Below are 53,366 nucleotides of genomic sequence, written 5' to 3'. Positions count from 1 at the left end.
CTATACACGGTATTCATGTACACAATACCGAAACATCGTTAGATAACTCTTGTCCAAAAGATATAGAGTATCGTTTATTTTCTTGTCCTCTATGGAGACTTTAAATGAGTAATTAAAAATTAAACGTTTACTTCCATGCATGCACCTGAGATTTGACAAATATTTCGTTTCAACAAAATCAAAAAATAATTCTTACCTGTTCATTACTCATTTTTCAAAAGATTAATTTACCTCACAAGATAATGGGCACATGACTATTCTCATTTACACATTAGAGTACAGGTGTACTAACAAATGTAACAAAATGCATTTCAGAAACCTTCGACTTTGGACAATGTTGAATTTATATTTTCCTTATTCAATTGTACAACAATATTAAAAATGTATCTATTATGATAATTTAGGAGGACGGAAAACGTAAATCATTGTTTGAATCAGGGATCAACTACTATAATTTTGCATTTATCGTAAAATGGTAAATTCGGCAACACCCCCCCCCCCCCCAAAAAAAAAAAGAAAAGAAAAAGGATTTGATATAATTGAATATACATTGTAAAATCAAAACAATATACATGCATCAGTTTGCCTTCTAACTGGTATGATATAGGTGCAAACAAATATTAGTTATAGATGAGATTTATCTATCAGCAAGTATATATATTTAAATATATTAAACTAATCTATAATTATATAATGAGATATAAATTGAGTAAAACCGCTAATCACGATGACATTTATAAATCTATATATATTTGATAGATCAAGATATAGTACATGTTATCATTTTTCCCCATCTTTTTCGTAGTACACGTGTTGGCCACGATATTTCATAGAAGTTAGGTTCAAATATTCAAATCCCGATAGAAAGAAGTCTAGACGCTGATTTTGGGGCTATATTTCGGACACTATGTATATACTATACATAGTTTGTGATAGTAGCACTCGAAACAAATTTAAAGGGAAACACAAAGACGTCACAAAAATTGATGCGGGTGTGTGTTTGCAGTCGAAAAAATGTGAAACATTTCAAAGAGAACTATATGGTTCAATTTTATGTGACTTTGCATAAATCTTCAGATAAAGGGGTTTCCATCAACCACAATCCCTCTAGTTTGGCAAATGTTTAAGTTGTTACAGTTGCATCCCCTGAATGCTTTTTCAATTCTTCGCCACCAGACAGACGCATTGATTTCCTATATTTGATAACTATATTATTGCTTGTATAAAGCACATGTGTAGCAGGACCTGGTGTTACCTTTCCATAAGTTCAACCTTGGTGTGTTGGTGGTGTTCAAGTTGCGCAGTCTTTCGTTTTCTATGTTGCGTTCGTATACCTTTGTTTTTTTTAATGTTATACAAGTGTTAAAACTTTAACAACATATTTAATGCTAAATTATTGCATTATCGAAAAATTTGTAACAGGTAAAAATAATCTCGTTTCGGGCTGAAACAGCGTGGATATCTCTCCCTGAAAGCTACGGGATTTCGTTGAGAGGGTTATTAACAAAGCTGTCAAGAATACTCAAAAAGTTTCTAGCGATGGCTCATAATACATGTATTGGGATACTAAACAATGGAGCTCTGCTTGCTTGGGCGACTCCGAGTTAGCAGACTACGCGAAAACGGCGACGTCACAGCATTTCATTGTCATAACGTCAAAAACAACAAAGCCGAAAGTGTTCCCCTTGTGTTTTATAGAGGAATCAACATGCGTTTCTAGGAGAGTATTCAAAGGATGGAGAGTGTCGTCTTCTGTTTTTAAGTTATTTCAGGAGTACACGGTTAGTAGTAAAATGGTAAGTTAGATTTGCTTTCTTTTGAAATGGCTACTCAGCGCGGGAAATAAAACAAATGATGACAAACAGGATCCATGGATATATTTAATATCTTTCATCATAATTCTTGGAATTAAAAGAATTAAGGGTTAAAAAAAATCTATAATTAGATTTTCTTTACTTTATGAGACCGTAATCATAATAAGCTGTTCTGTAACTATCTGCAGACTTTTGAACAAAATCAAAAGAAGCAACAAATTATCTGACACCTTCTGACGAGTAATTTTTCAAATGGGATTTTAAATTTTCACAGGAATGATTATACAATGTACGACCATGCATAAAATAGCCATGTTTCTCCTCAAATTTATAAAAAAATATTTAAGAGATGTGGTATGATTGGAAATGAGACAACTATCCACCAAAGTTCAAATGAAGTGGATGAAAGGAATTATAAGCACCAGAAAGGCCTTCAACATTGAGAGAAAAAAAAACAATATATGTATCACATGGTCGACTACAAAGGGGACCCGACAATGGAAAAGTAATCTAATGTTGCTATACAAATCACAAACACAAATAAACAAGTAAATGTTTAATATAATTCTCTTGATGTTCTAAAGACTGGTCCAAAAGGGTTGACAGTATGGACATCTTCCATGTTTATCATTGGAGCAATAGCCGGTATTGGAGTACTTTCCCTACCTAAAGCTGTAGAAGATACGGGTATGTACTAAATGTTTCCTCCCGGATAGGCCTTCATATTTGAATTCTAAAGTTACTTTTCTTCTAAGTCTATAAAGTAAATACAGTATTTAAGAAAATACAATGTTTGATTACCTTATAATGACTTGTTTTTCACTCTTGCTCATGATCAAATCGTAGACAACCGGCTCGGTCTTCTCGTAATAATATGCTCGCCCTAAATGTGGGTTGTCGTAGATTCAAATCCCGACTGGATCAATTCATTAACTTGTAAATTGGTATTTGCTGCTTCTCCGTCCAGTACTCAGCATATAGAAATAATGGCAAAGCATGGCCGATTCGATTTCAAAATAATTTGTGTATGTAGGGTGACAGGTCTTTCTGCGGACTAATTTGTAGTGAACTATCACGTCAAAAATAAGACTCATAGTGTAATCACAGTTTATCCTGATATGCATGAGATATTTGCCACTTGGCGTTGAATGTATCTCCATCCCCATGGATGGATTCGAAAATGAATTTCTCTACTGTAGGTTTCTTAAAAGAATATATCTTAACTAAGCATATACATTTACAAATTTATTACTCTGAGTTTGAATTACCCAACTAAAGTAATACATTTTCTACAATATATGAGAATAAATCTTTCTAATGTATATTTTTTTTTCATTTTAAACTCTTGTGTTTTTAGGATGGATTGGCCTCTTTTTCATTTTTGTATTCATAGTGAAGTCGGCATACACAGCTACACTGATAGGGAAATGTTGGGTGATGATCGAGGACAGATACCCCGAATATAGATCACACGTGCCTGACCCCTACCCAATTATTGGAGAGAAAGCCTTTGGCACTTTCGGCAGGTATGCAAGGACATTATATATATATAGAGAGAGAATGATTTTATATACATTGTCTTAAAAGATAAAATTTATTTGTGCAAGGCTTAAAAACAGTTTCATGTAGAATGCGAGGCTTTGTCGAGTATTTCTATCCTGTTTCGATCGAGCCGAGTACAGATACAAATTATTTGTAATATTTCGATACAATGTATAGTTAATATACTCTTTTTACTGCAACTCCTATTACGATTCCTTCATTTTTTATTGGTATAACAAATTTATTCTTTCTTTCCAGGAACTTAGTTACAGTTACTAACAATATTTTCAATTTTGGAACGGCTGTTGTGTTTATGGTACTTGCTGCAAATAACGTGGTAACATTACTAGCGAACTACACAGACGTTTCTTTCTGTTACTGGTTACTGGTTCTGAGCGTTATTTTGGCGCCAATGACATGTCTTGGAACGCCTAAAAACTTTTGGTAAGATTCGTTAACTAAACATTTCTATGACAGGGTTAGAAAATGAATTTTAGATGGCTTAATTAAAGTCAACTGAAATTACAGTTAATAGAAGACGTCACATTCTTAAAAGATTTGTAAAACAGATAGTTAACTTTGTATACATTGTGGCTTGGATGAGAGAGTTTTCTCATTGGCACTCATACCACATCTTCTTATTCATATTGATAAGTTTGAATTAAAACTCGAGGAAATAATAGATCTGTCTTTTTCCGTCTCTGAAAGTTAAATGAATTATAAAATTGAGAATGGAAATGGGGAATGTGTCAAAGAGACAACAACCCGACCATAGAAAAGACAACAGCAGAAGGTCACCAACAGGTCTTCAATGTAGCGAGAAATTCCCGAACCCGGAGGCGTCCTTCAGCTGGCCCCTAAACAAATATATATACTAGTTCAGTGATAATGAACGCCATACTAAACTCCAAATTGTACACAAGAAACTAAAATTAAAAATCATACAAGACTAACAAAGGCCAGAGGCTCCTGACTTGGGACAGGCGCAAAAATGCGGCGGGGTTAAACATGTTTATGAGATCTCAACCCTCCCCCTATACCTCTAGCCAATGTAGAAAAGTAAACGCATAACAATACGCACATTAAAATTTAGTCCAAGAGAAGTCCGAGACTGATGTCAGAAGATGTAACCAAAGAAAATAAACAAAATGACAATAATACATAAATAACAACAGACTACTAGCAGTTAACTGACATGCCAGCTCCAGACTTCAATTAAACTGATTGAAAGATTATGATTTCATCATATGAATATCAGGCACAATCCTTCCCGTTAGGGGTTTAGTATCATACCATCATAACATATATGAGAAGAATATAACCCGTGTCATGCCATCAACTGGTTTTTGAATAAATGTGTTTAGTTCCGATGCAAAGACCCTATAAGTGAATCAACATTAACGCCAAAATATGCAATCTTTAATGACCTGAATGAATTAGTATTCTTAAAAAGACCTTTGCATTTAAATATAGAATGCACAAAAATTCTGCGAAAAGCATTATTGAAAATCAGCAAATTATCATACATCTAAAACCAATACATAATAGATCTATCTTAAAAATTGATTTAATCACAGTCAAAATCTTCGACTTCGTTTTTGATAGTATTGTGTTGGTAGTTTTGCTACTAATTTGTATCCTATTTATAGGTATATCGGTATAGGTGCAACTATATCTACAGGAATAGCGTGTGTGCTGATAGTTATCCAAACAGTCATGGACAAACACAAACAACCAATCGTACATCATTCCGAAACAAGTACATTGAAGATATTTACAGCCTGCGGAAAAATGGTATTTGCTGTAGCAGGTCACTCAATTTTTCCTACAATTATTACTGATATGAAGAAGAAAAATGATTTTTATAAAAGTGCTCTCTTAGGATATGGAAGTAGGTTAACTATTATTACATAGCATTGTTCATATCAGATGTATTATCAGCCCACGGTTAAATGTCAGCCCATGAGCCGATTTTTTTTTATCATATGCTTCAACAATGGCGAAAAATAACAGTTTACTATATTGACCCTTTTAAGTGGTTCTCACGTAGAAGTTCAAAGAGACGTTACGTACGTTATTGAGTCAATACCGTGTAATCAACCAGTCCACACTAATAAACAGCTTTTCTATAAAATCATAACAGTTAAGTTATATGAAATTTATATCCATAGACTAAACAGGTAAATACTATTTCGAAAAGACTACAAATTGTTTTATTATATTTAACAAAAGTCTAAATAAGGACAACATATTGACAAAACGCCAAAAATATGCGTGTCAGACGTAACAGACTATACGCATAATAATTTTAGCAGGGGTGTTTGTGTTCTTCAAAACAGTGTTATATCCGCGGAAATTCGAATGAATGATAATATGTTTATATATAAAGTATTACAATATTACTAAAAATGCGTTCCTGTAACGACCAACGCTATTTTTTGGCAAAAACAAAAAGTGTTCATTATGGTTAGATTTAGGAAAATGTTAAGTTATCAAAATTCAAAGGTTTTAAAATATAAGATAATATGAAATTTCGTTTCTGTAAATTATGTTCACAAAAGTACATAGATAGACCATATCAAAATCGAATTTTTGCAGCACTCACACCATATATAAAAATGCAACGGCTTCCGGAAAATGTCTTGCAAGATGTCCAATGTCGGATTTCGCCGCTTTTTACAAATAAACTGTCATTTGCGACGTTATTTATTGAAAATTTAGATTTGTTGCAAACTAAATAATGCTTTTCCGTAATTGTACTTTAACTCTGCAAAACAGCTACATACTTTTTGATAATTTGCGTAGTCAAAACGACTTCGTTTTCAAAGAAATGAAATGTCTTGCAAGTTTGTCCACTGGGCGATTTTCATACGTTTTCAACGTTGTCGATTCGGGACGCTGCTTATGGTGGATCATCTATATATATTTCCTAATGTAGAATTTTCTTGATTGTCAGATACTATCAACAAGACCACAAAGCATAAAAATAATCCGATGAATGGGTTTGTTCGTTTAGATGAGGTTCTTAAGTTGTGAAAAAGTTGTGTATTACGAGAGGATAAAAAATCGTCTTTTTCAAATTTTCAAATTTTGGAAGCGTAAAACTGAGATTTTTTTTTATTTCTCTGCAATATGATTCATAGGTATAGAACATGAAAGTGCAAATAAAATTGGACCTAAAGCTTGGCTTTATACTTCACCATATCATACAAAGCTTGTAAACATATGAGATGATATATGCATTTTAATTATCTTTTTTTTTCTGACAATCGTTTCATTTCTTAATCTAATTGTTCCGTTATTAAAGAAAGTAAGGTGAATTTTATAAGCAAGACCCGTTTAACTTGTAATTCCCGACGAACTTTTTTAATTAAAGCAAAATATATGTCTACTTCTTTTTCAGATCTACATGGAGAAACATTGCATTTTTTTACGTTTTATGTCAATTGGTCTCTGGTAGAGGGTTGTATCATTGGCACCCACCATGCCGTATATATCTTATTTCATATAGACTTATACATTACCCAAATAATTAATACGATATATTTTGTTGTTTGTTGCTTACGTTACTTTCAGTGGGAAATATTTCATGCATACTTAGTACAACCAAACATTAAGAAGTATCCATATTGATGTTCAAAACAAAAATTGCGAGCGAAATAAAAAAATATCTCCAATAATCATTAATCGCCGTAAAACGTAAAAATTTGACGTTACCATTTGAGACGCAATATCGTGCGTAACGTCAGAGTGAAAAGTTTACGGACGTCAGACGACAAAATGTAATACATCTGATATGAAATCTTTCTATCACATGCATTTTTATTATTTTTGGGGGGAGGACCATTTAAATTTACCTAATGTATTTTATAAATGTTTGAATTAAAACATGGCTTTGTTTCCCAAGCGAAAGATGGACGTAATAATAGAATATAACATAACAAATAGTTAATATCTATAAAAACAAGGGTACTACTTTATATCGGATTCAGTAAAAAAAAATGGCAATTTATATACAAAAACAAGGGATACCTTATATGATCTATAAAAACAAGGGGGTTGTACTTTATATTATCAAAAACAAGGGTAGTACTTTATATCAGTAAAACAAAGGGATTACTAATGCAGCTATCTTTTTGGATCGTTCAATCCCTTTCTTCATTTATCTTTTACAGTAGTATTGTTGATGTACCTGCCCACGGCACTCTCTGGCTACCTGGCGTATGGTAGAGATGTAAATGTTAACGTACTAAAAAGCCTGTCTGTTGGTAATTTAGCTCACATTACAGAAATTTTGATAACAGTCCACCTTCTATTCGGATTTGTCATTTTTATGAATCCTATTTGTCAACAATTTGAAGCTATTGTTGGTGTCCCGGAAGGTAAGGAGTTTTATAACTTTGTACTTGTTTGGCTTTATAACTATTTTGATATGAGCGTCACTGTTGAGTCTTATGTAGACGAAACGCTCGTCTGGCGTACTAAATTATAATCCTGGTACCTGATAACTGTAAAAGTGACGAAAATTTAAAAAAAAAGATATCTTCGAAGCAAAAAGTGTTACTATCATTTTCTTGATTCGATAACAATGTGTTTATTCATATTTATAGAGCAAAGAGAGTACATGAATTTCTTTAAACTTCTTGACGCGTTTTGTTAAGTTTGCAGTATTTCTTATCGTTAATTTCTAAATCAATTAGATGCCTTTCAATTTGCATTCTGTTTGAATGGGTTTTTTCTTTCTTTATCTTTTTGAGTAACCGGAAAGTAAATATTGATAGTAAATCAGTGGCGGATCCATAACTTTTCCTAAGGGGGGCCCTCTCCAGTCATGCTTCAGTGATTCCCTATATAATCAACCAAATTTTTCCCACGAAAGGGGGGGGGGCCGGGCCCCCCAGGGCCCCCTGGATCCGCCTATGTAAATTTCAAATATAAAAGGTAATGTTAAGGTTAAGGGAATTTTAAATGTGGAAAATTCTGCCTTTAAAAAAATCCGAAACTAACTACACCTCCGAGCATAATAGGAGTTACATTCTTTCCTTTATTCATTTCCAGAGTTCACGTGGAAAAGATGTGTGGTTCGTCCTATAATTGTATTAGCAGTCCTCTTCGTTTCTGAAAGTGTACCTCATTTTGGAACGGTCCTGTCGTTAGTTGGAGGTTCTGCCACAACGTTATTAGCCTACGTTTTCCCTTGTGTTTTCTATATGAAACTCTGTAGAGATGTAAATGAGGAGCTAAAACTTGGCCCACATCACGTGATTAACAAAGAAGGTACGTTGACTCAGAAATCAATCGAGTATTCTCCGTTATTAGACCATTTGACTGGAGAGGAAGAAAGTGAGGGTGCATTTGAATGTGAAGCGTCGGAAGCCAGTTCACCGGCATCTTCAAGGACAAGAATCAGCGAGCCAATGTGAGTATTTTGTACATGTAATGTTTCATCGGATGTGACTGAATGTTGATACAAGTACCTGTTAAAGAATATTGATAACAACAGTGATTTAATTTGTCTCGTATTATTTCCCATAACATTGTAATCGACATCAAGAGAAATATAGTCTACCTTTTTACACCGTGGTTGTTGTTTTCCGATAACATCAATAAAAGCAGGTTAATTTCTACTGAATCTTATTTAGAATGGGAACATAAGCGTCTGCGTCTACAAAGAAAAATATAATAAATGTCATGCGTCCGAAACGCTTTTCTAGTGGAATAATTTTAGCATCATGTGTGATAACACTTTACACACTTTACATACTAGAAAGACGAAAAAACAGCACACGCGCGGCTTGAAGACAACTTAAGGGCATACGATACAGTTACAGGGGAGGTAATGACGTTGCTAACGTAAATTGTTATTTTCGCGACGTCAAACTATGACTTATCGGGAAAAGATTCAGTTTTCGACTGATTTTTATCATTCATACTTATTTAACTTGAAAACGAGTTCATGGACCCCTCTTTTTTAAAATGCCACTTGGTTTGATTACGCGAGAGGATTATGTGTGCCAATTTTCGAGTTATTTCTGAATAAAAAATGTATAAATTCTTAGGATACTTATAAAATACAGAAATTACAAATTATTTAACAAAAAACAATTTGTGTTTATCTTTTGTGTAGTGTTTTTTTTCCAGTGGTGCGAGTTCTGTCTCTGTGAGAAACGAATTTTTTAAGAGAAGAAGAAAACAATATAAATGATTATCCGCATTTCTTCGAGTTTGTTATATCAAGTTCTTTTGTTTGAGTGTCGTGAGTTTGTAAAAGTGATGAAAGTTGTAATAACTAGTGAGATCGGTCGTGTTCTGAGTTGTCGGGCAGTACGTCGACTGAGGATGCGCGAAAGGGTAAAAGAAACGGATCGATAACACATTCATATTATTTACATGATGTCTTGTTTTGCAAATTTTAAAAAAAGGTTTATTCCGGAATTTCATTTTGTCTTTATTGTTAAACCTTACACAGCTAACTTTGATATTTTCTTTTCGCTTGAAAAAAGTTTCAATTCTGTTTTTGAATACCTTCCTTCTTACGAACAAACGGTGATGTTTGAAAAACGTCTATGCGACAGCAGCAAATGACAAAAATAATTAAAAGAAATCTGAAGACGGTTAAATGGCTGTTTTAAAATCGCATATTCGGAGTTTGAATAGAGCATTTGTACTTAGTAGTTGAATTTATTATGTACTTTAATGTTTGAAGAGTAACAGAAAACTACCATAATCAGCAAATCATTAAAAATTAAATTTAATCCACCAAGGGAACTAACTCCATGAACAATAAACAAATGCAAGGAATTGTGGCGGGTTATTTTAAAGTGTGCACCACATTTTTGAGGTTATTTCGAATAGTCAGAAAAAAATTACAATCATTCTTTATAATTTCATTCTAAATTTTATTTTTAAGGAGTAAACCATGAAAAAAACGTTGATGACAAACATTATGTTGCGCTGAACAACGAAAAACATTCAGCCAACCAGAAGACGTGTAACATCCAAGATTAAATTATAAAGTGACCAATATGCCCCACAAGTCCAATATGATCCAATAAGTTTTGCCAATGTTTTATTTTCACAAATTATGTTTCTCCATAAAGTGCTGGAATTTCATGATTTTAAACTTTATTTGTACCTACTTTCAGCGTCATTCCAATGTGGCAAAAGATTTTAAACACCAAGATAGTTATAATTGGCATATTAGGGGGCACGGCAGCAACAGTGTCCGCCATTATTGATATAACCAATCCAGAGAGTTTGTCCGTTCCGTGTTACGTCAGTTTACAAGGAGCAGGAACATGAATTATGTTTACCTCCATTGGTTTTCATTGCCGAGTCTAGTTCTAACGAACACAAAGAAAGGAGAGGTACATGCAGGTTTATGTAAACACCGGAAGAAGATAGGCGTTAAATTTCAATTGGAAAACAAAAGATTAACAACGAATATTCTTTTGAACGGAATAAGGGTTATACATGATTCTAATTGATAGTTGAAAAACTGTACAAAACTGTGACGAATCCAATTAATTATGGTTGTTCGCTGATAATTTTTATGATTTTAGTTAGATATTTGAAAGCTTCTGGTTTTATCAATTTTGTGTCTTTAGAAAAACGCCTACTAACTCCTTATTTTTCTGTTTGTTATACCATTACACGTAATTTAAACTTTAAAGCGATTTTTTAAATTCCTGTTATTTTTTCATAGTTCTTGAAAGATAAAGAAAAGTGCCAATGTTAAATGTAAAAGAAAACCATTTCCTTCCAAATTTCTTATGGCGCTTAACTAAAAAACAAGGGCACAACCTTTTTTTCTGATTTTTTAATTTCCGTTATTTCCCAACTTTGAAATTCCCTTTTATTCGGAACAGCCTTTTAAAATGCCTCTTTTCAACAGTAGCGTACATCCTCAAGTGTAAATAGATTGTAATGGTTTGTATGAGGGAAATGATGGACTTAATTTGATTCCTTTTGTAGGAGTTTCTGTAACAAGTTGTACGTTTTATCTCGTACATTGTACATTGAAAAATTATATTTAGTTTATTATGTTTACAATACATGAACCGTAATTTGTGTTAGCTGACATTGTACAGATTGTATTTATCTAATTTATTAGAGATCTTTATGTTTTCCATTTTCTTAAAAGTATACATTATTACTCTGTGTTAAAATTTGTAATAACATTTTTGATTGATGCATTTAGAACTCGTTTCAATGTATTTAAATAAAAAATATATATGTATGTAGCATTTATTTTTCCAGATATACAGTTAATTATACCATAAAAAAATTATGAAATAAATTTCTAAATGTGTAGCATGCACGTCAAAAGGGTCATAATAATATTTTTGGTTTACTAAAAATGCTAAAGAAATATATATTTTCAAACTTTTGTGCTATTTTTACATTTCTTGATCGGTGTGAAAAAAAATGGTTCTCCTCACTAGTGAAAAATCTGTTCTCGGCAAATGATTGGTTGAAATTTATTTGTGAAGTTAAATTTTCTCGTTTTCTTCTGAATATTCTTATTGTGACAAATTATCATGAAAAAAGGAGATTCCACAACTGCAACAAAAGAGGAACGAAAAATTCCAGAGGGACGGTCAAATTCATAAATCGAAAATAAACTGACAACGCCATGGCTAAAAATGAAAAAAACAGACAAACAATAGTACACATGACACAACATAGAAAACTAAAGAATAATCAACACGAACCCAACCAAAAACTGGGGGTGATCTCATGTGCTCCGGAAGGGAAAGCAGATCCTGATCCACATGTGGCACCCGTCGTGTTGCTCATGTTATAACAAATCCGGTAAATAGTCTAATTTGGTAGGTCGCATTCATAAAAGGGAAGGGGATTGTAGTTACGACATAAGGAACATATCCGATATCATCTGTGAAACGGTTATTCCATAACGGTCAACCAACTCGTAATGGCGTCCGTAAAATTTACGAAGGGATGATTTTAACTTCACCATTTGGAACTCTTGATTTAATAGCTTCCTTGTGAGCAGCAAACCCTCTATCAAGAAAATCATGATATGAAATACACACGGGAATATCATATCAATTAAGAGGTATATACCCCGTATGCAAGTGCTGATGGAAAGTTCATAATTGGAAAGTTGAAATCATCTCTTTTGTCGTAAAGTTTTGTTTTCAACTGACCCTCATTGTCAATTTCTAGATGTAAGTCAAGATATGAGGCCGACTTAACTGTATCTGTTGTATCCTTTATCTCTAGTTCGATGGGATAGATGCGTTCAATATAATCACCAAATTTTGAATTATTTAGTGAGAGAACATCGATATTGCTAACTTCTTATCTTTCTTCCTAAGAATTTCCTGTATGAAGTCAGCCTCATATTAATAAAGAAACAAGTCGGCAGAAGAGGGGCACAATAGGTTCCCATTGGAATGCCGACAGTCTATTGAACACAACAAGTGTGTTATATGATTTCTCAAACTTCTATCAAAACCTGTAGCTTGAAAACAATATCCGTGACTTACATCTTTCAAAATGGTACAATAAACACCACCAACCGGTTAAGAATGGTAATTGTCTGTGATTTTTGTTTATATTTCTGCCTTTTTTGCATTCCTCCGTTCACCATTAATATCTGTAGCACTTACAGTCAAACTTATTTTCATATTGGTATTTGGTTTTCTTTATATGTATATATATTGTTAAGGGACCAGCTGAAGGACGCCTCCGGGTGCGGGATTTTTTTTTGCTGCATTGAAATGTTGGTGACCTTCTGCTGTTGTCTGTTCTAGGGTCGGGTTGTTGTCTCTTTGACACATTCCTCATTTCCATTCTCAATTTTATGGACTGTTTCTCACATCTTTGAAAAAAAACTCAGAAATTTGAGACCATGTCGGAAGTTTGCGTTGCCTCATTAAATATATTCGTATATTATTAAACAATTAATGATATAATAGAGAATTATATTGAAAAAGGTTGTCTTCGCTATACATAACGTCACAAATCATAGATCAAAATTACAATTCTAAGCTGTTTCCGAAGAATGCCGAGTGAATCCGTAGTTGTGTCGTTATTTGTACTACATAATTGTCTCTGTAGATAAAAAAAGATTTGTTAATCATGGATCGCATTCTTTTAGTTGTCCTTAGTTTCTTTATTGTCTGGTCTTTGAAAATGTTGAATATGACTTTGTAATTTAGAAATTTGCATGTTATATATTAGTCTTCCTGAATCGATTTAAGATTACATGATATCAATGACGTTACGCCACGAGTTATCGTTCCTGCTGTTTATTATTTCGTGAATAAAGGAAGGAAGAAACATATAATTCGTATAGCTCTGTAAGCTTTATTAATTATGATACTTCATATTATAAAAGCAGGTACATAAAAATCGTTTTACATTTTTAAAAGCACATTTATAACAATGAACAATATAATAAAATGAGGTATAAAAAAATAAAATATGTTGATAAAACGACAAACAGTAATAGGTATTTAAAATATTGGTATGAAAATGTTGATAGATGGGTCTCAACAAGGACATCGTCCTTCACATGCAACGGTCACATCACTGAAATAAAAAAAGAAACATTTGAAGAGATGACATTACATGCATAGTTTGATCTACATTAAAAATAATACGAAGCATTATGATAAATTTAACTACTCTTTAAGTAAGTCTCCTTATTACATTGGTTTCAATGAATTACATTGATTTCCCAGTGAAATAAAACCCGATAATTTCACACGTGAAATAAACGAGGTTATTTCACTCCTTTGACGTCATACAACAATAGACGTTGTCAAGACGTCGATAACGTCGGATCAAAACAAATTGTGAATGCGTAGAAGATATAGTTCCTTACTTTTTCTACACTGATAATTAACTCATGTGTGAATTAATGTGTTGTTCGGTCACTCGTTGAATATTTTTTTCTATTTGAATTCTTCGATTAGTTATTCTATTTATATTCAACTTGTGACCGAACAGTACTGTTAATTAACTCATGCGCTACGCGCATTCGTGAATTAATGTGTTGTTCGGTCACTCGTTGAATATTTTTCTCTATTTGAATTCTTCGATTAGTTATTCTACAAATATTATACCTGTGGTTTTTCGTAAGTTTCATAGAACAGGCTATATGTTGGATTGCATAATTCAAATGATGTATTTGTTTTGTAAATTTCAGTTCATATAACAGTGTTCTAAATCTAAACATAATATTCAATTTCCGTAAGCAAATGCAAAAGTGGATAGTTTTGGTTGTTATGTTAGGGTCTCTTTTCAATTTTCATGGCAATTTCATTTTAAATTTCATAGTGTCGGCTTTCAAAGTTTTGCTGCAACGAATGTACTGATGTTACAAAATAAAAAAAATCTTTTTTTTGTGAGCGATATTCGTTTTCATAGCGTGTCGAATCAGTATCAAGAAAAATCCAATTGTGTAATAAGCTAAGATATTTTTAAGTCAGAAATATGACAGTTGTTATCAATCCGTTTGATGTGTTTGAGCTTTTGATTTTGCCATTTGATTAAGGATTCCGTTTAGAATTTTCCTCGGAGTTCAGTATTTTTGTGATTTTACTTTTTGTTGCTCTGATGTATTCAAGAATGAATTTGTGCAGTTGAAAGCATGTTTTTGTTAGGCGAAATAAATCAAAAGTGTTGAATTGAAAGATATTATTCCAGTGTTTCGTGAACTCACCGACACTCAGCCAAACATCTATTACTATATGTCTTGTCATCTATTCCACAAACAAGTTTCCTTTCCCTAGTACATTTACATGCCCTTGACGCTTTACAAGGACACCGACCTTCACAATCGACTCCATTAGCCCTTAAAAAAATATCAATACCTTACACATGTCTTTAATCTTCTGAACGCATATATGATCGTCGACAAAGACATCTACGTTTTTTATGTTCACTTTTTTGTTTGTTTGTTTTACTATTTGTTGTTAGGTTAGGTGGAGTAGGTTTTATGAAGTAAATATCTTATACTCACTTGCAATCTGCCATGCATCTGTTTGCGTACGTCTTTCCATTTTTTCCACAGACAAGTTTCCGTTCTCTGGTACACCTACACAGTTTTTGTTTCCTGCATGGGCATTCTTTTTCGCATTTGATATCTACATTCCTTAAAATATAATAGAATGAAACTTATCCCATGCTCTAGAATGTGATTAAATTGACCCCTTTCACTAAGATTGATATTTTCATAATTCTGCAGTTAGAATAACATTCACTGGTTTAATTATTTTTCATATTCTGTAAGGAATTCAAGGTAAGATAAAAATTGTAATTGGTTTACTATTCTTTTAACCTATTTTGCATATTTCATTCAGGGAATTCACATAATTTTAACAACTTAAAAACTAACTTACTGACATTCCGCCATACACTTGTTGCTATATGTTTTACCATCACGCCCGCAGACTGGTTTCCGTTCTCTGGTACACCTACATAACTTTTCTTTTCTACATGGACATTCACCTTCACATTCAATCTCAACATTTCTACAGGAAGGAAAAGTTAAGATTTTGTCCGATTTTGTAAAACTTATGTGTTAGTACTGTATGTCTTAAATGACCAAAAAGTGTTTTAGCTACACTGTAACACACAATAATGACTTTTTATCCCCAAATATCTTTTTCTTTAGAAAAATCCAAAATGTCGGAGATTAAATAGTTTAGCCGTTTTGAAGATTGAAAGAAAGAAGTGCACTATCATACTTACATATCATTACATACAGCTTATCATTATTATAGCACATTAATCAATCAATTACTGCACGTCTTATACTACTTATTGTGACATTTTAGTGATTAAAGTACGAAGTGAACGAATAGTTATTATGCAATTGTGAAACATAATTTTGAGGGGACAAATAATATACACGATCACCGATGATGAAATCACTCCAAGAAACAAACAAAAACATGTGCAATCACGACTTTATTTGAAAAATAATATCTTATTTCACTATAGGAATTCATGTAACTATGAAATCAACTTACTGACACTCTGCCATACAAGTGTTGCTGTAGCTTTTCCCATCACGTCCGCAGACTGGTTTACGTTCCCTAGTACACCTACATAACTTTTCTTTTCTGCATGGACATTCTTCGTTACAAGCTATAGGTGTACTGGCACAATCCGCTCCACACTTGTTCCCGTATGTTTGGTTGTTGGTTCCACACACCGGTGAATAGTCCAATGTACAAGGACACAAACCTTCCAAGGCTCTCGTACAAGGACATTCTCCTTTACAATGAATCTGTGCACCTCTGTAAACAAAAGTACATCACTTATCTTTTACATTTTGTCATATTAACCCACCATTTTTTCCATTAAAAATGTCCTGTACCAAGTCAGCAAAATGGCCATTGTTATATCATAGTTCGTTTCTGTGTGTGTGACAGTTTTACTTAGTGTTTCCGTTGTGTCGTTTGTTTTCTCCTGTGTTTGGGTGTGGGTTCGCATTACTGTGAGACGTGTCACGGTACTTTTCTGTCCCAGGTTCGTGTGTTTGGTTTTGGTGTTGTGTTAGTGGTTCTCGTCGGATTTTGTCTTATGCTTGTCTGTTGCTGTGTGTGTTGCATTTTGGTATTGTGTCGTTGTTCTCCTCTTGTGTTTGATGCGTTTCCCTCGGTTTTGGTTTGTTGCCCCGATTTTGTTTTTTGTCCATGGATTTACGAGTTTTGAACAGCGGTATACTACTGTTGCCTTTATTAATAAATGGGAAAATTATACCTTTATTAAAACGTATGCATTATATGAGTCCACATATTACCGTATAAGGACTTGACCAGTTCTAAGTTGGTATGAGGCTGGTCTAATCGGTATTCACCTGCGAAAATTACCAGTCATGTGATACAAAAGTTATTATCACGTGTCCTTATTTATAAATAAACATGTATATTATATCTAGATATCAAAACCGTTAATACAACACTTTTGTAATTTTGATAACAGTGAAATTAACTTACTGACACTCCGCCATGCAAGCGTTGCTGTATGTTTTTCCGTCACGTCCGCAGACTGGTTTCCGTTCTCTGGTACACCTACATAATTTTTCTTTTCTACATGGACATTCACCTTGACATTCAATCTCAGCATTTCTGCAAAAAAAAAAAAAATAACTTACATAAAACAAACTAAATTGATTTCATTAAAGAATTTTTAAGGTTGTGTGGAATCAACTCTATGAAAACTAAACACAAACGCAGGCGATGTAATCAGATAAATATACAATATTTATTTTACCTTCAGAATATCTTTTGAAATATCCTGATTCACGATGGTTTTTATATTCCACTTCATGAAAACAAATGACACATAGTTTAAGTGTCTTTAAAAACTACATAGTGAGCATTGGTCGTTACATACAAACGTTCACCTAAATTGTCCCAGTCAATGGATGATTTTAATGTGTCAATCAATGGCCACAGCTACACTGTTTTGAATTTCATTCTATAAAGTGTCTTTTTATGTTTGTTAATTCTCAACAGTTACTTATTTTAAATTCCAAACATACGCGATTTTTAGATTTGAAAAAAGTTTTACAAGATAGGTTCTGATTGATGATCAAGAATTTAGAAATACAAGAACACTGCCAGTCCTTTCTTGGCTTATATAGATATTCTTATGAATTCAGTTTTGAATAAACTACTTCGCCGAGCACAGCTGAAAACGACCGCAGAGGTTCAACCCTGAACAGTTGGGACAAAAATGGTGCCAATATTCCCGCTTGTTACAGGTCTGAATTTGGATTGTAATCAAATATTTGACACATAATAGGTTTCTGACATAAAATTAACGTAGTCAAATAACTTAGTATTGATTATATGATTCGAATTTATATTCAATTTTCCGCTTTTTTGCAATACACCATGCTGTTGCGAATCTCCCTTTTTTGGCAAAAAAAAAATGATATTTGAAAATTTTTCTTTAAATTTCTGAAACCTGTAATAAAAATTAAAAAAGTCCCTCCCACCATGGAGGTACTTACTGACAATCGGCACCACATTTGTTCCCATAAGTTGTCCCATCAACTCCACATACAGGTCTGTAATCCATTGTACAAAGACATTCCTTCCTACATGGACATTCACCGTTACAAGCTATAGGTGTACTGGCACAATCTGCTCCACACTTATTCCCGTACGTTTGGTTGTTGATCCCACATACTGGGGTATAGTCCCTTGTACAAACACATAAATTGACCACAGAACTTTCACAAGGACATTCTCCTTCACATTGAATATGTGCGTCTCTATAAAAAGGAAGTACAGTCACATGTTGTAAATATTTTATCCTAGCATTAAACAAAACTCAGTATTGAAAAGGGAAACAAGGGAACCACGAGGAAAAAAAACATTTTGTTGACTAATTAGGCCTACTAAAAATCACTCTTTCACAGGTAAAACGATGACATACATATATTATTAATTCAAAATATGAAATCAAACAAATCTTAACAAATTTGTCAATATACGTTTGCAACTGCTTGATTTTTGTTTTATACATGTATATATATATATGTGTGACCAAGTTGAAATGAAGTGGATGTAAGCAATAATAAGCAAATGATAAGCCCTAAACAATTAAAAAAATCACCTACTGTTTTGTCAGCTATTAAACGCCCACACAATTCATTTGAAACTAACGACCTAATTTATAACAAAACAATGTACGAACAACAAATATGACAGACATGAACCAACGACAACCGCTAAGCTACAGGCTCTTGACTTTGATGATTGATTGATTGTTGGTTGCTTAACATCCAATGGCAAATATTTCATGCATATTCAGGACGAGAACAAGTTCACAATAAATACAATATGTAGGTCTGGTCATAATAGAGGTCATTCGTGATGATGGTCGGGGAAATTTGAACTGCCACTGGAAAATGATGGTATATTGGGTAGGGACATAAACTCTTGACTTTGAACTGGGCTCATAACGAATGAGCCGGGCTTAAACATGTTTTTGAGCGCTTAGTGCTCAATCCTCCCCATACCTTTGACAGTGGTGTAACAGAAGTAAGTTACATTAGTTAAAGAAAATCAAATCAGTAAAAAAGGTGTAACTAATCAGATGAAAACAAAGCACCAAATACTTTGATGCAAACACTTCCAAAAATAAATTTGCAATTACCACTTACTTCGAAAACTGCAATTTGATTTACACCAGGAATGCATACAATTTTGATAATTGACAATCAACTGTAACGTGTAACCAGGCGTATATATCTTAAACGAACGTTCCAGTAAATACTTGGATCCAAGTTGTCCACAAACAATACGTCAATACCAATAACTATAACTATCTATCCTATACACAATGAACCAAAATATATACACTAGTTCCTTGCCGATAAAAAGTACAATGAATAATAAAACAATTAATAATATATATACAAATATAATTATAACACAGCATGTCCTTCTAATAGAACAATCTGTCCTATACGACAGTGCGGGCTGGTACAACTTGTCCTCCGAGTAGGACAGTCTGTCACTACAAGACAGTGTGGGCTGGTACAACTTGTCCTCCGAGTAGGACAGTCTGTCACTTCAAGACAGTGTGGGCTGGTACAACTTGTCCTCCGAGTAGGACAGTCTGTCACTACTAGTCAGTGTGGCTGATACAACTTGTCCTCCGAGTAGGACAGTCTGTCACTACCAGTCAGTGTGGCTGATACAACTTGTCCTCCGAGTAGGACAGTCTGTCACTACCAGTCAGTGTGGCTGATACAACTTGTCCTCCGAGCGGGACAGTCTAAAACTAACAAACAATGCGGACTGTTGCAGTCTGTCCTCCGAGTGGGACAATCTGCTCTACCGACTTTCAATGTTAGACTAACTTGTACCTAGTACAAGTTGTCGCCAGTACAAGTTGTCCTCCTTTCAATCTTACAGCTATGTAGCGTACTCTCTATTGTAAGCCAGTCTTCTTCTGTAAGAACATCGACAGAACCCAATTTGTATTCCTCTCTAGGGCGAATTCACTTTTTACTGGATAGGAGTGTTCTCTAAATGATCCCGATACCAAACACAAGAGTACCTCTCAAAACCCCCATACCAATGGGCCAAACCACTGACTCTCCCGCCAAACGTTTAAATCTACACAACGCTTTCTTCTACATGAAATATGCGTATATACAACAAGATTATTTTTGTTTGTTACCTTAACCAATAAACATTACACAACTTACCGACATTCTGCCATACATCTGTTGCTGTATGTTTTTCCATCACGTCCGCAGACTGGTTTCCGTTCTCTGGTACATCTACATAACTTTTCTTTTCTACATGGACATTCACCTTGACATTCAATCGGAACATTTCTGCAAAAAGCAAAACAATATTTGTTCCTATAATTGTCTATTCAATGTGTCATGGGTTCTCTTGTATAATTGTTTTCAGGGGGAAAATAAATTACTTACACAATAAACAATGAACTCATCATATTAACTAGGATTGAAATTTGTATTTACGCCAGACACGCGTTTCGTCTACGAAAGACTCATCAGTGATGATCGAACAAAAAAGGATACAAAGGTCACAAAGTACGAAGTAGGAGAGCATTGAGGACCAAAATTTCCTAAATCTTTTGCCAAATACAGCTCACAAAACTCACTTCTTCAATTTTAAAATAAAGAGGTAAAACAAGATACCAACGAGATATTTGAACCCATAATACGAAAACGAACTAACTATACCATGGCTGAAAACAACCAAAAGACAAATAAAAGTGTTAAAAAACCAACAAAAAAGGAAGACATTTGTTTGTTTGTTATCATAATTTGTCATTGCAGGTTTCTACGATGTTTGTACTTACTGACAATCGGCACCACATTTGTTCCCATAAGTTTTCCCATCAACTCCACATACAGGTCTGTAATCCATTGTACAAATACATTCCTTCTTACATGGACATTCACCGTTACAAGCTATAGGTGTACTGGCACAATCTGCACCACACTTGTTCCCGTACGTTTGGTTGTTGATCCCACATACTGGGGTATAGTCCATTGTACAAATACACAAATTGTCCTCAGAACTTTTGCATGGACATTCTCCCTCACATTGAATCTGTGCATCTCTGTAAAAAAGTAGGACATTCACATGTTGTAGATACTGAATCATATCATTAGAAAAAGTCAGTATTGAAATGTGAAACAAGGGAGCCACGAGGAAAACCCCCATTTTGTTGACTAATTCGGTCCCATAAAATCACTCTTACACAGGTAAAACGATGACATACATATACTATTAATTTAAAATATGAAATCAAACAATTTTAAACAAAGGTGTCAGTATACGTTTGCAACTGTTTGATTTTTGTTATATTTCTATATATGTATGTTTATCGGGTTGTATTATCGTCGATAGTTTTCAAAGAAAGTTCGTCTCGATAGATAATTGGATAGCGTCAAATATTGAAAACACACGAAAGTTGATACACAATAGGCAGTCCTTAACTTGTTTGTTGTTTCTGTTGGTTAGTTGAATATAGCTATACAGGTTACAGTGTATAACAAATCAAATATTCAAAATGTTGTGTTAAAAAAGTGAACTTGAATTTGATAATAAGGAGCTGTGATATTATTGCCAATGAGACATATAACCGAACAAGTTAAAATGAAGTGGATGTAAGCAATAATAGGCAACCGAACAGCCCTCAACAGTTACAAAATCACATACTGTTTTGTCAGCTAGTATACGCCAAAACAATTCAATTGAAACTAACGGCTTAATTTATGAAAACAATGTACGAAAAACAAATATGACAGACATGAACCAACGACAACCACTGAGCTAAAGGCTCTTGGCTTTGAACTGGCTCATAAAGAATGAGCCGGGGTTAAACATGTTTGTGAGCGCTAAGCGCTAAATCCTCCCCATACATTGGACAGTGGTGTAACAGCACAACATAAGTAAAAAAAAAGAAGACAAATATCAGTAAAAAAAAAAGCGTAACTCATTAGATAAACACAAAGCACAAAAACACTTTCACGCAAACACTTCCAAGAAAAAATAAATTTGCAATCACGACTAACTTCGAAAACTACAATTTGATTTACACAATAAAATTGAGAATGGAAATGGGGAATGTGCCAAAGAGACAACTACCCGACCATAGAAAAAAACAACAACAGAAGGTCACCAACAGGTCTTCAATGTAGCGAGAAATTCCTGCACCCGGAGGCGTCCTTCAGCTGGCCCCTAAACAAATATATACTAGTTCAGTGATAATGAACGCCATACTAATTTCCAAATTGTACACAAGAAACTGAAATCAAAATAATACAAGACTAACAAAGACCAGAGGCTCCTGACTTGGGACAGGCGCAAAAATGCGGCGGGGTACAAAATGCATACAATTTTGATTACTGTGAAATCAACTTACCGACATTCTGCCATACATCTGTTGCTGTATGTTTTTCCATCACGTCCGCAGACTGGTTTCCGTTCTCTGGTACACCTACATAACTTTTCTTTTCTACATGGACATTCACCTTGACATTCAATCGGAATATTTCTGCAAAAAGCAAAACAATATTTGTTTCTGTAATTGTCTATTCAACGTAACATGGGTTCTCTTGTATAATTGTTTTCCGGGGGGAAATAAATTACTTCCACAATAAACAATAAACTCATCATATTAACTAGGATGAAATTTGTATCTACGCCAGACACGTGTTTCGTCTACGAAAGACTAATCAGTGATGATCGAACAAAAAAGGATAAAAAGGTCACAAAGTACGAAGAAGAAGGGCATTGAGGACCAAAATTTCCTAAATCATTTGCCAAATACAGCTCACAAAACTCACTTCTTCAATTTTAAAACAAAGAGAATAAAAAAAGATACCAACGAGATATTTGAACCCATAAAACAAAAACGAACAAACTATGCCATGGCTGAAAACGACCAAAAGACAAATAAAAGTGTTAAAAAACCAACAAAATAGGAACACATTTGTTTGTCTGTTGTCATAATTTGTCATTACAGGTTTCTACAATGTTTGTACGTACTGACAATCGGCTCCACATTTATTCCCATAAGTTGTCCCATCAACTCCACATACAGGTCTGTAATCCATTGTACAAATACATTCCTTCCTACATGGACATTCACCGTTACAAGCTATAGGTGTGCTGGCACAATCTGCTCCACACCTGTTCCCGTACGTTTGGTTGTTGATTCCACATACTGGTGAATAGTCCATTGTACAAATACACAAATTGTCCTCAGAACTTTTACATGGACATTCTCCCTCACATTGAATCTGTGCATCTCTGTAAAAAGGTAGGACATTCACATGTTGTAGATACTGTATCATATCATTAGAAAAAAGTCAGTATTGAAATGTGAAACAAGGGAGCCACGAGGAAAACCCCCATTTTGTTGACTAATTCGGTCCAATAAAATCACTCTTACACAGGTAAAACGATGACATACATATACTTTTAATTTAAAATATGAAATCAAACAATTCTAAACAAAGGTGTCAGTATACGTTTGCAACTGTTTGATTTTTGTTATATATCTATATATGTATGTTTATCGGGTTGTATTATCGTCGATAGTTTAAAGTCAAAGTTCGTCTTGATAGATAATTGGATAGCGTGAAATATTGACAACACACGAAAGTTGATACATAATAGGCAGTCCTTTACTTGTTTGTTGTTTCTTTTAGTTAGTTGAATATAGCTATACAGGTTACAGTGTAAAACAAATCAAATATTCAAAATGTTGTGTTAAAAAAGTGAACTTGAATTTGATAATAAGGAGCTGTGATATTATTGCCAATGAGACATATAACCGAACAAGTTAAAATGAAGTGGATGTAAGCAATAATAGGCAACCGAACAGCCCTCAACAGTTACAAAATCACATACTATTTTGTCAGCTAGTATACGCCAAAACAATTCAATTGAAACTAACAGCTAAATTTATGAAAACAATGTACGAAAAACAAATATGACATGTACAGACATGAACGACAACCGTTGAGCTAAAGGCTCTTGGCTTTGAACTGGCTCATAAAGAATGAGCCGGGGTTAAACATGTTTGCTCAATCCTCCCCATACATTGGACAGTGGTGTAACAGCACAACATAAATAAAAGAAAAAAAAATCAGTAAAAAAAGGCGTAACTCATTAATTAGATGAATACAAAGCGCAAAAACACTTTCACGCAAACACTTCCAAGAGAAAATAAATTTGCAATCACGACTAACTTCGAAAACTGCAATTTGATTTACACAAAAATGCATACAATTTTGATTACTGTGAAATCAACTTACCGACATTCTGCCATACATCTGTTGCTGTATGTTTTTCCATCACGTCCGCAGACTGGTTTACGTTCTCTGGTACACCTACATAACTTTTCTTTTCTACATGGACATTCACCTTGACATTCAATCGGAACATTTCTACAAAAACAAAATATTTGTTTATTTTATTGTTTATTCATCGTGCCGTTGGTCTCCTGGTTTGATTGTTTTCAGGAAGGAAAGGTTATTCACACAACAAGCTCGTTATAGAAACCAGGATTACAATTTTGTATATATGCCATACTCGAGTTTCGTCTACAAAAGACTCATCAATGACGCTCGAATAAAAAAATAGTTAAAAAGGCCAAATAAAGTACAAAGTTAAAGAGCATTGAGGACCAAAAATTCCTAAAACTGCCAAATGCGGTTAAGGTTATCTATAATTCCTTAGGTAGAAAAGCCTTTGTCTTTAAAAAAAAGTTTTGTAAACAGTTAATTTATAATCATGATTATATCAATGATAATTCATGTAAACACATAAGTGCTGACTACGTATTGGGCTGGTGATACCCTCGGGGAATAAAAACCCCACCAGCAGTGACATCGACCCAGTGGTTGTTTTTATTTACTCAAAATATATACATGTACCAGGATTAAAATTTGTATTTACGCCAGACGTGCGTTTCGTCTACGAAAGACTCATCAATGACGCTAGAATCAACAAAGGTAAAAAAGTACGAAGTAAAAGAGCATTGAGGACCGGACATTCCTAAAAGGTTTTGCCAAATACACCTTACAAAACACACTTCTTTGATTTCAAATCAAAGAGATAAAAAAAGATACCAACGAGATATGTGAACCTCTAAAACGGAAACGAACTAACTATGTCATGGCTAAAAGCGACCAAAAGACAAATAAGTGTTGAAAATAACCAAATGAAACATTCATTCGTTATCATAATTTGTCATTGCGGGTTTCTAAATTTAAGATACTTACTGACAATCAGCTCCACATTTATTCCCATAAGTTGTCCCATCAACTCCACATACAGGTCTGTAATCCATTGTACAAATACATTCCTTCCTACAAGGACATTCACCGTTACAAGCTATAGGTATTCTGGCGCAATCTGCTCCACACTTGTTCCCATACGTTTGGTTGTTTGTCCCACACACCGATGAATAGTCCAGTGTACAAACACAAACGTTTTCTGAGGATCTTGTACAAGGACATTTACCGTCACACTGGATCTGTGTACCTCTATAATATAAAAACATGAGTAAAACTGTCTTTCAAGCTAGCTATTAAACCAGGTTGAATCCACAATTTTCTATATACGGATATGTTTGTACCATGTCGGGAATATGACAGTTAATTTCCATTCGTTTGGTGTGTTTGGGTTTTTGTTTTTACCATTTGATAAGGGGCTTCCGTTTGAATTTTCCTTGGAGATCAGTATTTTTTGTTATTTTACTTTCAATAATCATTCGAGATATACATAGCGAGGATGAGAGACGACTTAATTGACATATGAATGACAAAACTAATGTCAAAGAGGGGTGAAAGATACCAAAGGGACAGTCACTCATAGATCGAAAAAAACCTGATAAATAATGTAACTGTTGTTGTATCAAAATTTGCACTAGTTAGTGTATGTCATTAGTTGTATATTTGTTTACAAAATGATGTGTCTTTTTGTTCAACATCGTATTTGTCGACTTTATGGATTCGTTAAGTCATTTGAGTCCTACAGGCCAACTTATTGTTGTATTAATATGTATCAAAACACATGAAAACTATTCTCTAGTATCAAATAAAGACAACAATAGCATACCACTGTTCAAAATTCATAAATTTACAGAGAGAAAACAAATTAGGGTTTCAAACTGAAACCGAGGAAAACACAACATCAACTTTAAGAGGAAATATAAAAATCTGAACAGTCAAGCCACAAATAAAACATGATTTTCATCAAGTTTCTCTATATGATTAACATTTAACTTACTTGCATTCAGCCATACATTTGTTATTATACGTCTTTCCATCAGTTCCACACACAGGTTTCTATATAATTTACATTTAACTTACTTGCATTCAGCCATACATTTGTTATTATACGTCTTTCCGTCAGTTCCACATACAGGTTTATATTCTCTAGTACATTGACACAATCGGTTGTTCCTCCTACACGGACATTCACCATTACAAGCGATCTCGACACCTTCACAATCGGCCTGGCATTTGTTATCGTACGATTCTCCGTTTACTCCACAGACTTGTCTGAACTCCATTGTACAGATACAGGCTTCACTTTTATTACATGGACATTCTCCCCTGCAGGCAAGGTCAACTTCCGCACAATCAGCACCGCATTTGTTCCCATATGTTTGGCCATTAACACCACATACAGGGCGATAGTCAAGTGTACAAACGCATGGTGTTCTGATGCTCGTACATGGGCACTCTCCTTTACATGCAACATCAGTATTATCACAGCCTGCTCCACATTCGTTGTCATATGTTCTGTTGTTAACACCACAGACAGGGTCATAGCTAGCCATACAGTAACAAGGGGCTTTACAAGGACATGTGTCATTACAGAGGAGCTCTGCATTACTGTTAAAGAAATGAAAAATAAAAATACAAAAGATAAAAACGTTACTCAACTTTTACTTCCGAATATTTAACGATAATGACTGATAAAATATATAAGATACCAAGGTCATTAAACATTATTAGTCGAAGGGCATACACTGTTTCAAAATTTAATATCAAAGCATCAAACCTACTTATTGAAGCTCCATTAAGCCAATAAGGTGTCTGATGCAGACGGAATGCAAAATTAAACTCTTAGCCTGATACATTTGACGAGGTTTTACAAGCACAAGGTCAAAGCCACAAATGGTGGACATTTTTGTCCTCGATAATATCATCCGCCCAATATTCAGCACTTCTGTTTTGTCATAAAACATCATTGTTTGTTCCCTCTATCATGTCTATGTAAACTAAATATTTATGAAATGCTGAAATCGTTCGGAAAAAGTAAATATTTTTTATCAAAGGCATATAAAGCCTGAGTCAGCTTGTGCATAATTTTACTTGGGTGTTTTAAGTTTCAATGTACTTCACATTACAGATGATAAGCCTTTTCATGGAAATAGAATATGTTTTCGAACGAAAATCTAAATATTTAGAAAGCAAATTTAAATAAACATATTTTTGAGGATCACATTCAAAATTACTTTCAAATAATTAATCCTGTATGAAACCTAAGCTCTTGTGCAATTCATTATAATTGACAGTCCAGGGAGAAACTTTGACATTTCTACTTAAAATTACTTTTTCTCCGAAATGATAACAAAGTTTTTAAACAATGCTAATTTTAAATGCGTGACTCATACACATACTAATTCGGAATCGATAAGAAAATGATGCTTGTAAATACTAACTTGCATGCTGCTAAACATTTATTACTGTATGTTTTCTTGTCACTTCCACAGACAGGTTTATACTCTCTGGTACATTGGCACAATCTCCGACAAGGACACTCGCCATTACATTCCACTTCAACATCGGCACAGTCAGCCCCACATTTGTTACCATATGTCTTCCCATCAACACCACATACAGGTCTATAGTCCAATGTACATATACAAGGCCGTTTTGTATTTCCACAAGGACATTCACTATCACAAACGACACTAGCTCCATCGCAATCAGCCTGGCATTTGTTACCATACGTCCGTCCATTAACACCACAGACTGGTCTGTAATCCATCGTGCAGAGACAAGGTTTTTTGACGTCTTTGCATGGACATTCTCCATCACATGCGATGATAGCCCTAGCACAATCCGCCCCGCATCTATTTCCATATGTCTGGCCATTTGTTCCACATACGGGTGTGTAATCCATTGTGCATACACACTGATCAGTAGTATTTCGACATGGACATTCTTCTTTACAGGCCACACCCACCCCAACGCAGTCAGCTTCACATTTATTTAAATATGTTTCATCATTGGTACCACACACTGGAGTATATTCCTTTGAGCATGCGCATGTGCCTTTACAAGGACATTCACCATTGCATGCAACCTCTGTTTGATCACAACCAGCGTTGCATTTGTTCCCATAGGTCTTCCCGTTTGTTCCACATACTGGTTGATAGTCCATAGTACAAATACAGGATTTGCTTTTACAGGGGCACTCGCCATTACAAGCCACGTCAGCATTAGCGCAATCGGCATTACACTTGTTTCCAAATGTTTCGCCGTTAGTTCCACATACAGGTCGATAATCTAGGGTACATATACAATGCTTTCTGCAAGGGCATTCCCCATCGCATGCAATTTGAGTATTTTCGCAGTCGGCATTGCACTTATTGCTGTAGGTCTTATTGTTGATGCCACAAACAGGTCTGTAGTCCATTGTACAAATGCAAGGTTTTGTACATAGACACTCTCCATTACACGAAATGGCTACATCACTGAAAGATAAGTATAATTATCATAAAGTGAATTGAAACCTCTCAACATTCACAGAGATCGATAGATGCATTAATTTCTTTTTATTGTTACTTTCTTTTTGGGTCAATATAACTGCTTGTAAACTATTAGTTTCCAAGGGTATCGCCAACTAAGTTATCACTGCTTCAGTACTTATATGATATTTAACAAGGTTTTTACAGTTTTTTCCGTTTATGAAATTGGAAATGCTTAAGAATCTGAGGTTCCAATTTCCTTGGATAAATATGACTACATATAGGTCTGCGCTTGATTTGGTCATATACATCCTTGGGTATTGATTATTTGGGTTTGAGTTTTCCTGATGGAGATATTAATTCAGAAAAGAACTTCGGACGACGCACGAAACCATTAAATCGTTATTGTCATTCGGTTTACTAGTACATGGAACAAAAGCATTTTTGTAGAACTCAATTACAAGTTACATTCGAGACTAAAACTTTCCATGTTAAAATGACGAGACAATAAATGTCTTGATATCCAAAACGAGGCAGTCATCTTTGTTTGCGTTTGAAGCATTGACATATATGGATGGTCGCACTCCTGCTAACCTAAACTAATGACGAATGTGATATCAAAACGTTCCTTACCAGACTTCTGATGTGCATGAAACAACCTTATGCAGACTGGAATTTAATTAAATTTGAATCGGTTTAATTTATGAATTGACTTACTGACATTTCGCCATACATTTGTTGCTGTATGTTTTACCATCAGTTCCACAGACTGGTTTCCGTTCTCTGGTACACAAACATAACCTGTCTGATGTTAGACTACATGGACATTCACCTTCACATTCAACTGAAACGTTTCTACAAAATGCGAAAAAAACAATTGTTTGCTTTATTTTATTCCACAGGAGTATTTGCTTTTGCTTTTCATCTAGATAAAGATACATTCTAGTCTCAAGTTAAACTATTTGTCCCGTTAAACCCTAATGATAAAATATGTTGCACTTAATGTTCGTGGGATGAGGTTCATTTCTTAAATGAAACATGAGTTGTACTAGTTTGAGTGTATACATGTACTTACCGACATTCCGCCATGCAGTTATTGTTGTATGTTTTGCCATCTCGTCCACAAACTGGTTTCCGTTCTCTGGTACATCTACATAACTTTTCTTCCCTGCATGGACATTGGCCTTTGCATTGTATTTTAGCTCTTCTGTAATGATAAAAATGGCAAATTAAAAGTAAGGAATAATTTTGGGGAAGACTTAAAACCCTTAGAATTATGATTATGTGTTAAAATCTTATATAGTATTATATATTGATTTTTTTTATGAAAATGAAGACACCTATACTATCGATACTAGAATATTCGAAAGGTAAATCGTATGATATTTCTAAACCAGTTTACCAAAAAGCTAGAACAAAATCAACAACCCAAAAGCAACTTTCACAGTGACCTATAGTTGTTAATGTATGTGTCATTTTGGTCTCTTGTTGAGAGTTGTCTCATTGGCAATCATACCACAAATTCTTTTTTATATTCAATCTGAATATGATCTATCCCCGCTCCCAGTTCATACCATTTTAACAATTTTCGCTTCCATTTATGTCTTGGACAAACATTTTCAACGGACAAAGGTATACAAGTTTTGTGTATCAAACTCTTCTATTTCAAAAAATATAATAGAAAAGATATAGGAAGATGTGGTATGAGTGCCTCCATCCAAGTAACAATTTATAAAAGTATACCATTATAGGTTAAGGTACGGCTTTTAAGTTAGTCTTCGAACTTAAAATTTAAAATTTCGAATGTTTTAGAAAAATATTGACAATTTAAAGCTTTTTAAAATAAAAATACTCACGAGCATTTCGCCATGCAAGGGTTGTTGTAAGTTTTCCCATCTCTGCCGCAGACTGGTTGGAACTTCCGGTTACAGAGACATCTTATATCCTGTGCTTTTGTTTGACCTTCACAAGGACAATCTCCTTTACATCTAGGTTTAGTTCCACTGTCAAAATAAATTTAATATTTTATTTTATGATTATCAAGTAATTATAAAATGATGATAAAAGCACCCAAATTAATAACCATTTTTCATTTATAACAAAATGTTCATTTAAAGCCACGTTTGTAAAACGATATTTACCAATTATAGTTTGTTTACACAACAACTTATAACTTTTGACTTGGAAAAGCAAAAGTAAGACATTGTGTAAGTTGAGAAATTTTTTCAAAGTCTATTGTCTATAACTTACTCGCATTTAGCTAAACATCTACTCATGTATGATTTTCCATTTCTTCCACAAACTGGTTTCCTTCTTGGTTTGCATCCACATGCCAGGCACGGACATTCATTGTTGCATGAAACAGTCGAATTTCTGTGATAAAGCGTAGAAAAAGACATTCAAGAAAGAAAGCATGCTTTTGTAGAAATGGTTAAAAAAGTACCCTTTCCATGCAAATGTTATCTAGAATCTTATTTGTTTAGTTTCTCTCTTAAGAACATTTATCAAAAAAAGGTGTTTCTTAAGATGTTTGAACTTGATATGAAAAAAAAATGACATCACAGAAGACAATTTGCATTAAAGTAAATTTTAAATTCCTTTTGGAAAATACCGGAAGGGGCAATAGAAACTCGTTACTGAAAAAAAGGATAAACAACAACACGGTCAAAAGAAAAAGAGAAACACTAGTGAACAATTGCCGTGCAAAAACAAGATATTGAGTAACATGAACCCCTACTAAAAAACACGTTAGAAATTGATATGCCAGTTTTTGTAGCAAAACTGAAATATGTTGAAATACATGTTGAAAGAAGAAGAAATGCATTATAACTAACATGCGATATCATTAACGTTAGTTTTAACATGCCGATAAACTTCATCTTGGTACATGCACTAGACATCGTAAGCAATATTCAGTATTTCAATTTTGAAATTTTAGTGACATGCACATACATTTTTTACAATGCACAGTATAAAATTAAGAAATAACTGTTATGTTTTTCTGTCTATTCGAAATAACCCAAAAAATGTGGTGCACACCTTTAAATAAACCACTCAATTCCATTTTTAAGGAGTATATATCATGAAAAACGTTCATGACGTCACGAGCACAAAAAAGTCATGACAATATTCGAACTTAAATTTCCGGAAATCATACAAAATCTTTTATTTTTTGATTATTATAGAATACGAAATTTTCGTATTCTATAATAATCAAAAAATAAAAGATTTTGTATGATTTCCGTTTCCACTGACCATGCAGAATTGTCAGAAAAGTTACTCTAAGTGGTAATCTATTATAAACTTTGCAGCACATCATTTCTTAGTCCGAGATTACTCTGACGTCCAACGGCTGTTTTGCCAGACAAGCTGGGGCCGTGGGACGTCAAGAGCTCGTCCCATATCAAAAAGGGGATATTTGCCCGTCCAAAATAGATGCGCTACTTCGTCGCTTTTGGTGCCAACTAACGGCCTTGGAATTAAATAAATCGGGTATCAATTTGTTCATTTTTCATTTATCTCTTCATTTATGTAACTTAAAGCTTCACCTACCTGCCACCCTTTATTTTCTTATATTCAGACAGTTTTCACAGTGACCCATCGTTTCAGACATTTTTATTTTTATTTTCAAATGGACGTCAAGTTTCGAGACCTCGGAACGCAAATATGCAAATATTTATGTTTTTTTACCTGCTTTATAGGAGATCGGTAGTTAACTTTAGTGGCCAATCAAGAGTTTTCACCTCCTTTAGAGGAGATCGGTATTAAGCATTTTGCAGCCAACCACGATAACAGTCGGAAGGCCTCGGACATTTAGATTACTTGCATCGTAAATGAACGAGGTGTTAGATTATGGTCATTTGCATAAATCATCACTTTTTTTCTCGTGGTCACGTGATAATCTTTGAAAATGAAAGTCAAAATGCAGAAATCGATGGGTCACTGTGAAAACTGTCTGAATATAAGAAAATAAAGGGTGACAGGTAGGTGAAGTTTACATAAATGAAGAGATAATAAAAAATGAACAAATTGGTACCCGATTTATATAATTCCAAGGCCGTTAGTTGGCACTAGAAGCGACGAACCAGCGCATCTATTTTGGACGCACAAATACCCACTTTTTGATATAGGACGAGCTCTTGACGCCCCACGACCCCAGCTTGTCTGGCAAAACAGCCAGAGTAATCTCTGACTAATCATTTTTATCATTTATTTCCATTAAGTGCATACTTGCAACCTGCTAAGCATTCATTTTCGTATGTTCTTCCGTCAGCGCCACACACAGGGCTGTAATCTTTTCTACAGGCACACGGCGGCAGTCCTTCACACGGACACATACCTTTACACGTCAACTTCACACCACTGTAAAAACAAAAATAATAATAGTGAGAAAAGTAACTACAGTCACACAGAGAACTTCAAGGTCCTTCACACGGACACATACCTTTACACATCAACTTTATACCACTGTAAACAAAATTAAATTAGTAAGATATAAATACCGGCATACTGGCACCGTCAAAACGATCCTTAACAGTGCAATTCTTATAAAACACATATCTGGATCCCAATTTAAGCTAGTATCAATAATTTAGTTTTAGTGAAGAATGTGTATCAAATAAAATTTTAGTCCATATTAAAATATTGTTCATTTATCAGGAAGAAAACGTTATCTTTTTAATTGCCTGAAACCTTGTTTAAAATCCCGGTTGTGAATATCAAAACCACTGTGCCCCAAATCGTCCAGTACCGAAGAAAAACACACACACAAAGATATGAGTTTTTTAGCGACCTAATTTAAACGGAAAAGTACTCACCGACATTTTGCCGAACATCCATTTTTGTAAGTTACTCCATCGGCACCACATACGGGCTTTTTTCTCTTCCCACATGTATCACATGATTTCAATGGCTTACAGGGACATTCACGCTGACATCGTGCCTTTATTCCTCTGTAAATAAAGCATGCACAGATGTAGCATTTTCGACAACAAGAAAAGAATTGCGCTTAAAACGAATGTTACAGGCTGGCTTTTATTAGCTAGCAGTGAGGGGTACGCTTTTGCGTCATGTTGAACACCTCACTGTGAGTTTGAGATGAAGAACAGCAATAAAGTGTTTCTTTTGCGTAATGTTTTATAATAATATAGATATTCAATCATTCCTTTATTAGCTACAGAAAGACTTAAAATCTTTAAAATGGTCGTAAACCATCTAAATTTCCCGGTCAACATATTTAAGGTTTTACATTTCGTTTGGACAAAGTCATCTTTAATGCGTGTTTTTCAATTTTGACAACGTGATCAAGTGTTTGCCTTATTAACATGTACAGCTTATAAAGTTTGGCTTTGGAAGAAGTTATCAGAGTAAAACCTGAATAAAACCCGGAGATAAACATGAACGTCTGCGGATTCCATACTTACTTGCACCTTGCCTGACAGATGTTGGAATATGTGTTCCCGTCTACTCCACATACAGGTGTGTAGTTCTTCGTACAGGCACATGGTGTACACGGACACTCATGTTTACACCCTATCTCTAATCCTCTGAAATAAAAAATAAATATAATAACGATTTTGTTTTCTATGGAGGCCATTCTTTGACAGTCTCATTCAAAAGATTATTTATAATCAGTATTTCATGTTTATAGATGTTCAGTGGTCTGTCTTAAAGTAATTTAAAGCGTTTTAAAAGACCATTATGAATTGATAGCATATAAATAAATAAACGTGAAAAGAAGAAACAAATGACAATCCGTGTCATGTTTTGTTTTTTAAGATATTATCAATTGAAAATTTGGCGGGAAATAATTCTCACTAAATTTTTTAGCAATGGTGCCTTTTTTCTTTTAAAAACTATCATGAAAAACTAACAAGTATTTTATAAGATTTTCAAATACAGTGAAACCTGGCTAAACCGAATCCTATATAAACCAAACATGTTCTAAAGCACCGTCATATCAAATTGTATGCGCTGTGAACCTGATAAAACCGAACATTGGCCAAAACCGAACAAAATCTGCAGTCCCGAAGAGGTTTATTTACACAGTTTTCACTGTATTGCTTTTTAAACTATATGAGCGTGCATCATTAATCATAATGAAAAGATACATGTAGTGTATTTCACATAACCACAATATACTTGCTAAATTGCTCTCTCCGTTGCATGAAATCCTTTTGTTCCGTGTTGAAGGCCTCAATGTGACATTATGAGATAAGAACAGCAATACAAGAGTCCTTTGCTTTTTATATTGTCAAGTAAGTGTAAGGATCCTTAATCATGCATGAGTACATCAAATCCTGCCTATTCGTGACATTAACTTGTTAAGTGTGTTCCGGGCACTTTATAAAATATAATTATACATATGCATGTATGTATACGTACCTCCTAATTGCAGCGCATTCATGTTTGTAAGTTTTCCCGTTTTGAGCACAAACTGGACCACTTTTCTTGTTACATTTAGGACCTGGTAAATAAGTGTTATTATTAAACTGTAATACATTATATAATTTTGCTACATTGTACGTACATTTGTTGTATTTGTGAAAATTTAGGACAAAATTCATAACGAGTTACGATGGCGAGAGACGAAAAAGGGTCTTCTCCAGTTTACAATGTATCACTGTGGACGTATGGAGGACGAGAAACGGAGGGTACAAATTGACTGATTGTTCTTACACGAGGGTCTGGAAGAGCTTTACATAAAAAGAGAATAATGGGCAAACATTGCAGAATAAATGTCTAGACAAATACAGAATAGAGAAACATGGCCAAACAGTGCAGAATAAATGGCTAGACAAATACAGAATAGAGAAACATGGCCAAACAGTGCAGAATAAATGGCTAGACAAATACAGAATAGAGAAACATGGCCAAACAGTGCAGAATAAATGGCTAGACAAATACAGAATAGAGAAACATGGCCAAACAGTGCAGAATAAATGTCTAGACAAATACAGAATAGAGAAACATGGCCAAACAGTGCAGAATAAATGGCTAGACAAATACAGAATAGAGAAACATGGCCAAACAGTGCAGAATAAATGTCTAGACAAATACAGAATAGAGAAACATGGCCAAACATTGCAGAATAAATGGCTAGACAAATACAGAATAGAGAAACATGGCCAAACAGTGCAGAATAAATGGCTAGACAAATACAGAATAGAGAAACATGGCCAAACAGTGCAGAATAAATGGCTAGACAAATACAGAATAGAGAAACATGGCCAAACATTGCAGAATAAATGGCTAGACAAATACAGAATAGAGAAACATGGCCAAACAGTGCAGAATAAATGTCTAGACAAATACAGAATAGAGAAACATGGCCAAACAGTGCAGAATAAATGGCTAGACAAATACAGAATAGAGAAACATGGCCAAACAGTGCAGAATAAATGTCTAGACAAATACAGAATAGAGAAACATGGCCAAACATTGCAGAATAAATGGCTAGACAAATACAGAATAGAGAAACATGGCCAAACAGTGCAGAATAAATGGCTAGACAAATACAGAATAGAGAAACATGGCCAAACAGTGCAGAATAAATGGCTAGACAAATACAGAATAGAGAAACATGGCCAAACAGTGCAGAATAAATGGCTAGACAAATACAGAATAGAGAAACATGGCCAAACAGTGCAGAATAAATGTCTAGACAAATACAGAATAGAGAAACATGGCCAAACAGTGCAGAATAAATGGCTAGACAAATACAGAATAGAGAAACATGGCCAAACAGTGCAGAATAAATGTCTAGACAAATACAGAATAGAGAAACATGGCCAAACATTGCAGAATAAATGGCTAGACAAATACAGAATAGAGAAACATGGCCAAACAGTGCAGAATAAATGGCTAGACAAATACAGAATAGAGAAACATGGCCAAACAGTGCAGAATAAATGTCTAGACAAATACAGAATAGAGAAACATGGCCAAACAGTGCAGAATAAATGGCTAGACAAATACAGAATAGAGAAAAATAGGCAACAACAAAAAAAGAAAAGATAATAATTAGGTGCTGAACCATAACGAATGACTATAAATCGGAAAAATAAATAAATAATAGGTATAAATGGTATAAAAAATAAAAGAATAAAGAAATGAAAGACCCCATTCAAATCGTCTTTTATTTAGGTTTCATTTTGAATTTATTTAATGACATCATGAATTCATAATTCATAAGGAGAGCCAAATTAGATAGAGCGTGTAGTGGTTAGCGCATCGGATTACTATCACAAAGGTTTCTGGTTCGATCCCCGTTCCAGGGAAAAATTTTCAGGGACTGAATGCACCATTTACGAGAAGGGGGCGATAAATGTCTGACCCGTTTTGAGAGAAATATCTCTTTCAAGTAAAAGTCGCCTTTGTAGATTTTGTAAAAGGACAGTCTAATGCCGCTACAAGGCAGCACTCGCACTTGCAAAGTGGAAAGGGATTAATATAAGTTGTAGTAATTGTATCCTATTCTACTATAAATAAATATGTTTTAACAAAAATAATGCTACAAATTATATATCAACTGTCTAAATACATATTTTTATGGTATAAAACTTTCATTTTTCGAAATTCATAAAAGTATGAAGACAGAAATACATGTACATACAAACATTCTGCATGCTTGTTAATAAGTTTTCCAATATCCGTGTTACTGTGTGAGCCAGTGAATATGTGTACCATCTAAAAAATCTAAAGATTATTAATAAGCCCCAATTGCAACTTTGAAACGATTGGGACGTTAACCGACTTTTTAACATAACGCATATTGAAAAATAATAAACTTTTCAAAAAAAAAAAAAAGAAAATCGAACAAAATGCTGAAACTAAATGCGACCAAGGTGAAAGTAATTTTGGGATGACAGGGCCGCGGAATAAAATTAGCAAAACTCAAAAACATAAAATGTCCTCTCTAGAATATAAAAGTTAACGTTCATCCGCTAAATAAAATAAATGATCCTTACCTGATTTTCTCCGCAAAGATTGCACTGTTGTAAGGCAAAGAACAACAAGCAATATTTTTATTCTCATCTTTGCATTTGCAGTCGTCAGCCTGTGGACAAAGTATGTATCAATAAGCTATAAATAATAAACCACAATTATGAAGGTTTTATATACGTAAATACTTCAAATCTTATCTGACAGGAAACTTGTCCAAAATTTCACTATCTTCATTTAAAGCGTTTTCCACCTATAGTCTAAGATGTATATAACACAAAAGAGGATCGAATCAAATTGTTATTTAAAATTTCTATTTAATTTTCTTACGTGTATTTTTTTACGTCGTTTTTTGTATAATATTTAATTCCAAGTACACTTTATTTAACCTATAATCTCCGAAAGCATAAACACGAAGTTAAATCATTTGACTTCACATGCACCAATGGATTTTTTTCTAATTGGGAAAAGCATGAGTAAGCTGATTTCCAATCCGTTTCTTTTTGTTTGCTCGTAAACTTGTTCGTCTCTTCTTTTTTTAAATTTTCTGTTGGGGTTCCGATTTTTATTATGATTGGGTAAAATACATACGGAAGAAATAGAAATAAATTTGTCACATGTTTATGTATTAAGAACGTTAAAGGAAACGTATTTTCGAGGCTTTACTAGCACATTTCTGTCCTTTAAACCAGACAAAATTTAGAGCTCGGCATACTGTTTAGTGTCCTGTCTTTTGCTGAAGGCCGTATGATTTCTGTGTCGTTGTGTCACCTGTCTTTTGTTAAAGGCTGTGTGATTTCTGTGTCGTTGTGTTGCCGTCACATCAATGTACATTTGAATCTTCATTTTTTCATTTTATGAAGTAAATATTTTAAAACGACAAAGACAAACATATATCGCAATCATACATCTTATAAATATAAAAAGCAAGTTTCAATACATATTAAATTGTGCATAAATCCAGGAGGTCTCTCACTTTATTGCATAAGTTCTGATGCCGAGCTGAGGAGAGTGAGAGACCTAATTTTCACCAACCTGTATAATACATTACCTTGTCTTAAAGTTTCCAAAATATAAAGATAAACAATGTCCTTCCTATTTATGACAGAATTGCCAAACCTCTGACATTAGTCATATCATTCCCACATATAATAAACGTTTATAGTACTTGTTATTTATGGGCCTTATAAACAAATGATTGTTTATCAATATTTTAAAATATTTTTTTGTGCGAATTAAATCTGAATGAGTTTACTACTAGTTACGATTTTTTTTTATGGATTTGCTACTGCAAGGTTCATGTAGTACATAAACAGATGGTTTCGCAAAGATATCGAGCAGAAATTCTGTATATCAACTATTTCACATTTTGTCATTTCGGTGTTTACATGTGTAGCAGCTAGGCTAACTTGACGTTGTGGAATTTGCTCATCGTTGAAGGTCGCAAAGTGACCAAATACTTCTGCATTTGGGTTTTGGTATAGTTAATTGGCAATCCGACAACATTTCCTTATTCTTACAATGTTTAGATTGACAAATCATTGAATCAAACTTGTAAAGGTTCCATGGCTTTTTCTTTTCTTTTCAGAAAGTTTCATATTCAAAAAGTGCACATGGTTTGGTGTGAATTTATCATGCTGGAAATTGGCGACTTTTCGGGCGAGATGAATTGTACAAATTTTTTAATTGGTCCTATAAGAATCGAGGCCCCCTTAAAAAAACGTCGATAAAATGAAAGAAAAGCAAGCCAAAATAAAAAAAAAATAAAAAACAACAACCCTAAGGATTACTCATTAGAGTTGTATCTAAAAGCGAAACTGGCCCTGCGAGACCCTGATGGATAGGCAAGGTCGTTATACACCCACAAGTGCCGAAAGTGAAAATGCGGAAATATGTCATACTGTATATTTATAAATGTGCAACAATGAGGATGAGAATGGGGTTATCCCTTATAACAATAAAAAGATCAACATAAGCAATTTTCCGCGTTAAACGAAAACGATTGCTCATTATAAAAATTATGATGTAACGAATGGCATATAAATATTTAAAGATAAGGCCAGAGACAAGGGGTATTGATGGTACAGGCCTTATCTAACCTCAACTAGGGACCTCTCAGTGTATCCGATATTTGGGAATGAAAAAAAGGTACTTGAGAATGTCAAATTTATTATCTAGTATTAATGATTCATTGAAAAGGTCGTGGGAAAAAACGTTCTTAAATTTTCTTCACATAATATTTTATGACTGTTGTTTAAATATACCTCTAGCTATTAAGTATAAGTACGCATATTCTGGTTTGATCTAATGATATTTCTACAAAATACACACATCAGAACTTACTATAATTACTACGTAAAATTATAATGGTTGTTTTCTTGTTTGTTCTTTTTCTTTCAGTTTCCGCACTCCATCATTGCATTGATGACTATGTGCCGTGCATGCGTGGGTAAATTTACAATCTTATATTTACATCAAAACTAACAAGGCATTGGCGGATCCAGGGGGAGTTCCGGGGATTGGACCCCCCTTTTTTTTCGGGCCAATCAATTCATTTGAATGGGGACAAATAGTTGGAACTCTTAGATCCGCCCCTGCAAGGTGTTACAATTACATGGTGTAGTATTGGTTAAGAACAGATAAAGGAATCTGTTCTCTGAAGGCTTCAACTGTGGTGCATTGGACAGCAGTAACTGGTAAAAGGTTTCATTGGATGACTGTCCTTGGATAGAAGGAAAATTTATTTTGTGCCTGTATGTGCCTGAATGAGTGACTGTGAGTGTATTGTCTTGTTCGACTGTCTGATGGTTATTAACAAGTTCGTGGGGTGTATTGCTACTTGGTGATGTATAATTTTAAAGCGAAATATAAGCCTTGTTCTTATTCTTTTTAGTTCAAGTGTTGGCCAGTTAAGATAGTTAAGATGGTTAAGCATGTTTGTCACAGAGCTGGTGTTATGATATCGATTACATATATACCTTTACTTGCTGCACGTCTTTGAACCATTTCTATTTGTGATTTTTGAGATTTTGTATGTGGGTATGTAAAAGTTGTTTGATTCAACTGAAAATTCCAGGACAGATAGATCGTGACCTGATGAAGAATTTTACCCCAATGTCAGATTTGCTCGAAAAGCTTTGGTTTTTGAGATATAAGCCCAAATTCACATTTTACACCTATGTTCATATATTTTTAGCCATTGCAGCCATCTTGGTAGGCAGCCTTGGTCATCGAACGCATTTTTATACCCCACGCAACGAAGTTGCGGAGGGTATAATGTTTTTGACCCGTCCGTCCGTCCGTCCGTCCGTCAGTCCTGTTTCTTGTCATCGCAACTCCTCTCAAACCACACAACAGAATTTCACGAAACCTTTTTAGATAAGGACATACTATGTAGTTGTGCATATCGACGGGAAATTTGCGATTCAATTTTTTTCTAGGAGTTACGCCCCTTTGAACTTCTTTACTTTCATGTACTACTGCAACAGTTTGTCATCGCAACTCCTCTCAAACCACACAACAGAATTTCACGAAACCTTTTCAGATAATAAGGACATACTATGTAGTTGTGCATATCGACGGGAAATTGCGATTCAATTTTTTTTCTAGGAGTTACGCCCCTTTGAACTTATTTACTTTAATGTACTGCAACAGTTTGTCATCGCAACTCCTCTCAAACCACACAACAGAATTTCACGAACCTTTTCAGATAATAAGGACATACTATGTAGTTGTGCATATCGACGGGAAATTGCGATTCAATTTTTTTTCTAGGAGTTACGCCCATTTGAACTTATTTACTTTAATGTACTACTGCAACAGTTTGTCATCGCAACTCCTCTCAAACCACACAACAGAATTTCAAGAAACCTTTTCAGATAATAAGGACATACTACGTAGATGTGCATATTAACAGGATTCAATTTTTTTTCAAGGAGTTATGCCCCTTTGAACTTATTTGCTTCAATGTACTTCTACAACAGTTTGTCATCTCAACTCCTCTGAAAACACACAACAGAATTTCATGAAATTTTGTAGATAATAAGGACATACTATGTAGATGTGTATATTGACAGGAAATTATTATTCAGTATTTTTTCTTATACTTATTTAATTTCTCCAATGACAATGTGGGGACGTGGGGTATGTGAGCGTGCTCACTAAGGTTCTTTAATTTAAACTAGATACCCCTGAATAATGATTATGGACAAGTTTGGTTGTACTTGTCTCAGTATAGTTTCAGAGGAGAAGATTTTGTTAAAAGTTAACAGACGACGGCTGACGCTAAGTGATGAGAAAAGCTCACTTGTCCTTTTTGGCTACGTGAAATAACGAGACCAAAAAACTATCAACTTTACCAGCCTTAATACACATAAAAAAATATATTAAATCTTACCTTTTTATTGTTGTTGACAATAAGATATCCGAACACAACGTTAAAAGCAGAATACACTTGATAGTTAAAAGGATTTATATTTTTATAATGTAAGTTTCTGAATGTGAGTATATTTTACACCTACTATCCATCTGACAGCTCTGTGTGTTAATTTGATTAGGGATGAAGTGAGCTTAATTAATCACGGTCTTGTTAATCCAATTAAGCAATCATGGAGTCATGAACCTATCTCCGGGAAGGTGATTTAAAACTAGAGGCTCTAAAGAGCCTGTGTCGCTCACCTTGGTCTATGTGAATATCAAACAATGGACACAGATGGATTCATGACAATATTGTGTTTTGGTGATGGTGATGTGTTTGTAGATCTTACTTTACTAAACATTCTTGCTGCTTACAATTATCTCTATCTATAACAGTACTTTCTGTGGAAAATGTTATTGAAAATCTTCAAATTTTAAGAAAATTGTTAAAAATTGACTATGAAGGGCAATAACTCCTTAGGGGTAAATTGACTATTTTGGTCATACTGACTTATTTTTAGTTCTTACTTTGCTGTACATTATTGCTGTTTACAGTTTATCTCTATCTATAATAATATTCAAGATAACAACCAAAAACTGCAAAATTTCCTTAAAATTACCAATTCAGGGGCAGCAACCCATAACGGGTGGTCCGATTCATCTGAAAATTTCAGGGCAGATAGATCTTGACCTAATAAACAATTTTACCACATGGCAGATTGCTCTAAATGCTTTGGTTTTTGAGTTATAAGCCAAAAACTGCATTTTACCCCTATGTTCTATTTTTAGCCATGGCGGCCATCTTGGTTCGTTGGCCAGGTCACCGGACACATTTTTTAAACTATATACCCCAATGATGATTATGGCCAAGTTTGGTTGAATTTGGCCCAGTAGTTTCAGAGGAGAAGATTTTTCTAAAAGATTACTAAGATTTACGATAAATGGTTAAAAATTGACTATAAAGAGCAATAACTCCTAAAGTGGTCATCTGACCATTTTGGTAATGTTGACTTATTTGTAGATCTTACTTTGCTGAACATTATTGCTGTTTACAGTTTATCTCTATCTATAATAATATTCAAGATAATAACCAAAAACTGCAAAATTTCCTTAAAATTACCATTTCAGGGGCAGCAACCCAACAACGAAATGTCCGATTCAACTGAAAATTTCAGGGCAGATAGATCTTGACCTGTTGAACAATATTACCCCATGTCAGATTTGCTCTAAATGCTTTGGTTTTTGAGTTATAAGCCAAAAACTGCATTTTACCCCTATGTTCTATTTTTAGCCATGGCGGCCATCTTGGTTGGTTGGCCGGGTCACCGGACACATTTTTAGCTCACCTGGCCTAAAAGGCCATGTGAGCTTTTCTCATCACTTGGCGTCCGTCGTCGTCGTTAACAATTTTTCAAACATCTTCTCCTCTGAAACTACTGAATGGATTTGAATGAAACTTAGCATGATTGTTCCTTAGTATATCCTGCACAAAATGTGCGCTTCGATTTTTGATCCGTCAAAAAACATGGCCGCCGTTACTTAAAATAGAACATAGGGGTCTAATGCAGTTTTTGGCTTATATCTCAAAAACGAAGGCATTTAGAGCAAATCTGACATGGGGTAAAAATGTTCATTAGGTCAAGATCTATCAGCCCTGAAATTTTCAGATGAATCAAACAAACCATTGTTGGGTTGCTGCCACTTAATTGATAATTTTAAGGAAATTTTGCAGTTTTTGGTCATTATCTTGAATATTATTATAGATAAAGATAAACTGTAAACAGCAAAAATAATCAGCAAAGTAAGATCTACAAATAAGTCAACATGACCAAAATTGTCAATTGACCCCTCAAGGGGTTATTGTCCTTTAATGACAATTTTTCACAATTTGTTCATCATATTTGCTAACTTTAAAAAATCTTCTCCTCTGAAACTGCTGAATGGATTTGGATGAAACTTAGCATGATTGTTCCTTAGATTATCCTGCACAAAGTGTGTGCTTCGATTTTTGATCCGTCAAAAAACATGGCCGCCGTTACTTAAAATAGAACATAGGGGTCAAATGCAGTTTTTGGCTTATATCTCAAAAACGAAAGCATTTAGAGCAAATCTGACATGGGGTAAAAATGTTCATTAGGTCAAGATCTATCAGCCCTGAAATTTTCAGATGAATCAAACAAACCATTGTTGGGTTGCTGCCACTTAATTGGTAATTTTAAGGAAATTTTGCAGTTTTTGGTCATTATCTTGAATATTATTATAGATACAGATAAACTGTTATAGCAAAAATGTTAAGCAAAGTAAGATCTACAAATAAGTCAATTTGACCAAAATTGTCAATTGACCTCTTAAGGAGTTATTGCCCTTTAAAGACTTTTTTCACAATTTGTTCATCATGTTGACTTACTTTAAAAATCTTCTCCTTTGAAACTGCTGTATCAATTTCAGCCAAACTTAGGCTAAATGAGTTTTAGAGTTTCAGAGTATCTAGTATAAATTTTATATTTCATTTCCTTGTATGTCAAGAAACATAGCTCCTATGGCTAAAATAGAACATAGGAGAAAATGATTTTTTTTTTTGCTTTTGAAGAAAATAGGACGATTCAAAGAACATTTAAATAAATTGAAAAGCCAAAATAATCATTGATGAGAGATTAAACAAAAAAAATTCAGGTGAGCGATTCAGGCTCTTGAGAGCCTCTTGTTTAAACTAGATACCCCAATGATGATTATGACCAAGTTTAGTTAAATTTGGCCCAGTAGTTTCAGAGGAGAAGATTTTTCTAAAAGAATACTAAGATTTACGAAAAATGGTTAAAAATTGACTATAAAGGGCAATAACTCCTAAAGTGGTCATCTGACCATTTTGGTCATGTTGACTTATTTGTAGATCTTACTTTGCTGAACATTATTGCTGTTTACAGTTTATCTCTATCTATAATAATATTCAAGATAATAACCAAAAACAGCAAAATTTCCTTAAAATTACCATTTCAGGGGCAGCAACCCAACAACGGAATGTCTGATTCATCTGAAAATTTCAGGGCAGATAGATCTTGACCTGATGAACAATTTTACTGTGTGTCAGATTTGCTCTAAATGCTTTGGTTTTTGAGTTATAAGCCAAAAACTGCATTTTACCCCTATGTTCTATTTTTAGCCATGGCGGCCATCTTGGTTGGTTGGCCGGGTCACCGGACACATTTTTTAAACTAGATACCCCAATGATGATTGTGGCCAAGTTTGGTTAAATTTGGCCCAGTAGTTTCAGAGGAGAAGATTTTTGTAAAAGTTAACGCAGGACGACGACGACGACGACGACGGACGACGACGGACGCCGGACGCCAAGTGATGAGAAAAGCTCACTTGGCCCTTTGGGCCAGGTGAGCTAAAAATCAGGATCAGGAAATAATAGATAAACCATCAAAACGACATAGAATCATATTCAAAACAGTGTAGCTGTGGCCATTGATTGACAACCTTAAATTATCCCATTGACTGGGGCAGATTATGTGAAGTTCAACGTGTGTCTGTAACGACCACTGCTCACTACTTACTTATTATAGAATTTAAGCTGCGGGTCACCAAAGGTTCTTAGCGCCTTTAATATTAAAATAGTTCGAAAAATTATTCAGGAATAACTTTATGTTTTGATTTATATTATTGATACAAATCAAAACATCGTATATTCCTGATTAGTTTTTCTAATTACTTTATTTAGGTGTTGAGAACCTTTTGTGACCCCACAGCTTCAGTGTCTTTAACAAGTACATAGTGAGCAGCGGTCGTTACAGACACACGTTCACCTAATCTGCCCCAGTCAATGGGATACATTAAGGTCGTCAATCAATAGCCACAGCTACACTGTTTTGAATATGATTCTATTTGGATAAATATGACTTTGTGAGAACAGATTGAAATTTAAATCGCAATTCAAAACCAAAAGAGTTGTCAACTTTGTCATATTGTACACCCCCCTTTTTAAATTCCAACTGACCAGACAAAAACACTTAATTTATATCGCTCATGTCATGTTTAAAGTAGATACATTTTATTGGGCGTATGACATTTGCGCCGATTTTGAAAATTTTCATTCTTTCATTTTCGCCGATTTCATTTTTTCATTTGCGCCGATTTTATTTTTTCTCCTAATTGAATTTACATGTAAGTTATAGGTAAGTTAATACTTTAACATGGGCTGAGCACAGAGTATAAAGACAAATTAAGCATCATTGGTAAATGACTATCCCATTTTTTCGGGTTACCATTGATTTTCCTTCCCCCAAATGAAATCAATGACTGCTTCACGTTTGACAATATGTCTGACGCTCCTTCTGATGACAAATGTCTTACATTCTTAGCCTACAGACTAAGAACATATTTATGCACACTGTAACGCTATCCACCTCATTTTTGAGCAGCTGCACCTCAACTTATATGTTTTTACAGATTTTATCAAGAAAATCCAGGCCGTAACGTATGTTAAAATGCTAACTCTATAGAAATGCTCGCATCAGTACGTAAGCCAGACAAAGAAAAGATGGACCCCGTTAGCGACAATTATAGGAATATATTAGATGTGTTGCCTATACACACTCGACAAGAACGGATTTATGATTTGAATGTATTCCGTTTTAATGGATTTAAATCCTTCATTTTAGCATTAAAAGAGTGCTTTTATCAAAGGTTTTTACTTCTTGATTTTAAAGTTTGTAAATATAGCTTTTATGTTGATTTATCTTGCTCGAAACCCTACGTCCAACTCCCCATAGTGAGCAGAGGACAACAGTTATATACATGTTATGATTGACAATTCGTAAAATTTGTGCAACTGGCTTACGGAAGAGGTTGATAAATGGTAAATGAAAGAGGGACGAAAGATTCCAGAGTGACAGTCAAACTCATAAATCGACAATAAACTGCACTCATACCGCACCTTCTTATATCTTTTCACCTGTAATTTACCTTTTAAAAAAATTGGGGCAAATGAAAAAAAAATCGGCGCAAATGAAAGAAAAAATCGGCGCAAATGAAATGCAGATCGGCGCAAATGCAAAACGCCGATTTTATTAGATCATTATAAGGATATACTACACTGTATTTGCTGTTTGTTTAAGTTGCTCATTTACAAAAACGGCTTGAAAAGTTGATGAAGTGATATACATGTACTATATTTTTATATTGATAAAATTTCAAGGTTTACTTATATACTTTTTTCAGGATTCATATCTTGCAGATGTTCGTTAATTTACTAGATGTCGTACATGTCCAAGGCATATATCTATACTATACAATGGTGGTTTTCCTGTTTGAACTGTTTTACACTTAGTCATGCATTTGGTACCCTAAATAGCTTACTGTTTGGTTTGAGCCATGACTCCGTGTTAAAGGCCGTATTTTTACTTTGACCGATAATGTTTCAATATTTAACCTATAATGTTACACTATTGTTTTAGATAAGGGTGAAGGTTGGTACCTATTAAAATTTTTTTAACAAGATGCATTTGTTACCTCAGTGCTAAGTCAGGAATCTGATGTTCAGTAGTTGTCGTTTGTTGATAAGTGTTTCTCGTTTGTCGTTTTTATATTGATTAGACCGTTGGTTTCCCCGTTTGGTTAGTTTTACCGTGGTCATTTTCGGGGCCCTTTATAGCTTGCTGTTCGGTGTGCCTAGGCTCCGTGTTGAAGACCTATATTAATTTATTATTTTTAAATTGTGACTTGGATGGTGAGTTGTCTCATTGGCATGCATCCCACATCTTCTTATTTCTAACGAAAAACACACAGTAGAACCATGTACATTTTTATTTATCTCATTTTTTGTAGAAAGGATCCCGCCAGCATGGACACTGCTTATTACAGGAAATAAGCACACCCCTGAAAAATAACAATAATAGTGAAACATTTATTTGTATATGTGTATCTGTAAAGCCAATTAGAAGACGTGTTACATCCAAAATTAGATTGTTTAAAAATAATGTAATGATTGTACATGTATCTAAACATTATTTCAAAATATTTCACAGCATAAATTAATCATATATATATATAATCTGAAAATGTTTAATTAAAACCTTGACTTATACCGTAATCCTTTTATACACCAACATTTTTCAAGATATGATCTGTACCAAATTTGCCATATATGTTGATTTTAATTATAGAATATACCAGAAGTAATCAGTTGTCAGCAAATTTTAACTTACGCGCATTTTGCCCAGCATGCATTGTAATATGTTTTCCAATCATCACCACATACTGGACTGTATATATACGAACATGCACAATGCCTTTTACACGGACATCTACCAGTGCATTCCACTTTTATTGATCTATAAAAAAAATAAAGATACTTAATAAATTTCCAGAGGCCGAAACGCTTTTCTTTATTACATGCAGCAGAATGACTTGAGTTTGTAGGTAAACGTAATGTCTTTGGTTAGCTTGCTTGCTAGCTGAACTTGAGCATGAAATCATTATTAATTAGATATTCTACCATATTTTAAGAATAGACTAGTCCGATTAATAACAAATGTATCTGTCTTAAGGACTAAACTACTTCGAAAGGAGGGTAGTATAAAGTAAACCTTATAATGACTTCACTGTTCAACTAACAGTCAGGATTCTACTTCGTCAAAATTATCTCCCCATTACGCCAGTTCATTTTCACAATCGTAGAAATGGAAGCCATTTTAGGGATGACGCGCTGCCAATTTTGCTCTTGATAACCGATAAATTTATCCACATAGCACCATTACGATCCTTAAATGTCAGTTGTATTTTAAACGACAAATGTATCTACTAGCTAATGAGCATCAGTTAATTATCTTGTCTGCATTGATTCAACTTAAAACTAATGTCTGATCGGTTGTCAGGTGGAATTTTGGGAAATTCTTAAACATTTAAACTAATTAAATATTTCGTGGAAGGGCAGACTTAAAAATTTTCAGTGGTTGAAGATTATAAACCCTAGATAACACACACACATTTTTTTCTCGAAGATATGCATTTTCATCATCCAACTTAAAAGACTGTTGTCAAGTACTTTTAGTAAAAAAAATACCTTTCGAACACACCTACTCTGTTTTTGTGATTCAATAGATAGGTATTTCACTTGACCCATATATTTCATCTTTTCGTACTGTGATCTTTTAATGTTATAAAGTCAACCTGTAGCTTTGATAAATAAAAATGATAGAATCTGAAGCGAGATGATATATCAGATACTCTTACTTTGGACGTTTCAAAGACAAAATATACACCTCAAATACGCCCTAACATAAAATGTTGCACTCGATTTTCTCTTTCTGATACAATTGTAACCCATTTTTTGAAATTTTTTCTTGAGTCACATAATGGAAGGGCAGACACGAAAATTACTGAACTAATAGATTGATATGTTCTCCGTCCGAGGTTATGCATTTTCTACATCCAACTTGATAGATACCCATGTCGTGGACTCGATATCTAATTGTTCTGCATTACTATGTAATAAATAAATTGAAAACTTATGCAAATGGTGTTTTTGAAATGAAACACTTCGAAAAAAAGAAGAAAATTGTCATTTTATTTGTTTCTTTTCACTTTTAAAATTTGTGTTACTATAGTAAACATTACAGTAAGCATTTGTCGCCTTCTATAACAAAGAGCTTCGATTCTTTTGTTCTATTTCAACTGGGTTTCCGCCTGTTACAAGCAGGCTAGCCATATATATTATCTTTACCTATTTTTCTGTAGCTATCACAAGCACACTGATGAGTCTTATGTAGACGAAACGCGCGTCTGGTGTACCAAATTATAATCCTGGTACCTTTAATAACTATTCATGAGCTTCATGACCAATAACGACTAGTAATATTTATAACCCTACTCTGTACTAGACCCAAATATTGATTCGAATTTCAACGTGTTAATAAAGGTATAATTTGCAGGAAAACATATCACCCTTCCTGGACACAATACTCTGCCTCAGAGCCGACTTGTCTTAGCTCTAACTCCTTATTGCCGCGTGCTAAGCGGTAAATAAGCAAGTATCAAATTAACAATCTTTTGGTAGGGCACGGCTTGTGTTAGCTTTCACGACCTCCCGCACCCGAGGCGAACACAATACAACGAGATCCCCGAGACTTTTGGTTTATACATAGATGTATATATGTGATTTATGTTATATGTTAAAAGCAGTTGGTGTCGTTTTATATCTATTTAAATTTTCATTAACTTTTACCACAATTTTATGATCAATTTGTTTGGTATTCAAACAATACAATAAGATATAGTTTTACCTGCATTTTGGAAAGCATTCATTGACGTATGATCTCCCATCAGCGGCACATACAGGTTTATATAAGGTAGAGCAATGGCATGCTTGTCTACATGGACATTTTCCTTGACATTTGACGCTCACTTTTCTGGAAGGACACATTCAAACGTAAAAGAAAAGTTATAAAATTTGATACGTTTTACAAAATGTTTCATAAAAGCAAAACTTTAATTGCAAATGTTTTTCCTTGCCACTGTGCTATAATAGTTGTTAACACATGACAGAGGCAAAATTCCTTTGATCTTACTGTGGTATAATCTGGATAATGCACGGGTCAGGTGTGCATTAACTACTTCAATAATTGCACAGGTCACGTAAACTTCACGTCCTTGACAGATGTTTATTGTACAGTACTTTGCGTTTGTTGATTCCATTGCTACTACAGATATTTGTTTTTCTCCATTTTGTAAGAAATATCAAGTGGATACATGTATCTATACTCGGACATAAAAATCAGTCACTTGATAAAACATCAGAATAGAAAACATACAAAACAAATGTAGTAGCATTACAATCAACACAATACAAGTCTAAATAAGATAAAGAACACAGGTTGATTTAATACTAAAATTATTTTTCCATCAATATAAAAAAAATTGTCATTAAAAAAAAATGAAAATAAAGTATCAGCGACATCTTCCTATTATAGTCTTGATATGTAAGATATCAGTGTCACAACATGACACAATGAAAACTAAAAAAAAAAAAACGCTTTTTCATACATTTCTAAGTACCGTTTAAAAACAACTTAAAATAACAATTCAGTGTTAAAAATTGAAAACAAAATCTGTGAGGTTCACATCTTCGTTACAAAATTGAACACGCAGTTTTGAAAAGAGCTGTTACTTGGCAATCCCCGATATTTTCCTTCTGGTTTTGAAACATTAAATGTATTTTCTGTATTTTCAATATTAACTTGCTCAGGAAGGATTGCACGAGTATCGGTTAATGGTTTGGGATCCTCAAGTTTTATCTGCTTATTAGATGGATTCAAAATGTTAGAGACAACTTTTAGCATAGAATCCGCAGGTCTTTTGTAGGTACGAACAGCCTTTTCACTCCTGTGACCTGTTCTATCCATTATCATCTGCTCATTGACTCCTGCTTGGTACAATCTAGTTGCAAGTGTTCTTTTCCCCGAGTGGTTACTAAAATTCCCCTTTAATTCTCCCTTTTGGCATATTGTCTTCATGAGTGACCCTAATCTATTAGCACCCAGTATGTGGTCAAACTTAACAGAACCATCTGATAAAACAGGTCTACGATAAAAAGGACTACTAACCGATTTATCAATTTCGTATATTGCATTCATATACATCTGATACGATTTTAGGGTCTGACAATCCTTCTCTAAATATTGTCTGACAGATTTTGGTGCAATATAGCGATGGCGTAGCCCTCCATTATACGTTTTATTATCCTTACCCCGGAATTCAATATAGTTTCCGTTATCATCTTCTAATTGTATTTGAGAAATTTGCAGATTACGGTGTTCGTCACGACCACGTAGACCAAAATATTTACAGTTGTAGAAAAAAAACAGTATGCAATAAACTTTCGGATGAATGATTACCAAACACAGACTTGTCCCACAATATTTCTTCCTGTTCAACTGAAATTGGATCTGCTTGTTTAACATTTATACCATACCCATCTGATGTTAATTTCTTCATCTGTGCATCAAGTATTTGTCTAAACCTCAGAAATCTGTCATCAGACTCGTTCAAAAAGTTAAGATTAGAAACACCGTGTGACCGCATTCCTCTTAGAAGTCCAGTTACAAGAAGATAAAGTGTTTTCGCTGGATATTTCTCTCCATTCTTTTTCCGAACTTCTACTACAAATTTTCCTAAAATGCTGTTAATATCTTGAACAGACAAATCCTTCAGGTTTGGTATAATTAAACCACTACCAATTTTAGAATTCTTCCAGTCTTCATAGACATTAACTGCCCATTTTGTGGCTTTCTTTGTGTTTTTGTTCTCAGCATCTTCAATAAGTGTATCAATTTCATTGTCTGTCATTTCTGCAAACCTTGATTCGAGTCCTTGTTCCTGATATTTAGGTTCTTCATCCTAAAATAAGATAATATCACATAATTCAACACATGGCAGAGGCAAAATCTGGCAGTGGCAAATATTTCATGAATGTTCCGGATGAGAACAATTAAACAATAAAACTAGTCGGAAGTTTCCGTAAATGATTATATCAAGGGTCTAAGTAGCAGATCCAGAACTTTTTATTTAAGGGGGAGGGCTGACTGACCTAAAAGGAGGGGGCGCGCGTCATGCTTCAGTGATTCCCTATATAATTAACCATTTTTTTCCACAAAAGAGGGACCCGGGACTCCATCCCTTGGATCAGTCTATGGGTCCACACCTCAAATCATGCAATAATGGGTCTGCGCGTGGCAGATAATTCTAAAAAAAAAAGACGTACCTTGACATTTTGAATCTTTCCGTTTTCCGAAGGAACTTGCAACCATAGATCTAAGTCTAGTCCTAGGTCAAATGAAACAGCTGAGGTGTTTATTAAATCTCCAGATGCATTCTCATCCATCACATTAC

At 34.3% G+C, this 53,366-nt stretch overlaps 3 protein-coding genes across 7 annotated transcripts in view; 1 reads left to right on the top strand and 2 right to left on the bottom strand.

Moving 5' to 3' along the window:
* The first annotated feature begins 1,594 nt into the window (after positions 1-1,594).
* Positions 1,595-10,466, top strand: LOC143049693 (uncharacterized). The gene is made up of 8 exons (XM_076223366.1): positions 1,595-1,796; positions 2,399-2,501; positions 3,172-3,340; positions 3,615-3,800; positions 5,006-5,247; positions 7,532-7,738; positions 8,415-8,775; positions 10,267-10,466. Exons 1-8 carry the CDS (start codon positions 1,794-1,796, stop codon positions 10,277-10,279), a joined length of 1,284 nt encoding a protein of 427 aa, XP_076079481.1. The 5' UTR covers positions 1,595-1,793; the 3' UTR covers positions 10,280-10,466.
* A 3,202-nt stretch (positions 10,467-13,668) lies between these two features.
* LOC143049692 (uncharacterized) lies at positions 13,669-38,307 on the bottom strand. Of its 5 annotated transcripts, XM_076223361.1 has the most exons (24): positions 38,090-38,302; positions 35,505-35,586; positions 34,544-34,666; positions 33,938-34,072; positions 33,351-33,482; positions 31,371-31,493; positions 30,977-31,123; positions 30,196-30,327; positions 29,838-29,975; positions 28,089-29,126; positions 26,728-27,255; positions 25,636-25,899; positions 24,667-24,798; positions 23,393-23,656; positions 22,767-22,898; positions 21,195-21,458; positions 20,569-20,700; positions 18,358-18,621; positions 17,336-17,467; positions 16,364-16,633; positions 15,731-15,862; positions 15,352-15,483; positions 15,052-15,183; positions 13,669-13,916 (listed from the first exon to the last, which is right to left on the bottom strand). In XM_076223361.1, exons 1-24 carry the CDS (start codon positions 38,154-38,156, stop codon positions 13,877-13,879), a joined length of 4,935 nt encoding a protein of 1,644 aa, XP_076079476.1. In that variant the 5' UTR covers positions 38,157-38,302; the 3' UTR covers positions 13,669-13,876. The 5 variants fall into 5 exon arrangements, with proteins under 5 accessions (XP_076079476.1, XP_076079478.1, XP_076079477.1 ...); XM_076223363.1 differs by lacking the exon at positions 15,052-15,183 and having other exon boundaries at positions 38,090-38,304; XM_076223362.1 differs by lacking the exon at positions 31,371-31,493.
* Positions 38,308-48,272: 9,965 nt separating this feature from the next.
* Positions 48,273-53,366, bottom strand: part of LOC143048834 (uncharacterized) — a 24,280-nt gene continuing 19,186 nt past the window's right edge. The window contains exons 14-16 of the mRNA XM_076222704.1: positions 50,762-50,887; positions 48,686-48,811; positions 48,273-48,356 (exon numbers count right to left, since the gene is read on the bottom strand). Of these exons, the coding sequence (XP_076078819.1) occupies positions 48,293-48,356; positions 48,686-48,811; positions 50,762-50,887 (316 nt within the window). The 3' untranslated portion in view covers positions 48,273-48,292. The remainder of the gene's footprint in view (positions 48,357-48,685; positions 48,812-50,761; positions 50,888-53,366) is intronic.

The sequence above is a fragment of the Mytilus galloprovincialis genome, chromosome 10 (assembly GCF_965363235.1).
Source record: "Mytilus galloprovincialis chromosome 10, xbMytGall1.hap1.1, whole genome shotgun sequence".
Classification (NCBI taxonomy): Eukaryota; Metazoa; Mollusca; class Bivalvia; order Mytilida; family Mytilidae; genus Mytilus; species Mytilus galloprovincialis.
Note: the sequence above shows the minus strand (reverse complement) of the source record. Positions and strands in the feature narration are given on the sequence as shown.

Coding starts and splice junctions, on each gene's coding strand:
- LOC143049693 (XM_076223366.1), top strand. Junction 2,502..3,171: donor TAAAGCTGTAGAAGATACGG/GTATGTACTAAA, acceptor TTGTGTTTTTAG/GATGGATTGGCCTCTTTTTC. Junction 3,801..5,005: donor GGAACGCCTAAAAACTTTTG/GTAAGATTCGTT, acceptor TCCTATTTATAG/GTATATCGGTATAGGTGCAA.
- LOC143049692 (XM_076223361.1), bottom strand. CDS start 38,156: ATGAGAATAAAAATATTGCTTGTTGTTCTTTGCCTTACAACAGTGCAA. Junction 34,073..34,543: donor ATCTGTCAGGCAAGGTGCAA/GTAAGTATGGAA, acceptor CTTTATTTACAG/AGGAATAAAGGCACGATGTC. Junction 33,483..33,937: donor GGATGTTCGGCAAAATGTCG/GTGAGTACTTTT, acceptor TTGTTTTTACAG/TGGTGTGAAGTTGACGTGTA.